Here is a 71,533-nt window from a genome sequence, read left to right as displayed (position 1 = left end):
ACAGGACGCAGCACTGGGAAGGATCTGACTTGAACCCCGGGACCAGCGAGGGAGATGTGGGCTGTGGGACAGAGCGTTGGAAACAGCCTTGGGGTGCACTGCTGCGGGAAAGGCGGTTTAAGAAGGGAAGAAGTGCGAGCATCTTCACTGAATACCAGCCTCAAAGGGCTGGCACAGACAAAGGTACTACAATATTATGAGAGGAGTCAGAAGGTGAAGGAAGAGGAGTTGAAGATGAGGAGTGTGAAGGAGGAAGGCGTTCACTGCAACGCAGCAAACGCAGTTTAGCTAGAGCTGGAACGAGCTGATTCATTCCCCTCGACATTTGTGTGGACTGCTCCCTCTCCTGGGGAAAACTTGCCCCAGAAAAAAAGAAAAAAAAAGAAAAAAAGAAAACACAACCCAAACCATTTCTTCAAGCAAAGTGCACCCACAGAGCTCGCAGGCAGACAGTCCCCATGCTTGCAGGTTAGAGTTGGAGAGGGCAGGGTGCCATACCCCCATGCTGCTTTTCCCAGCGTGTGGCTCTGTCCTGGCCAGAGGAGCACAGCGTGGTCAAGCAAGCTGTAACCTCCAGAATCCAGTGCAGAGCTAAGCACGGCTCCAGCCTGCGCAGACAACAGCAACAGTGTCTTCCCCCTGCGACGGTACTGCTGCCAAGCACCACCCAGACCATCCTCCACACTCAGACCAGTGGAGTTACGCCGTGGCGCAATAGGCTAGGATCCAGGAAAGAGGGCTTGCAAGCACTTTTCAGGGGGAACGCTGGAGTGGAACCGGCACTTTTCTGGGAACTGGACAGAGATCATCAGTTCCAGTCATAAGTGCTGGTAAGGACTAACATTTTTAGCCATAGAAATAAATTTCAGAGTCTGCGAGCAAGCAAAAGGAAGGACACTCTCGAAACAGGCTCTTGTGGTGAGAAAGATTCACTGCCTACCTACCCTTGACTCTTTTAGGATTCCAAAGTCCAGTTAAAATCTTCACAATGAAACTAGCTCAGAAGATCTTCCAATAAGATTAGAACCAAGTGGTGAAAAATGGTACGTTACAGCAGCGAGTAAGTATCCATATGAAGCAGCCCTGGAGAGGTGAAAGTCTCTGCTGAGCTTAACAGCTCATGAGCATGTACCATACTGGCTGATACTGGTGCACGACTAATGCCCCTGTAGCCTCTTCCTTCTAAATCCTTGCCCAGTTAATGATCTCTGCTGTAGAAAAGTTATGATTTAAATACACACAATTAAAAATGAGAGAAGAATTACTTCCGTTTTACAAAGGAGAAAAGGGGGACAGGTATGCCTGTAAGCAGGAAGCAGTACCAGGGCTGTAAAAAAACCTAACACTTTCCAAATCCCTGGAGTATGACCAAAGACATCCACCTCGCCTAGTTGCATGTGCTATGCCAGCTCTGTGGAAGCTTTCATCCGAGAGATGCAAGGATGAAAAAAAGCCTTGCTTGATTCTTAATAGTCTGAGTCATCATATCATACCACATCGGGCAGTCATGCAGTCATCAAAGGTCACAAGACGTATAGCCATTCCTCTGGGCTTTACAGCTGCTTTCCAGAGCCCAGACTCCTCCTTCTTACACCGTTTTGCAGTCAAGTGCAGCAGCACTCGTACCTGCCAAACATGGGGAAAGCCCTACCGTAACAGTCAAGCCCTGTAAGAGACACATGGGGTTTTTGTCTACAGGCACCAACAAGAGAACCATAATGGATTTGCAAAATCTAATTAGCCTAAATAGATTCTACTGACTGCAACTGCAGCTGCTTGGCAACATAGAAGGGGTGCAAGTCTCACTTTTACAGATAAGCTAGGTTTGTGTAGGAGGGCAGGGGAGACCTTTTCAAAGATAAAAAGGAATGGAGGAAAGTTACTGTTGCCCTACATCTTCTACAAGCTAAAAAAGGAAAGACATCCTCTAATTATTTTACTGTTCTAACTATGGGAGTTATGGCTACCTAATTCAAGACTCATAATACATACATAAAAGTTTGCATAACTAGGCAGAGTCCTTGTCCTGAGGACCTTATAGCTTTATGAGACTTACAGGCTTTACTAGGTGACAGGTAGTATCACCCCTGTTTTACAGGCAGAACACAGGTCAGGAACCAGACTTCAAATGCTTTGGTAACATAAGGCAAGTCTAGTAAGGCAAGTGTGAAGGATGCACCAGACCGGGAAAAGTAATAAATGTAAGGTGGAAAAGTTCAAGACTATAAAAAAATAAAATCCATTGCAGCCTTCCCTGACCAAAGCAGCCGAGCAGTCCAATTCCCAGGCACTCGAACAAACTACTCTTTTCCCCCAAGGACTGCCATCTCTGCTCCTGGGGCTGCAGCATGGAATGGTAGCCAGTGCCTCAGACTCCACAGTGCACAGCCCTGTGCTTTGTCACCGACACACCTCTACCAGGGATCACGTATGCAAACTGGGCGACTGAGGTGGGGGTGCAGGTTCCCTTCTGCCTCCCTTGACCTGCTGCTTCTGGCAGAGGCATTTCTCTCAGTAAGCTCTGGAAAAGCTCAGCTCTCAGGGCCCTTACCCCACTGATATCTGTGACTACATGTGCTTTAGATTTGGCAGAGCCTCCTATCCCCTCACCTTCCTTTCTGTGAGTCAGTTTGACTTTCTGGAGCACCCAACCTAAGCCAGACTTTCAGAGCAGATCAGTGTTTGGGTACTGTTCTGCTCTCTTTTTCTACAGAAGTAAAATTCCCATTCTAGGGCCCTGTTCAAGGGCACACAAACAGCTTTTAATAGTCAGCTGAGATTTCCTGCATCTCTGACCACTGTCATCCCACTAGACTAGCCAGTCAGTGTCAGGGAATGCTTAAACCTGCACAGAAGGTGATGCGTCAAGTCTTTTCTCTGCACTTTGAGCAGTGTTTAGGAGATCAGTGCTATTTCAGAGCCTGTCACTTCTCTGCTGTGTTCCGTTAAGGAAGCCAGTTCATGTTTCTGTGCCCCAGTGCCTCCATCTCTCTGCCACTCACTCTGATCTCCTTCACAGATCATTGTGATACATGGTAGATTATTGCTGCATTGTTCTTGGGAATTTTTGTTCCAAAGAAAGAAAAAAAAAGGCAGGGCCAAAAGTAAGAGTCCTGAGACTTAACCCCATGGTTTCTGTGAGAGCAGCAAGCCAGGGCTACAGAACAAAGAAAAAGGGTGACAGCCTGGATTGAAGGATTACCAGGTAGCACTCAGCTATATCTTTCACTATTTGTATTCCTCCATAGTTTTCATTAAGACTTCACAGAAATTAAGCTACTAGGTCAGTTTAGATAATAAATGTCTTGCAGTGTGGGGGAGAATATCAAGTAAACCAAACACGAGAGTTCAGTATTCCAGAAAGAGATGTTAACTAGATGGCCGAGATCTTCCAGCTGCTGACAGCACATAGCACAGAGGTGCAACCCCTGAGCAAAGTATTGATTTAAAAGTACTGCATAGCAACAGAACAGGCAGCAGCTGACTTGTTCTCACTTGATTTTGGGAGCTGTAAGACCAGCCAACAACCCCTCCCCCCCAAGAACACATAGAGCATTCCAGAGGGAAGTGTTAATGCTGGATCTTGACCAAGAAAGAATTCCTACAGACTCAGCAGATGCGAGGAGGATGTTACACTGCTTGCGTCCTTCCACTCTTTTCCCCACTAGCCCCATTCCTCCTGTGCTTGTACTTCCCCCTGTCTGAGGACCTTTATCAGGGTGGCAAGTGGCTCTCAGCAGGATGCGAGGCACAGCAGCACACAGAGCCTGCCTGCCCTTGGCAGGAGTTATTCTAAGGGAAACAGCAGAAGCTCAAGAGACAGGCATGGATAAGGCTGAAGGGGGAACCTCCTCCTGGTGGAATGCAAAAGGATTAAAACAGCAAAAGCAGAGCTGCATTCAGCATCAAGTTATTCCCTGATTCCCCTTGCTGAGCACTGCTCTCTAACTCGGATCATTTGCCTCCCTCCGGATCACTGCTGCCTGGTTGTTTTCTTCCCCCAGGTATCGTTCAGATGCACTCCTGGGGTATCACGCAGTAAAAAGCAATAAATGGCCAAACAACTTATAACTAAGACATACTGGTTTCCAAAAGGGACCGGGGCTGCAGGGCCAAGAAATCCCTCTCTTGGAATGTGAGTGCCACCTTGTGCTGGGAACGCTGGCAGTCAATGGGTAAAACCCAACTTGTGCAGAAAAGCAAACGAGAGAAGGGGGACGAGAAGCCATCTTTGGAGCAAAGCTGCATTAGGAGTTTTGGCTTTTGGAGACCTTTCCTCCTGGTATCAACCAGCATCACTCTCAATATCCTGCTGTAGGGTAGATTCTGCTTTTTGAAGGGACAGGTGGGCTACAGTGAGCAGCTCTATGCAGATACACTCTGACCCCAAACAGCAGCACAAAGGTCTCACCCAGCCAAGTTGGGCCTCAGATGCAACTGTGCACGAACAGCATGGTTGGTGTCAGCTCTGTCCACAGCACAGACAAGTCCCGGGAGAAACAAGGTGTCACCTCAGACAGTAAAATTCTGCTGAGTGTTACTGACATCCACACTGGAGCCTGGTTTGCAACATATAAACAGGTAAGTAATCCAGGTGTGGAAGATGAACCAATAAAATGCAACAAGCATTTTAACAGAGCAATTTCCAAATGCAAAATACTGCTATCCTAAAACAATGTGCAGGCGAGAGAAGCCAGCTGGCTTCCTAGGGGAAAAGAAAAGCAGGGTTTGAGTTTCTACTTTATTTCTTTAAAATTCACTTTGAGGCTTTTACTCTAAAGATGGGTAAAGTTTAAGCCAGTCAAATTATACAAGGTGCCTCAAATGAACTTCTGAAAATGCCTGCTTCTCTGCACTGATTTTTAGGGGAGCTTTAGCAGAGTCAGCCTCATGGAAATGTTTGTTGGTTTTTTTTTTGCTTGCTTGTTTGTTCAGAAATGGGAGGTTGTTACCGTGTGAAAATACATTTCAAAGTCAGCCTAAAGGACTTTGCACTGCTGTTGATTAACTTAGGTTTAATCTTTTTATAACCTGGAATATTTTTGCAAGCTGGCTATAGACTTGGAGACAGCATTGCTTTGAGTTTTCTTCACTTCAGGTTTTCTTCACAAACTTAAGAGGGAAAAAAAAGCAGCTTCTGGAAAATATTTCTGCAGCCCTGGAAAGCAACAGGGTGTGAGTATCCTGTTCATGAAAACTGCTTGCAATCAGAATCCAGTAACCTGAATTTTGAAGTTAAGACTACAGCTAGGTACTCTAAGGATTAAAACACCACAAGGACAATACTGTTTTATCTCAGAGCAAGAGAGAGAAACCCAGAAAATTCAGAATGCAAGTTATGTTCAAAAGAAATCTGACTGTGCCACAGAAATGCGATTAGAGCACACAGCGCTTACCCCAAAGGGTCTTAGACAAAGCGTGATTCCAAAGCTACACATCTGAGCAGTCGCTCTGTCTCCAGCAAGACCAGAGATGCATATAAAGGTTACCCTCTATGTACATACTCACAAGGCTGAGTCAAATCAAGAGAGCTATTTTTCCCTAAGTGATTAACCACCACAAATGCGTGTGGGCAGGGGGAGTACATCTTGGCTTCTCAGCAGAACCTAGCACCACATCCTGAAGGGGTAAAGACCATTGACTGAAACTGCAGAGTGCTGAAGGCAGAGAGAACACCACCAGAGTTGAATTTTGTCTTCCACTTCCCTCTCCCAGACTCCTACCTCCTTTGGCATTTGCAGCGCACGAGCTCTGATGTAACAGGACAGATGAACATCGTTAGTGATGTCACCCAGTTCAGCAACTAACGTAGCAAAGAGGTGCCAACATTGGTTCCCAACAGCAGGGCCACTGTTGACTGCTTCAGTGCTGCCAGTACAACCTCACCAGAGAGGTGAGACCGCACTGCAGCTGCACAGGGGTGAAGGTCTCCATTTGACTGAGGCAGTGGTCCTTATGGTGATGCTTAGCACCAACCATCCACATCAGCATGGGGACAAACATTAGCACCTACTGGGAGCACCACCTACTGGGAGCACCATTCAAGGTTCTTGCTGACTGCTAGCTCTGCAGTCGTAGACACAAGCTCTTAGGTGGTTTCCTCCAATCTCCAGACACCCCTCTCCTCCCTCTACAGATGCACCACTTCTAGGGCAGCAGCTGCATCTTGCATGCAGGTCAGCTGTGTGGGATGAAGCATGAGATCAGAGAAGCCCTTGAAGAAAAGAGCTGAAGATGGAGTAAAACATTAAACTCCCAGATGGAAGCACTAAGCAGGGAGGAGGACTGTGGGACCCAAATATTTCCCAGCAGGGACGCATACCATTTAATTGGATGCCTGATGCCATCAACGTGGTATCCATTGTGCTCTGCCTGACAGACCTGCGAGAAGGGGTTTGTACATATGAACCAATTACTGATTAGGCTAATAATGCTATCCATAATATTAGATTACGACACTTTTACTGACTGCATAATTACTGCCCAACCTAAGAGAGAAGCATTACACACAAGCAGGCACAAGACAGCAATCAGCTCATCCCCTAACCTGTGTGTTCTCGCTAGCCGACACCTATCACTTCCCTTCCTTCCTACCAAACACTCCTCATAGATCCTCCCTCTTGGGGTTTCTCCCTCTTCAAGCCTCTGAAAGTCCCGTACGTCCTGTCCATCCTGACACACCTTGCATGAGCAAAGCTGTAATTGCTCAGACCAAAACAGGTCCATCTATTGCAGCATGCAATCTCTGGCAGTGACCGATAACATGAGGTTGGCACACAGGTAACACATCCACACGCTTCTTTTTAAGAGTAACACTGCTGCTGTTTCCCCACAGCAGGCTGAAGCTCAATGGTGTAAACTCACTCCCTGTTAAGTGACTACACTTACAAATACTACCATCAGTGTTTCATAGGTGTTTTACAAACCTAGGAAATATTAATGTTTTGTGTATTTTCTTCTACAAAGAGTAAGACTTTTTTTGGGTTTGGCTTTTTTTTAATAAAAAGGTAAGATGCTACATTTCAGTCTTTCTTGAAACCTTAAAAAATGTTCAGAATGCTTTTAATATCTCAGTTCCTTAACCTTTCCTTAATTCTCCTTCCATGCTATTTTTCTTCTATCTTGAGTTCCCAATTGATGATATTTGTATCTACCAAAATAACTGACACACACACATATGGTTAGTTTCACCAGAAATTACATTTTCTATCCTGTGCTGTAAATTAAAAGCAGATGTACCAACAGCTTTGGGCTTTTTGCTAGAAATCTAATAAACCTGAAAAGATTTGCATTTTATTACACAACATATTCCCCAAGCTGGAATCCTTCCCCATTATTCACTTACTCTAGACAACTGAATCATCTCTGCTACTCAATACAGGCCTCAGAATTCAGAGTTACCTTCTACAGAAGAGGACTTACTCTAGGTTGAATCTTTATACATTGCAGCATGGAGCAGCATGGATTTGGGGGGGGGTGAGGTGAAACTATTTTTCCACTTGATTTTACAACACTCAATTTCAATATAAAAGTTAACAAGGCAGCTAAGAGAGGACAGGAAAAGATAAAAAAACTATTCTGCCTCAAAACATATCCCCTCCTCCCTGCTGCCCTCTGCTCGAAGAATACAAAAATATTTATTTCAAAATGGTTTTAAATGAAAGCCAGCATGCAGAAAGTGCATGGGACATCTACAGATTTTTAACAACTCAAGATTTTAACAAACTGATGTGTTATTCAGCTATCAACAGATAAACAGCTTTGAAAAAAATAAAAAGAGAAATACACTGAATTTTCAGGAGTGATTAACATGACCTCAGAACCTATGTTCGGTCCCATGTTTAAATGGGATAGAAGTAGTTTGGCATCTGGATTTCACTGTAAATCTAAAATAGCCAGATTATGCATGACTTTTCTGTGCCACGTCAAGAAGAAAACTTTCAGAAGCATTTAAGTCACTTAAAAGCCTAAATCTGGTTCTTAAAAGTACTGCAAACCCTGTCTTACTGTTTGTGACTGAAGGCATCAGCAGTGTTTTCCCTTCTAAGGAGATATACTCTTGAGGTCATACCCGAGGTTGGATCTCAAAGCTTGCTGTTACTTCTGAAGTCGGAAAGTGTTGTTCGCTGAAGCATTGGCAATTTAGCATTATAGGAAGGTAACCCCCCTGGACTGCTGTGACTGGATGGGCCATGGCTAATCTTCAGCTTTAAAACATTTTGGGCGGGCCTTGCCCTTGAGTTACAGGGGAGGACTTAATCTCTGGATCCGGAAAGACTATCCTTCTGTCTTGGCATCCAGTGTTATCCAAGGGACTTTGGTAACCCTGACCCTGAATTACCCAGTAGTCCTGTCCTAATGCTATATGGACATGATTTACATAAATATGAGTAAAATCATGCCCTATCCAACACATTTCTATGATTGTCATTCTCTACCTTAGAACTACCAGTTTACAACCAATTCTGTTGTAAAATGTTGCGGCCAAACATAGTAATTGGAGCAGAAAAGACTATAAAATTAATTACATAATAGAATTGATTTCTGATGAACGTCAGAAAGCATCAGTGGAAAAATCTATGGTTTGTTGGACCCATTGATAGCTCCACAGTTGAGTGAAACTCACTACCAAAACCATGAATCTTTGCTTGTTAAGCTGAAGCAATTCCTGAGCAATACTGTTTAACTGGCCCCATACCTGTTTCAGCACTGATGCACCTGTACCTACAACAAGGAGTCCTCCAACACCACCACCCTATGCTCCTGTTTCTGTGGCGGGAACTGTTCTGATCAAATTTCATGCAAGGATGAATCCAAGTAAAATTACAGTTAAATCAAAAGTAGCTGCCTGGGAAGAAGGCATGGATTTCCTCTGCCTGTGGGGAGGAGGAGTAATGCTCAAACAACCATGTATACCTTGCAATAATAAAAATATTTCATGGGATTAGTGTAAATAAGGTATGTGAACTCAAGCATGACTGCCACAGGAGTTCCCTTGGTAGGCAAAAAGCAGGAGCTACAACAGGCAAAAAAGCACAAATACATAGCTAGCATTGCTGCCATGAAATGACGCTGAAGAAAGACAACCTACCACAACCTTGTTAACTTGCGGAATCAAGAGCTTAGGAAGGGGCAACAGAGATTATGCAAGGCCATCAGTTTACTTATGACCCAGCCCAAACAAGAGAATACTCAATGGGGAAGGGGATTTCGGAAAACACATGACAATAGCAAATACAATGCAAACTTAAGTGACTTTGCTTTTACTTTTCAGTAAGTCTTATTCTGCACAGCTCCCACACCTTCACCCTTTCATTCTAAAAAGGGCAACCAACCATACAAATATGGGGAGCAAAGGAATTCTGTTTCTGAGCATATTTTAAAGAGCCTACACTGGCAGCACTGGGCAAAAGGACAAAAAGAAACCAGAAAAAAAAACAGCCAAAAGCTGACATGAATATGTACTTTGGTGCGTTTAACACATAGTGGCTGGCAGCATAACTAAACAAAGCCAACGCATTGTGAACAACAGAGTAACACTCTGAACAACAGTAAGCTTCACGCAAGCTAATACCCGAGCATTCAAAGTACATACAGAGACAACACCTAATGCCCAACAAATACACTGGAGGAGAAAAAAGCATTTGCAAAACAGAAGAAAAAGACGACAGTAACAGGACATTCATGTTAATCTTGCAGAGAATCCACAGCAATTTTATCAATTTTTTCAAGTCCAAAACCCCCTGCTTGCACACTAGAGCTGGAGTTACAGATGAGGTAGAAAAGAACATACTTGATTAGCTCAGAGGGGGACTCACTTCAGACAATATTAGAGTAACATCTGACAATCACACGCCTCTGCTGTTTGGAGAAACATTGCTGCTTCTCAGCACAAGCAATTTTCCAGAAACTCCTCCATGTCCAGGGAAACATCCCTGTATACGTAAAGCAGGAAAGGCTTGATTCTTATTTGGCTATGTCCAGTCAAATCACTCCTCCTCAAATAAATGTAAAGTTTAATGTAAACGTAAAATTCACTCCAAAGAGACATGGGAAAGGTTAGGCTGCCCTATGCAAGGCAGACAGAAACACAGAGTAACTACCTTTTCTGTCTCTCTGGGATTGACATGAATAGTATCCAGTAAGACTGAACCGCCTGTAACGTATTTTGCAGTGATTTTACTGTACAGTAAGTCTGTGCAAGCTTCTACTTGAGCAGACTGCTTGACTGCTCCCTCTCATATGCTCACTGCATTTTTATTTTTTTTAAAGAACACTCACAATTTTTTAACAGTTATGTGAAGAAACAGTATTTGTTTTCCTCTCACAAAGAATTAACACCTTTGCCTCTACCCTATTAACTCACCACATCAAAGGTGCAAGTCAGCTATCGGTTACATCTGCTAAACCTGTCCTCAACTACATGGCAGCTCAATATGCACTGCCTGCGCCAGGATGCTCAAAGATCCGGAGCCAGCCTGCCATTTTCATGGCGGTTGTAATGCTTCTTTTTTAGTCTCCCACCCTGTTACACGTAACACAAAACTAGCTGACAAAGGCCATCTGTAACACGCTTCCTCACATTCTTCAACCCACTAAAAGATGTGCTGCGGTCACCCTAAATCTACCGAGCCTTTGCAACTTTTCTCTCCAGTATCTGGGGAAATGAGAGACATAAAGGCTAGACAGGGTCCCCAGTAGCCAAGTCACTATTAACTTCACAGTGCTTTGTGATCTGAATTGGACAGCGAGAAACATCCCCAGGTTGTCAGGTTCTCATAGAAGTGACACAAACATTCATATTCCCCTACCACTATGGTTAGGGAAACAGCACAATCTGCCAATTCACATCTAAATGGTGGGGAAAAAAAAAAATATCTGTGGCAGGATAAGGACAGAAGAGACAGGTTGTGCAACCCCTGCCTACCTCATCAACATGGGGGAATGCATTTAATGAAGGCATCTGTAACACCAAAAATCTGTGTAGCAGGACATCAGTATGGACCTGTCTACCCTCGAAACGACTAAAAGCTTTTGTTCCAAATTCTCCAAGAAGGTTGTTCAATGAACAAAGGCAATCCCAAGTTCCCGATGCCCAAAGAGCTACTTTTACTTACTTCTGCATCAGAGAAAAAGCAAAGCAGCTCTCATTAAGGGGTTGTGTGAACCATGAGTTAGTAGGAACATCTACTCGAGGCAAAAAGCTTCTGCCTCCAAGGGCAGGATTATCTTCCAATTTCTTTACTACCTGTTTCATGATGTGCTTTCACTGCTTGAGGCTGGTTTTTCAAGCCCTTAAACTTGCTCTTAAGCATACTGGTCAATAAATGCCAACAATAGCTGGCAACGTGTACTTGCTGCACCCCTTTTCCTCGAATGCCCAGGTGAATCATGTTTCTGCAAACCAATCACCCCTTCCTTAGAACCACCACGATTGCCAGAGGACCGTTCAGCATGAGTCTGCAAGCAGGAGCAGCAGGGAGACAGAACAGCTACAAGAAAAACTGACTACAGAGCAAAGTAGGAGAAACTGGTATCCCAGAGCACACTCCAGGAGTAATCTGTGAGGCAGTGAACAGAAAAGCACGCAGCTGCTCTCTTCAGCTCTTCACCTCTTTCGCCGATACAGCACATACTTGCAGGGCACACCACCCAGTGAAAATGCAAGTGAATTCTCGAGGAAAGAGCTGTATTACTGTTACTTCTCATCAACTGTTTGCTGGTAAACTTCCTACTACAAAGCAAGCCCTTAATAACACAGTTATCTTCCCTGTAACCCATTTTTATATAATACAGTACAATTAAAAATCCCACAAGACAATCACCATAGCTGACTCGGTACTCAAAAATGTCAGCATACTTACCAAAGCTTTCGTGTTCAGTCTTCCATGAAGTAAAAGCCCAGGTCTGACAGGAGAGATTGTGCATTACATACAGACCTACCCGTTTTTTAAAAAATATATATACTTCAAACATGAGACACAGCGGGCTGTTAACAGAGACTGGACATTGTAAAAACCAAAGTTACAAGTATTATGTTTAATTCTACACTTAATTCTCTGCTAAGAATACAGAAGGGAAGCGAGATGAAGGCAGATTCCATGAGCTGATGCGCAGTCTAACAGATTACTGAAACACATTTGGAAGGATTTCTTTGGAAAAATTCTTCATTTCTGTGAGGGTCAGAGAGATGGGCCAAACCATTACAATCAGCTCACATGCAAATTCACCCACCCATTTCCACTAATGCTCTCACAACTGGGTAATACAGTGGTCATGTAACTCAAGCTCTTGCTCTTCTGGGCAGTGAGGGTTGGACTTGACATGAAAATACCATTCAGCTAACAGTGGATTCAACTAATCCAACGGCACACATTTTATGATGTGACTTCTGTTTCTACACCCCTAGATAAAAAAAAAACAAAACAAAAACCAACTCTAAACCTTAATCCATGGTTGAGTAAAAACACAAATACCATAGACCAAAGTGCTATACAGTTAAGTCAGCTATGACATTAGACCTGTTTCAAAGAAATGGCTTATGAGCCGATTTATACATACAAACAAGTCCATTGTGCCCAGAAGTTTCCTAACATTTTTATTAAAAACAAAAGAGCCAAAAGATTGCTCTGATACTCTTCATTGTTATAAAGCAGACTCTGAAATATTAAGTGAACTACGTATGAGCAAAGAACTCCAACTGATGCAGAGTTTAAAACTAGGTTTACAATTTCCTATTTTATTGGCATGGATGTATTTCTAAACTTAAAAACCTTTCTGGCAAGTTATCTCAATTTCTTATGACAAAATTTCTCACAACACACAAATATTTACAACATATACATATTTTTTCAGTCTTTTACAACTGGTTCTTAAAAGACAAACAATTTATAGGTTACCACAGAACAAAAGCTGTGACTTAGTTGTTTTTAATTTCATAAAACTATCATAAGTTAAAGTGAATAATTTTCTTTAAATTCCTTGTAGCATTTTACAAGTGCAACAGAAAAATATGAAGAACCAATTTAGGATAGCTGCAGTTCATTGGATAAATGTTGCCCATTGTAATCACATTATTTCACAGCAAATTCTTGAAAAAATAAGCACCAATCATTCTTGCAAAGAACAATTTTATCTAAAAGTATTGAAAAGTGTTAAATACAAGGTGTTTAATTTACATAACAAGCAATAAATACACCATATCCAAACTTTTATTCTGCATACTGCTACCCTTGTACATATAATGTACTAAAAAGTCAGCAAATTGTCAACACCTTTTCTTTTTTTTTTTTTTTCCTCTTTTTTTAAAGAAATCAATTTGACTTCCAACCAACGGTTTGCTACTATAACAAAGGCCACAAACAGTACGTCTGGGACAGCATACAGTGTTAAAACTGACAAACTCCAAGGGGGGAAAAAAAACCATCTAGCAAATAAATCAAAAAGCTGTAGATCATTGCTGGTGATATTAGCATATACTAGAAAACCTTAATATGCTGCTACTATGATTTTTTCAAATTGTTTAGTCAAATGTCATAAGAGCAAACTAATGCTCTTACTGATCAAAAATAATTATGTAGCCACACTGTATTCTCATTGTCCTGCATGGAAAGATTTGATGCAATTTCATAACTTTGCTTGAGCCTTTATTTTACAACAGAGCATTACCTCTAACTCAGAATTGCACATAAGAAGGCTATTAAAAAGTACAATAAAAATCTGCACAAATCAGACTTAAGAAGAGTCAGTATGCTGTACACTTTCTACAATATTACGTTGATAGGTGAATAAACAATAAAGAAGTGCTGCCACTAAGTTTTTCAGAAAGTTCTTCAGTTGAGGAATAATCAAATGGAATTTTTGTTGTGGGTTGGTTTGTTGTTTTTTTTTGTTTGTTTGTTTTTGTTTTTTTTTGGGTTTTTTTGTGTGTGTTTTGTTTGGTTTTTTTTTTTTTTTTTTTTTTTTTAATTTTTATTTATTTTTTTTTTTAAAAATGACATCCAGGTCAGTTTACGACCTATAAGCTTATGCATTGAGCCTTAAAGACTGATCTTCTCTCCTCCTGGAAGAAATATCAATATCTATTGAATCCTTGCCAACAATAAGCCTTAATCTCTTCGCTGGAGGAAGAGGAATAAAGTCATCAAATTCATCATCATAGTCATCTTCCTCTTCATCATCCTCTTCTGATGAAGATTCATCTGCTGTTTCCTCTTCATAGTGACCATAATCGTCTACTTCCATTCTTGACTCCAAAAGGGAAAGAGTTTCACTACAACACATACCATTTTCATGAAGGTCCTCAGGGTACGTCCCTCTGTTTTCTTCCTCTCGTTTTAGCTGTATTTTTAATTTTGTTGAACTATTGCCTGATCCTGAGTTAAACCCATTATTTAGCTTTGCTACATATAAATTATTATCTTTTTCATGGTCTTTACTTAATTTGATACTTATTTTTGAAGAATTCATTCCATCACTTTCTTGGTCATTTGCCTTGCTACTGCTATCATGGCGTCTACGAAGAGTCAGTTTAGGGATCCCAGAGCTATTTTCAAGGATAAGCTGTGCATCATACCTCGTGATTCGTCTTTTCTTTTTACTTTTTGCAGTTCTAAAGCTGTCTTTTGCTTTAAAATTGTCAGATGTTACAACAGAGCAGCCACCAGATCCAGGGATACAGTCTTTATAGCCAACAGGTGTGTCCACCACATTATTCCTCTCTCCGAGCTCTGAATGTGAACTAATCAAATCTGGTACTTCATCTTTCACAGGTGTATTGTGCATAGTATCAATTTCTTCTGTTTTTGCAGATGGTTTCACAAGTTTTCCTTGTCGAGATTTCTTTTTTGACATGCCTGCATCATTTTTCTGGCACCTAATCTCCCCTTTATGTGATGGTCCATGAGCCACATCATTTTCATTTACCACATGAGACTGCTGCTCTAAAACGTCCGATTGCGTTCCAGTCAAATTATTCTTATAGCTATCCAATGTATTTGGTTCAAGCTTTAAGTCAGAGGTCTCCTTCAAATTCATCCTTGTTCTCATTGACCTCCTTGTTATATATGTGCAGGGTGGTATATCACCATGCTCATGAGCACCTTTCACAGAATTCAGTTTATGTTCTCTTGCTGCATGCCTTGTTAAGCATCCACTAGAGACTGCAACTTTGACTGGTCCCTCCAATTCTTTATCCTTTTTAATGGGCAAGTTTTTATACAAAACTACTTTAGGCTCTTTGAGAACTAGATTTCCCATTTCGAGCTTTCTAGAAGTGTTCTTTTGCTCTGGCCTTTTGCACTGATTTCTCAACTTTATCTTTGAAAGTAAAGGCTTTGCAGGCTTTTTCAGTCTCTTTGGTACCCTGGAATTATTTATATGAGTTAGTTTAGATGAGGTAGAATTTGATGATGCTGGAATTCTTGATATAGACTGTCTTGTTAATGTTCTATTTTTGCTGTTCTTTTTTACACCAATTGAAGATTTTCTGTTAGCTGCAAAAGAAAAAAGTGGTTTCGTTATGACACTGCTTTATCCTGAGTTTCCCACTCCCAAATACTGTTGTTATTTCATTTATTTTAAACACTTCATCAAAATCCGTGAAACAGGCTAGACAGTACTCAGTAAGGAGTGAGCTGCTTAACTTGCAACTCCAACATGAAAGGAATTGTCAAACAAGTCAAAAGTACACCTAAATTCCAGGTATACTTCCCTCACTGCTACCAATATACCAAGTTTAGTTTTTACTTAATTTCTTCTTCTACCATTTTTTTTTTTTAAATCCATCCCACATTGTCCACAGTTTTTACTGACTATTATTGAAGCAAAATCTGAGGATCAGCATGCTCTAGTATTAACCCCAGAATTTTTTCCTACAGAGGGAGGAACACTCCTCCCCGCCCCCCTCCTCCCCCCCCCTCCCCCCCAAACCTTAAGTACTGTAATGGTGTCCTGGTTTCAGCTGGGATAGAGTTAATCTTTTTTCTAGTAGCTGGTACATCGTTATGTCTTGGGTTCAGTATGAGAATAATGTTGATAACACACTGAAGTTTTCAGTTATTGCTAAGTAGTGTTTATACTAAGTCAAGGATTTTTCAGCTTCTGATGCCCAGCCAGCAAGAAAGCTGGAGGGGCACAAGAAGTTGGAGGGGACACAGCCAGGACAGCTGACCCAAACTGACCAAAGGGATATTCCATACCATGCGACGTCATGCCCAATATATAAATAGGGGGGAGTTGGCTGGAGGGGTGGATTGCTGCTCTGGAACTAACTGGTGATCAGTCAGCAAGTGGTGAGCAATTGCGTTGTGCATAATTTGTTTGGTATATTCCAACTCTTTTATTATTATTATTATTATAATTTCTTCTTATTATTGTAATGTTTTATTATTGTCTTTTTTTATTATTCCTCATTATTATTATTTTCTTCCTTTCTGTCCTATTAAACTACCTTTATCTTAGCCCAAGAGTTTTACTTTTTCCTGATTCTCTCCCCCACCCCACTGGGTGAGGGGGGAGCGAGCGAGCAGTTGTGTGCTACTTAGTTGCCAGCTGGGGTTAAACCACAAGGAATGGTTTCAGTTTCAAGTATCCAGCTGTCTGTCACCTACTGTGGTAAGCAAAAGGATTTTTGTCCAAGCAAAGCTGCAACTCTAACGTGTTGTAATTAGAAATCATAAGAGGGTTTTGGAAACTTTTTTTTTTTTTTTTTTTTTTTAAAATATCACAGCAGCACACAGGAGCCAGATGGGACCATAATACTTTACATAGCTCCAAACCTCTGTGCTACTTAAGTCAAAGTTGAAGTTATTTATTTTTGCCTATACTGAGGGTGGCAGACATGGGGAATGGGGAAAGTAAATAAAATTATACTCACTGCTCCATGAAGAGAAGTCTCTCAGGAGCATCACAAACAAAAATCCCTTCCAATTTCTTCCAAGATAACTAACTGTGCACTTTCACTTCAGAATAGGTACCTGAACTATATCAGTCCTGGACGTGGAGAGGGAATAGCTGCCCAATTTAAAGGATCTCTAAAGGAAATGACTATTTGTTTAATAATCTCTACTAAGAGTATTTATTTAAAAACTGTTTTCCTACAGAATGTAGATAACTCAAACTATGTAAGTTTTCTTTTCTAAACTATGCTACTGCATGTGATAGTTTACAGTATTTTGAAATACATACATTACTGATAGAACTTTAACTGACATGTTCAGAAATATGACACTAGCTATTTGCTTTTGTTATAAATAAAAACAAAACAAGAACATACCAACCTCTTGTTCTTGAAACACTTACAGAAAAGTGAATTGCTATTTAAATTGCCTTTAGAACTGTAATTTATACAGGAATCTTAAGACCAGCATCTGAGATGCATCTCAACACTAAGAGAGAAATTCCATGACAGTTTAAGTTTTTCATGGTTTTATGAAACCGTTAATCCTGCACTCCAAGCTTTTCCCCTTACTTACTTGCATTAGCTTTTTCCTGAGTGGTATCTGCATCAGTGTTAGAGCTGACGGACTGGCTGTCTGAATTTTTGCTGCTGTCACCCAACTTTTTAAGTCTGTTCAATCGTTTATCTGTTTCTCTCAGTCCATATTTACTATTAATCACAGGAGTAGGTGCTGGCAATCCCACTCTTGACTTAAAAGCACCAGTTCCACGTCTACAAAGAAAAAGAGGATACAATGTATTAAATAACTCTTAATATAAACTTAGAACTGTGTTTCATATACAGTAGTTTGAATCCCAGGTATATTTGGATAAACAATACCAATAACCACTGAGTTTATTAGCATTTTGTGGGGTGCTTTAATAGGATATCATATACTCATCTCATTTTAGTAAGATGTGCAGAAAAAACCCCTTCATTTATTTCTTGCAAGAAGAAAGTTGCAAAAGTAGGTTTCCCTTGCTTTACTTCTATTTCAGTATCATTTCACAGTCAAATTATACAGGTGAAAATGAAATATGCTCATTCAAAATACTACTTAGCTTAGATAACAATTTCAATTTTTCCCTAATCACAGCAGGCTAGTACAAATATGTCAGCTTCAGTTACAATGCTTCTTACTGCATCAGCAAGAGTTGAAAAGTACAGAAAATGGAATAAAATTATCACATAGTTCTGTGTTCCTTTGCAACTGAAAGACTCCAGTATGTATTTACCATGAAAATGAAATGGCTGAGCAAACCTAGAATTTTTTTTTTTCTAATTACAGAAAAAGATGAAGATTAATAATTCCTGTACTTGCACTTCAATCACTACTACTAGGATTCCTTTGATACTCTTTAATAATCCAGTATGCTTGCAATCTGCAGAATTACTAAAGACAACTTCAGTGTGGATTCCAGTGTGTTGTACTGGAAGAAAATCTACAGAACTTAATCAAAAGTGCACCAAAAAGATTAGACAGGCTCTCAAGCTTCTCAAGGTTAATTATTATGCAGATACGATACTTGTTCTCAAATTAACTGGTATTTGTTTGATATGAAATGTTCTTTCAGTATTATTTTGTATTCTGCGAATTACAGGCAGCTTAAGATACTAGACTGTACCTAGCACAAGCAACAGCCACTTTAGATCAGAAAGTAATAGTGCTATGAAAAACCACAACTGTCTTCTGACATGTCATCTTTGGTGCTCAGTTGTCTCAGCCAGCATGAACAGCAGGCTCACCTAAAAACAGTACATGCACATATGTAAAGATATGCAATTTTCTTGGTGATGACTTTCAGAGGCTTGGAAAAAAAATTGCACAGAGCCAACCCTCCCAAACGTACTCCACAGATCCTTAGAAGTCTAGCAGTTTAACATTACAAATTAACACCCTTTACAGCATAGTCAAAATCAGGTCACTTGAAGATGATTTTTTTTTGTGCTGTACGAAGTGACAGTTGCCTCATCAGTGTTGGTAAGGACTAATTTTTCCTTGCTCAACTCTGCTAAATTAAAATCTCTCATATTCGATTGCTGTAACACAGCCTTGTGACCAAAAACCAGATTCCTAAAGTTAGAATTACCCAAACGTTAGCTTTAAAATATAACACTTTCCTGTACTTAAAATACGAAGATGACAAGTTAGTGGAAGTGTTCAGACACATAAAATTGGTTTGTCCTGAAAGAGAAAGTATGTCCGTATTACATTAAAATCAACAATCAAAGGAACTTGAGCAAAAAGAAATATTATCACTCCAAGTAACAAGGAAAGAACAATCATGGTGCCCATTTATTCAATACTAAACACCTCCCAGGACTGAAGTACATTTTCACTAGCAGCTCTCTAGATAGACTGAGACTGTACCCTTCACTTGGAATGATCTACCAACAGCATATGAGCTTGAAAGTCCACACCAGAAGGTCTTCCCTTGAATTGCAAGAATTGTTAGCGATGAAACTAGCTAGTAAAAAATGAAGGTAAGGTTCTTAAACTATTTATATGTAGGTACACAAAGCTATTTCTCAATACGGTTAATATTTTGTGCTTTGTAGGTTTTCTCTCTCCACACTTAGGTGAAACAGTAATAGAACTGTCATAGGTTCTGTGTAGTTCCTCTTGGAACTAGGTGAAGCTCTCACATACGATGTTGAGCCTCCATGCTCACAAGCAGAAGTTTCAACATGGCAAAAACCAACTATGAAATTCTTTCAACTGATTTTGTGAAGAAACTAGGTTGGGGCAGCACAGGTGAAAAACAAGTATAACAACAAATTTGCTGCTGTTGTGCGATGGACAGATATAGGCAAGTACTGTCCAAACCAGTAGATCTTTATGAGAACACAAACCCCCCAAGTTCTAGTACCATAGGGTGAAAACTACTTTGCCCACTCCCAGCAGAAGAGAATTTCAGGTCAACATAGAAAACATTAATAAAATTTACTTTTTCTAGTGTAAAAGAGACCAAAAGTTGGGGGTCAGTTGCTAAAGGCTTCGTAGAAGCTACAACTGCTCTTCCTTCCAATTCTACCTTATTCTGTACAAATATTTTTAAGAATCTACACTTCTTCTTTTGTTATTCTCATTTTGGGCTATGTCCAGAACAGAGAATTAAAAGAAAAACAGCATGCAGGAGTTCTCAGGAAACATGACCGTTCAGTAACAACATAAAAAAAAAATCATTACAACAAATAGTTAGGAAGCAATTGTAATGTGTCCAAAAATCTGAGTACTCATAATAAAGGACTTCAAGTTTCACAAAATATATTATGAATATGCCCAATTCCATTTGAAACTTATTTACATCAATGCATACCTTTCACAGGTGTAACATTCGCAGTATTCATTATTTTCTCCAAAAAACCCATCTCCATAGTAACAAGAGATTTCTTCTCCAGGTTCAATATCTCTTAGAGCTTTCACACATGCTGTATCTCTGCCCGTTGATACAAACTGGGGAAGGAGACAACAGAAAGGGGAGGGGGGAAGAAAAAAAAAAGTTAATTATTAAGGTTGAACAGTACCTGAATAAGAAAAAAACAGTTAAACTGTTGGGGAAGAAAAGGTGCAGGGAAAAAAGGGGAGAAAAAAAATGGGGTGCTTTATTTATTTACTTTTAATTTCTTGCTTACCTTACAGTTAGGTCTGCAATCTGAAAAAGGTCCAAAAGATAAAGTCAATTAACTGTTGATAAGACCTGAAACATGAATAGTTGTAGATATCTAAAGTAAGGATTCACTCTGACTTCAATAACTGTAGAATCTCAACTAAATACTGGGAGTTATGTTAGTATTGCACAAAGCTATACATCAAAAGATATCTATTTTTATACAGTTTGGTTTTTGAGCTCTTCCCTATGCTACCACAAATGTTCAGTTTCTCTCCTCTGTAAGGTAACAGGATTTATCTTAAACCCTACCTGCTTTTCCTTCAGCATACAAATGCAACAGAATCAGTTAAGCTTCTGTGCAAAAGGTTAAAGAAGGCATAAGAAGTTCACCTAAGAAATATGTTACTGTTGACTAAGTTCACAAAGAATTCAAGGTAACCCACAATATGCTCCACTACCTTAGCTGCCAGTTCCAAAATCTCTGTGAAGGAAGAAGGCATCACTTTCCTAAAGCCTTCTGTGAGTTTCCCAGTACACAGCCGATCAGGTCTGGTCTAGGAAAATCCCAACAGGATTTTGTCCTACAGTAATCTAGCAAGCCAGATTCAGACATTTTCTCTAAGGTCCTGCATTGTTCAGCTCACATAAAACAACACTTCTGAGTAGAATTCCTTATGTCCTTTAACATGCTTCCTATACTTACTACTCACCATGGTTGATAAATGCAGCAGGACCAAGCCACAGCTGTGCACAGTTTTTCCGTGTGGAATACATGACGCTGAAGTCATTTTCCCCATGTCTCAGCAGCATGTTTTCTTCCATTTCTGATAGTTCAGCAATACAGCCCACAAGTAATTCTATTTTATCATTTCGTTTCCTTTAGTGTAAAAAGAGTAGCAGAAGTAAGAATGCATATGCCAAAATTGCAAAGTAATTTCTCAAGAAAAGCTGTCAATAACAGGAAATGTTTTGTAAACCGTATCTCAACCCCTATAAACCTCGTGTTTTAATTCAGTTAGAGACAGGATATCAGGCTAAATAGACTTTTTATCAGACATGAAATAAATGGTTTTATGCTACTATATAGAATCAATTACATCAATTCTGACAGACATTACCACCATTGTTTCTACCATGTCCTGACACTGCAAGCAAGAAAACGCAAGAGTTAATTACTTCAGCTTCTACAGTTGTTAAAACGAAAAGCAAGATTCTTTCATTTGCGCACACTCCCTCCCCATCAGCACATAAGACATTTTGACTTCCTCCAGCTGCTCTTGTTTGCATTTCCTATACTTCTTCCTTTGGCCAATAAAACACAGCATAGTGAAGACACTCAGAACTCCATGGCTTCTTAAAAAAGGGCCAGTATTGACTCAAAAAAAGGCCAGAATACACACAAGATGTTTTCCTTTCTCATGAGCAGTTCTTCAGCATCAAGCTAGTCCTTGAAATAGACCATTGGCAGGGGGCTGGGACATACACACACAGACGAATGACCAACAAAACCATGATGCTTTCATGTGCAGACAGCCAAACTGCCATCATAAATATAGCAGATCAGAGACACTGAATACTCAGCCTAGGAAGAAGCACACAGTTTCCATTATCTTGCAAGGGCATTGTTTCTACTGCTTTTTAGAGTGGCCATTCAAATTTTGGCCAGATTACTTTGACACAGATTAGTATGAAGATACTAAATATACAGGAAGGACACAAACCTTCCAAGGTTTGTGAAGACAAGCCTTTTAAGTCCAAAATTCTCCTTTTATAGACAGTGCTGAGAACTCTTATCAGTTCTGAGTCTCAGTAGTTTTCCAGATATTGGCAGGGTTAAGAAGCAGCTCTCCTGTCTTGCTCTCTCTCAGGTCACTCAAGATTTTGAGCATGAAAAGTTAGTTCATTTTCAACACACCTAAATACAAAGCTTCCACCCCAAAGAATCAGTTAAGGGGAGAATTCAAACAAACAAAAAACCCAAACCAACTCATGATTATATCATAATTGTGGAACTTCCAGCTATAGTCATGAAGAGCTAGAAACTGGCCTCAACCTTCTTAAAGCTTACCCTCCCACATGTTGAGGCCATAGCCCCACAGTAATGGCATGCTTACTTGGTACGCTGCCTGTATAATATCTAGCTACTCAATCCTAGCCTGCACATAATAGCATTATCATCATCTCAGATGTGATGTTATGAGTACGTACTGCCACAAAGCAAAACAAATATAAAGTACGAGGGGGTGGGGGGATACAGGACACGGGACGGACAGGACAGGACAGGACACGGGGACGACAGGGAACGAAGGGGAAAATTTATTTTAAAATCTGAATTAACCCAGGGATCTGCTGTTGCTGCCACCGACATGCTTATAATGAAAGTTAGATGTGCAAAAATGAGATGGGGTAATACACTGTGGTTCCAACTTTGTGTTTCCAGGAGAGATTTATCTTGCACAATCAAAATATGCAAATAACACCCCTCAGTTCACAAAGGTGAAAACCTCATTTTCCTCACAATTATTTGTCGTATAACAAATCCAGCATAATGCCAGTCTTGACATGGCTGTGTTTCTCACAAAAGGCCAACAACTCACGATTAGAGGAAAATAATCATCTGACTGAAAACAAGATAAAAAAAACTTGTATACTGAAAACTATATGGCTACATCCAAATATACAAAGGCATGTCTTACAGATGCATCTATTATGTGTTAAGTACTTAGCAAAAACAGACACCAAATTTAATTTGTAAGTAAAAATACAAAACTTTCTATTTCACTGGTTGCAGTTTTAATTCTAAATCATACTTCTTCAATATCATTTTTTAGAACCTTTCAAACTAATTGACAGAAACGGAATGCAACAGTAAACTATATTTCTTACCATTCTTTTGTTGCAACAATTTTGGCTCCATTTTGTTCAGAAGAATACCGATTACAAGGCAGTATCTCAAACCCACTGTCAGTTGCAAACATTCGTAAATAAATAAATACCTGCAATGAAAGAAAACAGTATTTTTCTGTTACAAGCAAAACAAAAGCAGTGGGGAACTTCATATAAAAATAATGAAAGTCAGTGAACTGCACAAAAAAATACACAAAAAATGGATATTGCAATGGGATGTTGTTTGCTGAAATGCATTTCTGATTACAAATTTTAACTATACACATTACACTAATCTTATTTCTCCAGACTGACTTGCAGGGATCTTCACATGGCTAACATGACTATCCAAAGAGTTTAAAAAAATTAAAGATGCCTTAAACGCTACAAAATTGGTCCAACCAATGAAAATCGATTATTTCTTCTTAAAGTCACTGAGTAGTTGCATTCAAGAACTCTTCTCTGATCTTTAAAAACCACCGAGACCTAACAATCTACAGGATCCAATTTTATTCCTGCCAGTTCTGATAAAGATACTATTTCCCTGACAAATCTAGATACTGAATTCAGGGATTGATCGATCAATTCTTTTTAAAGTGCAGTAGTATTACTCAACAAACAATATGGGAAAGCAGAATTTGCTGCCTCCTTTTTTCTGTATTACTAGATTTGATGCACTTTAAAGTAGGCCAAATTCCTTTTGGTTATATCTGAAAACAACGCACTCATTCCTGAAGGAGTTGGTTTTTGTTTTGGGTTTTTGGGGGTTTTGTTTGTTTGTTTTTTTGAGTAAAAAAAAAAAACCCACTATGCTTTCCTTGCACTTTGAGAACCAACAACCTTTATGCTATACACAAAATGGATTTGGGGCGTGGGAAGTAGAGGAAGAGAAGTAACACTCCCACATAAAGCCCCTATACCCAAACAACTGAGGTAATTTGAGGTAGCAAGGCTTCTCCTTTTTCCTTCACCTTTTGTTGTCACACAATTTGATTTAAAATAGCTGCAAGTTAAAAAAACAAAACAAAAACACAAAACCAAAAAACCAACACAGAACAAACAAAAAAAGGAGCGGGGGGAGAAACCCCTTCCAAAGAATGAAAGAAGTTCTTGAAACTCTTCATCTCCTGGAAGTACGTCTTCTCTCTTCTGCTTATGACTTAAGCCAACAGCAGAGGAGGCAAATGTGTCTTCCCTTCTACATGTCTATTAAATAAAAGGCAGTGGTAAGTTAACTCAAAAAAAAGAAAAGAAAAAAAAGAAGCAGGGGCAAGGGGGAGGAGGTAGAAGCTAGCTGGCTTTTAAAAAACAAAGGAAGTTTCTGTTGAAAATCAATGAAAGAAATAACATGACAAAGCAGTGGATTACTTTGCTACTGCTACATTCCTAAGAAATTTTTACATTTTCTTAGCCTTTCAACCATCTGAAAAAGCACATTAATTACAAATACACCTACATGTTCCTTGAACAACCTTTCCTGCATTTTGTTCTTGTTAAGAAAATAGTGCCGGGCCCAGTCACCTGACGTCAAGGACTTGAAGGCTTTTTCTAAGTGCTCATCTTTCTTAAAACGTTCAATCACCTCTTTTAGTTCTTCTTGCCTTCCTTTAATAGGTCGAAATCTGAAATAAAAAATAAAGCTATTCCAGTCCACTGTTATTAATTTTCAATTCTTCCTCACAGTTACTCGCTGCACAGAGTTCTTTTGCTAGCCATATAAATATTTAACTTTTCACATAAAGAAACTGACCACTGTGTACTCAAATCACAGGCCCTCATTTCCTGAGATAATGGTAGAGGCAAGGTAAAGCCGAGCATACTACTTGGAATGTTAAAACCCTCCATTCTGCCAAGAAGCACAATTTATTTCTGAAACAAATCTCCGATAAGATTCACCAACACAGAATAATATTTCACTTTTTTCAGCACCTATCATGTGGAACAAAGAAGCTAAAGAACTAGTATAATAAAAGTGTCACTGCCCTTACTTTCCTAATAAATTTACTATCATTAAAAGTGCTTGTGCAAAAAAATCCAGCAAATAAACTAGATGCTGTAAAGCTTCCTAGTTAACACTAGTATCAGGGGATCTATGCACAGTTCTGGCTTTTGTAGCTGGGTTGGGGGGTGCATGATTTTAAATTTAAGCCCTTTAAGCCCTCTAAACCCTCACATATTACACTAGATTTTTTTAATAGGGGACAAACAATTAAGACAGTGCAACTGAAAAGACTGAGTAATAAATCTCAAAACAGAAAAAATATGTAACTATCTTGAAGAGTGATTTCAAATCAACTTTTGCCCAATGCAAAGCCTTATTATATTGACAAATCCACTATATGGGTTTATGTAGATTGCAAACTCAACATTTGCATTAATGTAAAACACACCTTTTAATGACTACACAAGAAGTATCTATAAATAGTAACATACAGCATAGATACTACATCTGCGGAAGACTGAACTTCCACAGGTTAGTGCAATTGTACGATTTCTTCCCCAGAATACTGGCTACAGGAAACAGGTATCTGAAAATCATGGATAGATAAAAACATGAAAATAAACCCCTGTACATTAGCAGAGAATTCTGCCTTCTTCCCAAAGTTTGAGATTTAAGAAAAACTATCCTTCATATCATCAACAGGAAAAAAATGGCTACAGAAAAAACCTGTATGACTGCAAGAAGCAGGATCTCCACTTCTGAGCTGCAAAACCATCAAGAGAAAGAAGAACTTAGAGATTATGTCAAATCTCTATAAATTGCCTTAGACTGAGCACATACCTGTATATGCTCTGCTTTGGGGTGGAGGTGGGATGTGTGTACTTTTAAGTGTATGACACACCCCAAAGTGTATGACACAACCCAGAGGACTCTTTGCAAAGGTAAAAACTTTCTAGGGTCATGAAAAGCTGTTTTCTGCAGCTCCTTTTACAACTCACAGCTTTTGCTTACACAGCATATAACGAAAGTGTTGAACAGGCTGACAGCTTTTGATTAAATCTATAACACTAAGTCCCATTACTTGTTGCTTGAAGTGAGTTACCATGCTGATTTTATTTCCTCCTACTTACCAAATGAAGTCTGTATTTGATGACAAAAGTAAACAAGGGGAAATAAATTCTTAAAGCTGGTGAAAGGAAAACTCATCAACTCCCTCACCGATACCCTGTTTTTTAAATTACCATATCACCTGGCTTATCATCATCTTAGAACGCTGAATGTTTTAAGTAACTTCTTTTCAGATGACTGAATAAGATTTGCTTCTTCTATGCAACTTGTATGAAGGAAACAAAACACCTTAAGTGTTGCACATCCCAATTTTATTGCACCTTGTAAAATAGCAAGAGTTTAAAATCATAAATAACTAGTAATGATGAGGATTCAAGCTCCTTCATTAGAAATGAAATGCTCTATTTATGCTCCTGATACAATAAAGATCTCCTAACAGCAGTATCCCTTCCAGCAGCAGTGCGGGTTATCAGCATTTCATGCATCTTCCCTGCATTTCTCCATCTGAAAAACTTCCTTGTAATATAATGACTAAGCAATCTTTTAGATCTTTTTGAATATGACAAAAGTTATCAGCATAAACCTGTGAGCTTTCAGATATGATATAATAAGTAGTTCCAAGAAGACATTACATAAGTTTTCTTCTGGCTGGGATAACATCTAACAAGATAGTAAGAGTCAGTCAAGAAATAGATGCCCACTTAGAATTGCAGTATGTACCCTGAAGTCCTTTAATAAAGAATATACTTATCCCATCTACCCCAAAAGCTAACTGCCTAACAAGCTGCTGAAACCTCATCATGGAGGAAAACTCCCTTCAGACTACAGATGATATGATCATTATTATTTTTGTTCTGTAGCACAGCAAAGTCTCCCTCAACTTGCCAGATACAAGAAGAATATCTCCCAGTTCTCCCCAAACCAGAAAGACTTCTCCCAGATTTGACAGTCATAACTCAGAGAGCATCCTCAGACATTAAGGGAATTTAAAATGATATAGCCTGAACTGAACCTGACTAGTTTCAGAATAAGACTTGTTCTCATTTTCAGAAACAGTTTTCCCAACAAGGATCCAACTGTATTTATATAATGAGAAGTACCAAGCACACCAATATGCACAAACGTGTCAGGTCAACTTTTGGTTTACGTCTTTATCTGCAAACATTATGGGAGGAAAAGCCACAGGATTTACAGCTAAAACTGGTCTTCAGCTATGTCTATTCTTGCCGGGCTAGCTAAATGAATGATTGCCCTCTCCCTTACATTTTATATGTTAAAATGCACCTTTTTTTTTTTTTTTTTTTTAGCTAAGTGACCTGCAGGAGCAAAGATAGGTGGAAAAACCATCACATTCAAAATTGCATTAGCACCTGAGGCAGGCAATGTGTATGTGCTGATAGACATAATCATACTTGTTTATGACCAAGAAGCGGTTTAGTCTAGGCTAGCTAAGGAAAGCAGTATCCCAACTGAACCACCAGCGGGCGGGGGAGTGCAGGTGTTTCTACAGGTTCTTGTCTCAGGCATTCCACACTGCTGGCAGAGTTCCTTTAAATGTCTAGCAGAAACTCATGTAACATCATTCCTGAGAAGTAGAATAGTTACTGTATGCCCAAGCCTTGAAAAGGCCAAAAAGAAGGGTGGAAGCAGGAAGTGGGTGAAGAGATTTTAAAAACCCCAAAACATTGAAAGGTCAGATGAATGTCACAGTGTATGCCAAGCATTTAAAACTTGAAACAGGGACTGGGTTTTTCAAAGAACACAACTCTCAGCACCCAAGGGCTCCAAAATTAATACCAAGGCCGCCCTGCAGAACAACTATTAAAATGTTGTACTGATATTTTTTACATGGTCACAAGACAGAGATAACTAGAAGAGATAAACAGGAATCCAAACAAGCAAGAACTGTCCACAAGTACATGGGAAGATGCTGAAAACCAACATCATGATGTACAGTGTTTCACTTCAAGGGTTCCCAAATCAATGAAGCAGAATGATACTTTGCACCCTGAGCCCAAGTTAGTGAGTTGTTCACAGCTCAACAGCATGTGTAAACTGCACTGAGAGCATATAAGGTTTGAGCTAATCCAGAACACTACAACCCAGACTCCTCATGAAAGCTTCAGTGCTTTCACAGGTGCATCTCCATACTTTAAAAGGCACCTTCTGATTTGAGACACCGAAGAAGCCAATATGCCAAGAAAGCCTATAAGTCGAGCGTTCCTTAAGAATTTGAGGCTCTGCTGATAGATACTTCACTTCTCCCAGGAATATAATGAAATAGCAGTTCATTCACTAGTCTTTCCCAGCACTACCTACCAAAAAGCCAATTGGTTTTGAGATGCAACCTTAAACACTATCATTTTGGTGTTACAGTGCTTCCTCATTTACACACGACATTTAAAAAAAAATAAAAATCTATGCATCTGCTGAAAAAGTCTACATGACTGTTTTTGAGCACCACCATGAAGAGAGCCTGAAAAGACCCCACAGCTAAATGTATACATATATATAAACCGAGCCAAAGAAACTGGCTTTTAAGTGTCAGTAAAATAGGAGACTAGTTCAAAGAAGAGAACTAGAGAGACAGAAAGAGCACAAGAAAACCAACAGAACAAACCAGCCAACCCAGTCTCTAAACAGAGAGTCAATTAACATCAGAATTGTTTATCCAAACTTCTGGTTTGCTCCTATGAGCAGCACCTTTAACAGATTCCATCATGCAAACTGAACAACACACTCTGTTGTTTCAATCTGCTCATAGGCACAGACCCATTGAGCCACCCTACAAACAGCTTCAGGGGTCAGGTCTCGCAGAACATGGAGTCTGCCACAAAACAGTCTGTTATTAAAAGTAAGCTAAGAATGAAAACTCAGCTATCACAGTATCTTTAAAGAAATAATAATAATAGCCCTTCTTCCTGCAGAATAGAAACTTTTCACACTTCTCTAGGAAACACTCATTTTTCCCTAGTCAACAAGATCCAAAAAAGCTATGGGTATTGCAATTTCAAAATCAGCTAGAAGATGATCTTATCCCAGTTAAGGGCAAACTGAAGCAGTCTCAATAAGGAAGACGTAGGAAAATGGCTTGGGGAAGCAAAGCTCTTTCTCTCTCTCAAGTTTCTCTTACCTCGGGAATACTTAAAGAATCTTGAAACTCCAAGGTATAAAGCCAAAGGTCAGTGAGATGCTTGCCTATAAAGGAAGTTAAAGGAGAGTTTCTGGTAAGTTCAGAAGCACAGTACCTTGCTTAGTCTCAAGTCACTGAGAGCAGTGAGTTTGAACAAAAAGGATAAATTGATCCTGCAAGAGATCCAGTATGGAACTCCACATAGCATACCAGTGCATGATAAAGGGTTATACTTCTAAACCTGTTTCTTAACTTCTGTCTACAGAACATCAAGAAGAGTGAATTTATCAAAACATAGCACCCCATTAGCCTCTTAACAACAGGCACTTTGTATGGATGATATTTTTATTTAAGTGGCTATGGAAAGACAGCAAGTTACTGTTCATCTAATACCAGAGATTCAGCACAGAAGCTAAAACTGCAAGGCTGTTAAGCATTCAAGACAGCACAACAAGAGTTGAAAATCATCTGCTTATAATAAGTGGAAACAATTGATTTAGTTAACAAACATTTTGGCTTCCCCCTGCCCAACCCTGTAGTGTGAGTATCTTAATTAAAAGCTAGTTACATAAAAATCAACTTGTTCTGTGTTTAATCTCCAGTGTTGTTACCTGGGAAACCCCCCACACTCTTTAAAGGCCAAAGTTCAAATCAGAATTTTTAATTAAGAAAGTATTCCATATTACTTAAATTTCTTGAACTGAAACTATACACGCACCAGTGTGGTCAAAACTCCAATACAGCCTAGAATAGAAGTAAAGAAAGTTCTAACAGCCACATGATTTCATTCTCCTTATTATGGTTATTAAATAAATGCTTTTTTAAAATAAATATGGGCAACAAAAAAATCCCCAACACTTTTCTTCACTCCTATTCTGACATTCCACATAGTAAATTTAATTTAGCAGTTACCATGACTACTGGATGCAAGCCACTCCAGCTTTTAGAGATAGAACAATTTTTATTGAAGTTAAAGGTGCAACTAGAAAAACTGTGTAAGAGTAAGGTGGTGAGTGTTGGTTTGGAGGGGTGGGAATTGGTTTGGTTGTTTGGGCGGGGTTTTGGTTGCAATTCTTTTTTTTAAATCCAAAGCATTCAACAGCAGCAAAACAGTTAGTTCCAATGTAATCACTGTGTGTGACCACATACAGTGAAGGAAGACAACCAGGAGCAAGTTAAAGGACTTTACTGAATTATCAGCAAAAATTAAAAGGAAACAGCAGACTTTACACAAAAGTCAAACAAGATCATTTTGGAAAGTACACAGACACTGAGGTCTGAAGAATGTAAAAGCTTCACTTTGAAACACAGTGTCACTACATAAGAGCTGTGTACCTCTAATCCATTATCTCCATAGGGAGAAGAGGAACTATACAGCCTTGTAACCTTATTTAGCAGAAGCCACATAACTTGTTCTACCTCCAAACCCTATTCAAGATGAATACTGAGCCCTTTAATTATTATATCAAAATGAGCTAAGGAACACAGCAGAGATTCAGCACAGACCCATGAACGCAAGTGATATGGAACTGCTTTGCCTTCTTTGTCTTTATTGCTCAACAGTGACTCTACGGGACAAAGAGTGACATACCCTGTCAAGTAAGTAGCTGATGGTTTACACCAAGACCAGCAATTGCTCTTAGTGTAGTGTTGACAGAAAGCAGCTTCCCGCACATCATCCCCAACACACTTCATGTTTGCTATGGAAAACACAGAAATTCTTAAAGCTTAGTCCTTCAGTCTCACATTATCAGACAAAACTACCTGCACCACACACCAGTTTGTAACTTCACTGAAAGCAGCAATATGGAGTTAGGAAACACCCCTAGATTCTCCTAAAAGAGACTATAATGCGTTTAACTTCCTAAGTCACTTGCAAACTTAGAAAGACATTGGAACTGCTCTCAGTATTCCCTAGCCTGATGCTGGTGCTTTAGGGAACCAGGAAACAAGAGTGACTGGTAACAGAAGCAGTATTATCGGAAGTCTGCCTTAAGATTTAAATACTAACACATTTGTATGCAAGACAGCGAAGAGTGGATTAGCCATTAAGGCATGCAAACTTCAAGATTCAGCACTCAGCCTAGGGAAAAGCATCTGAAAATAAGAGATGGTAAGATAAACACAAACTCATTTTGCTTTTTACAAGCATCAGTTTTAATCTTTGGTGTTAGACAACCTTCAACCCAGGAAGTAATAGCTTGCAAAATCAGTTTTGTTTTTACATAAAAGACGGGCATGCAAGACTAAGTAAATCTTGCAGCCAGTATAGCCTTTGTCACACACACAAAAAAAGAAAAAAGGTCTGATATAACAGGATTTGTACAAGAAGCAACAAAACCTTAGAACAGCTGTACTTGACAAGATTATACTTCCTAAAACATGGATTATCTTTTTTCTTATTAACTGCTAACCTCCTATTTTGTCAAGATAAGATCTACCAATCTGATGAAAGAATGATCACATGACCTGTAAAGAGGGCCAGAAGCTCTGAAAACAACCTGCTTTCTCTTGGAAATCCAAGAGGATGAAAAAAAAGTTACTTTTGGGTAAAGCCACTGAAGACATTTCCAGAGCTACATTTTATGCTGTCCATCAAATCACTGGTGACAAGAAGGTATTTCAGAGGAACACTGGACAAACTCATTGTGCGATCCAATTGTAATCTTTTGAGAACTAGTCTTCAGCTCTTTCAGACATTACTGACTTGATTGACAGCTTACAGAACTAATAGCTCAATTTCCAAGATGGAGGGCATTCAGGAATTGCAGGACTTTATTTTTATGGCCCCCGGAAAAAACAAAGAAAAAATAACAATCACATTCTTGTCACTACTCTACCATAAGATGACTAATTCAGTATAAAGAAGATGGAAAAAAAAGATATTTTACTAGAACATCATGAGGTGTTTTTTTCCTCTAATCAACAAACTCTGGGCAAAACGAAGTCTTTACAAACTCTTCAACTGAAGGAATGAAGAACAGAAAATGCTTATATAGAAGACACTTATACATACAAAAATACAGACCTGGCTTCCAGAGGTAAGGTAAAGTACAACTTCAGTAAGTGGTCATCAACTTACACTGGGCTGCTAGTTGCAAAAATACAAACCTCTTATGAGTTTCCAACAGCAAAGCAGAATGCTGGCACAGTCACTTCCACAGTACGTCTTCAAACAAATCACAGCAAGGGAACAGGAAATACTTGCTTGCCATCATAAATGGCCATTTTATTTTAAGCACACCTCAATACACAAACTATGTAACTAATATGACTTCATCACACTGAAGCAGAAGATGTCCAAATGTAAGCTGCAAATCTTAATTTCTACTACAATCATCTACTTGGGTACTGGCATGTGGTATTTTGAAAATGGTCTAGTCTTTTTGTATTTGTTTCCCCCCCTGCCTTCCCTCAAAGCCATACAACAACAATACATCTCAGGAGCTCTAGAAAGACTACAGCTTACTAGATGGAAGGAAGATGATCTAAGCATCAGAGCTACAGTAACAAGCAGATGTCATCACTGTACCAAAAAGATAAACAAAAACTATGCTGATGCCTTCATTTTAATTCATTGCAACAATAGAAACTCTCTCAATAGGACATTATGAAAGAGGCAAGAAGATGTGTTTCTGGGTTTCTGGTAGAAGTTGTAAGCCTCACCTAAGTATTTCCCATAGTGTTCCAAGATTATTAACTACTGTCCTTGAAGACTGCCTGTAACTGTTTTCCAAGTCTGAGAAAGGAAGAAATACACGATGATAGCCTTTGTGTAGTCTTTTGATTCAAATTAGTAATCAAAAAAGTATTTGTTGAAAACATATCAGCAGAAAACAACATTTATGAATGTCGTTTCTCCAACTATTAAACAATGAAGACATCATTTCCTTAGCAAAAAGCATAAGAATTAACCACCTGTGCATAAGCTGTAGACTACCATTCGTGCAACAAACCAAGTCAGACTTTTGAGCATATATATTTAGCTCGATTAACTGCCGGAAATACAAAGACACTCCGAACTGAACTGTAAGAGTATCTACCTAGATGCTGTTTTGGGCACAATGTGCTATTGTAACCAACAGCATGGAGGGAACAGGAAGAACTCAAGCATTCCTCTTAAAGATGGATGTTGCACTCTCCAGCAAAAAAGAAAAATCTCTTTGGAGTCTTTACAGTTATTAGGACCACATTGCTGCAATTTCCTGTGCAACTTATGCTGTCAGGTTACACCAGCAACCATTCATGTTATGTGACAACACCAATTAATCTAGCAGTCATTTTTGAAGTTATCAGTTTGTTACATACATACAAAAATCTACTTAACTGATACTCTGGTTATGCCACCATGCTGCACAGGTAAACTGTTCTTCTTTAAAAATAACCACAGCAACAGTTTGAAGGGTTGAGCAGCCTGTTTCCCATGATGTGCTGCCTGGAAACCCCAGCTCTTATTATTGTACAATAATAAGCACATGATTCCTGTCCTTAGAAACTTATCATTTATATATAGCTTCTCCATTATGCTAGCAATGCAGACCTTGTATGCAAACAAAAGCTTAATAGAGATCTATAGAATATACTTATAATCAGTGGTACATCTGTAAAACAGAAAGAAGCATGCAACAACTAAACCCTAAGACCACACTGAAATTAGACCAGAAGTATTCAGACAGGTCCATAACAGTGCAAAAGTACGTGCAATTCTGGTAAGCAAGTTCCCAGCGTGCACATTAATTTATCTTATACATACAGACATGTTTGAGAAGCATTCCTTCAGCATGGGTCTGCAAGAACTTAAGATCAAGTGGCACCAACAATGAAGTGCTCAGGAACTTTATCTTTCTTGTGATGTTATAAGAGTAAGGAGGGGGGGTGGGGGGTGGGGGCAACAAAACCAAAAAAGCACCCAGGCACATGAAATAAACAGAAAAGTCCCCAAACACTAGTTTCTGTATTTGAAATATTTCAAATGACTAATGCTTTAAGACTTATGATTAATTAACTGTTTAAGCTAAGAAACAGTGTCTATTAACAACCTGTTCTACAGCATAAACACACATGAGCGCTAGTAGACCTATAACAGCATTACAAATGCACGCTGTCTCAGAGCTCTGAGGTCCAGTCTCACATGCAATACCATTTTAAAGGCAGAAGCTACTCACAAATTGCCATTTTTTCAGACTTTTGCAAACATGCAAGAAATTCCACAGTTTTGCCCTGATTACATCAACTAAGATCAATTCTTTTCTAGAAAAATAAAGACAAGTTACCTAGTATTCATTTTGTGTGTCTGAAAACCTAAATAGGGATCAAGAACCAAACTAGTTGCTAGGTCATCGTTTTCACACAGTTCCTTGGCAGACATTCCAGAGGAAGGCACATAACGACTTTGACCCTCAAATCCTGAAGCACCGCTACCTGCAAATAAGAAAGCATAAATTAGACATCATTTAAGGAATGTTATAAAGCCCAGCTACACTCAGGGACAGATGACCACAGGTCAGAGACAAAAAAATATAGAACAAATAAGGAAGATGATAAAATACCTGAAGAAGCAGGAGCACAGTTAATTTTTCACTCTTGCTTTTGTTCATTTATGTAGCAGCCAATGGAGAAAGTATTTTAGAACACATTTTATGGGTGTCTCCAATTAATTTTGGTTTCCTTCTCTCTTCCCCTTCCCCAACTACAAGCATCTTTCCAGACTACACTGGTCAGTCACACCTGTCTCTAAAATTTCTAACCTATAAACGTGATGAAACCATGAAAATTTCAAACCCAATTTTCCCAAAATCTGAATAAATGACTTACTCTGAATTTGTATTTAGTCCTTCATCCCAGACCAATAGCAAAAATAAAAATCCATGTTCCTTAAAACCGATTCATAATGACTATTGATATATGCGACTGCATTCAAAACTGGGTTTACTTCTACATGTGCATTCACAAGTTGGGCTCGTAATTCAAATTATACATTATCCATTTCCAAGAAGTATTTTATACTTATAACAGTTCAAAATTAATTTACATCCAGTTATTCGTACTTAACTTTTAAACTGATCTGAAGAGATCTATACTCCTGAAATGAGTTAACACATCCAACAAATACAAACATAATTAATACTTCTGATGATAGCTACATGCTGAATGCAGACCTCCTTCATGAATTAAGACAAGACAGAAACCTGACTTCCAAATTGATAGAAGAATCACATACTGCACTAAGCTGTATAAACATGTACATACATCTGCTTGATCTTCTCTCAACTCCATTTTTGCCCGCCTTCGGATTCTCCTTTCCTGCATGCTGCAATTTGGTCTGATTCTGCGCATGGTCATTAGACGACTTGTTTCCACTTCTCCTGCCATTCACCACCATGTTCTTGGATTCTCCCAGCCACTTCATTCCCACAGACAGTCTGACTCAGTTGCATTTAGTCACTTTTCAAAAGGCTTGGAGAAGTGGATGAATAATTTCAGTTCCAATTCCTACTGGAAGCAAAACATAAACATGATTAGAACTTACTGGGAAACCGTTTCCAAGACACAGATTTTAACAAAAAGAAAAAACCAAAACAACCCAAAAATAACAAAAAAACACCACGGAAGAAAAGAAAGATGGTGATCTGCATTTGCATTAGGAAGAAAGAAAAGCAGTTCATTAGCACTAGTACAGGGAACTATTGCAAATGCAGATATCCACAGGTGAAGTATTGTCCTACAACTTACAACCATATCTGGAACCAAAGGTTCAGTTCTAAAGCCAATAAATTACTAAGGACAACTCAATTTTAAGAGCTGGACTATACACACACATAAAAACCTATGTACTTATATAGACATACATACACATGGATAAATACACACGCAGCTATGTGATGCCAGAAATGGAATATTTTCAAATACACACCCAACAAAGATTATATTCCCTAATAAATAAAATCTGTAACCTGTTTGGAACTCTACAGCAAAGAATGACATTATACAAACATCCTCCAAGAACTAAGGATGAACACAGTTAAAAACCCAACAAAAAAAAAAACCAACCAGAAAATTGACAGAATTTTTGGAATGAGGGTGGGGGAAGATGTTAAATCTTCATTTAAAAATCAGAGTTCAAAAACCCCTCAGAGATGACCTAGAGAACCCAGGCTACTACGTTTACTATTCCATGTAACACAAACACAGTCACAACACACCTGGCTCAATGGGCCAGTGGTAAGTGGTGTCACAAGTAGAGCTTAAATTTTATAGTACATAAACAGCCAGCAAAGCACATGCTAGTTTTGTACACAGTTGCATCTCACTCTGTATAACATGCATGAAAAAAATTCCAACATTGATTTACACAATTATTTTACAACTGCATTTATGCATTAATAATTCATTCACTTGGTTTTAATTCATCCTCCTCCCTACTGCTTCCTCAAAGAAACAATAAATTGTGCCTTTTCCTTTTACTGTAATTTAAAAAAAAAAAAAAAGCATGAAGGCTCTGTTCACAGCAGATAACAAGCACCACGTAGCAGGCACTTCAATCTGGTGGCAGAAATTTGCAACAAACTAACAGATGTTTTGAAATAGTGTCTTTTATAGAAACTCTGTTTTTAATCAGTTGAAGAGCAAAATACTGGATTTCTGTTAGACACCTTGAGATCCAGCTACTTAAAGCTACAGAAACATTTATAGCCAGATGATTAGTAACTAAGTTACTTACAAAGATTCAGAAGACTGATGTATTAAGTCACTTGTCTCTACTGTTTCTCTTAACAGATGTATTGTCTCAAACATCTTACTAGAACTATCATCCAGAAATCTACAGGTTTTAGAACCTTTTACAAATTGTCACAGAAGGGTAGTAAGGTTAATCAACAAAGTATAACAGAATCATACTGGGGAAAAGCTGGCTGAACTACTGCCTCAATATAAAGAAAAAGAATTAAGATAATTTCTTCCTTCTTTGAAGGAGTTTTCTTGCTGCCAGTGATAGAAGGGCTTGGCTTTGACCTCAAGATTTAAAAAAAAGTTTAAATGTCTATTTTAGGGGACCAGCAAGCTTTAGCATAGCTCTTTAACAGAGCTGGAACCAAACAGTTTGACTACCAGAATGCAAAAGTTGCTGTGCATACTGACAAAATTCTTTAGGAATTTACCAGATATAGCCTTCAGAAAACAAACCAGAGACTTAAAATTTACTAGGGAAAACCCTATTCATTGCATTTAGCTATACATAGAACCAGACATTTTCACATAGTACCTCCGAAAAACCCCTTGGCAATCTTGCAGCTAAATCGGTATTAGACAACACTAGGCGTGTTTTTTTTTTTTTTTTTTTTTTTTTTCTTCTCTTTCTTCATAGAGCTTGCCTGATAGCATACATTTAAAAAGGGGAAAGAAAAAAAACACACCAGAACAACTAAACCAAAACCCAAATCCCAAAATTTTCTTGTTAAGCATCCCACCTGAACTTCTTTCAGAAGACAGCTACCCTGTGAAGATCTGCACTGAGTTAAACACTTAGTGACAGACTCATTCTTAAACTTCCCTCTTTCTGCTTCTCAATCAATTCATTTTAAAGCTCTATATGCTCTAATTAAACCCCGTTCCCCATTTTTGTCACAGTGGTAAGAAACAGTATTAAAACAGAAACTACATTAAAGATTTTGACTACATTCAGTCTCCATCTCTTTGCAAACCAGGACTGAACTATACTCTGTGGTATGCTACAGTTCAAGAGCAGTACAGGTAAATGAAGTCTACCATGAAGTCCAATTGTAGATGAATACCAGTATGCAACAATCTGGAGGAAAACCATTCAATACGGTAGTGATTCTGACAACTAACAGGTATAGTCGCTACACTTTCAGCTGGATAAAGGCATACTCCACACAAAGAAGGTAACTGATCTTTCTTAAGTCCAGTTTGGGAAGGTGAGTACTATCTGTGCTAACACACTTCTGCCTAACAAATACAGTAATGACAAGGAAAGAACGATAGCAAAGGTAAGAAGGAATGTAGCCACTGAAGAATACTCAAGCCATACGAAGCATTAGGAAAAATACTTGGGTTTGTTGCAAAATATATTGATATAGATGACAACAGAAGTCCTCCCCAAGCAAAATTGAAAGTCATTTAGTGAAGCCTAGCAAACATTCTTGTGAAAAATCATCATTCATTTGAGCCTAGAAGCCTAATGAGGAAAAAAACCTTTGTCTCCATCTACTGCTGCCTTTTATTTTCTAACACCAGCCAAATTACAAACTTGAAGACTGCGTGAGTGCTTCTTCAGCCTCTATTCCCTCTCCCAATACACAAACACTGCTTTCAAGAGACAGTTTCAAAAGCTAGAACCAACAGACAGGATTCCTCTCCCAGTGAATATCACAGCTCCTAACGCCAACAGATAGCCTAAAAGGGAGCAAGAGATGCCCCACTCATCACCACCATGTGATTTGCTTTCAGTACTTTCTACATCAGATTCATGCTGACAAGTCCTTTAGGAACGGAGAGAGAAAAGGAGGAGATGAACACCATCTTCCTATTCAAGAGAAAACTGGAATATACTTACACCTCCACATACTTAAAAATTCCTGCTAAAGGGCTCTGCCATCAAATAATATAACCCCACCCATGGATCCCTTATGACTTTGGGTTTATCTATACTGTTAAGTTTACCAGCACAATTACAGCTTCCAAGGGACCTTTTTTATTTCAATGTAAATGTCCACATTGCTGTTTTAACCTTTTATTAACTATACCACTACCCTTCATAATTACACTGCCTTTTATAATTCTATTACTGTAGTTTTACAGACACTTTTCCTAAAATGTCAAAATATAGCTCAATCGCATTCAGCACCTCTCACTGAGAAATTTAGCATTTCATTGCAATGGTACTCTCAAAACCTAAAACTCAAGTTTCATTTACCTGTTCTAAATTTATTAAACCTATTAAACACACTTTCTGAGCATTATTTGCATTTCAGTAACATTTGGAAGCACCTATCAACAACTGAAGCATAAACATGATTAATGCGATATCATAGCGTAAGTTATTCGCAAAGCCAGATTTACCCAGAAGTGTTTACCAGAATGATTAACAGTACCAGTCAGATATATATCACATATGAAAAGCCTTAGTCCTTTTATACTGAGAAGTGTAGTAAATCCCTATGAATTTGAGTAAAGAAATTCTATGGCTGTTGGATCTCAAAAGCTGTCTGCACCTCCCAGGTTTTGGGCTCTCATCTGTGAAATCTATCAATTCAGAAAACTCTTGTTGTGACGGGGGAAAAAAAAGCTGCACAAAACCAAATCAATAAAACCCTAAACCATACAAACACATACATCAGTAACCCTAAGAAATTCAAGTATCATTTATTTTAGTCTTCTGTAACACAGTTTTGGCATATAAATGTATACTGCTTAAAGCAAAGGGACAGCTTCTAAACAGATTTTGTACATCCCTCTCCAGGACACAGGCAAAGGCACTAGGATCAGGAGGTTTCCTAGCAGGTGGGGTCATACTCCCCTTTCCTATTGCCTCCAGTATACAGGCAGTCAAAGGACCTTCTAAAATACAATTTCTTCTTATTTTTTTTTTTATTAACTCAAGCATCTAAACCAGTTTTGGGGGTTTATTTTTTTTTTCCTTTTTAAATTAACTATAGCTGCAAAAAGTATTCTTCAACAGGACAGTGGCCTAAAGCAAATACAGGACATAAAACCAAAACACAAGACCACAGCCTCAGCTTTTCTGGACAAATCAACAGCATTAAAAGTAAATATGTATGTTTCATTACTGATAGCTCTAAAAAAAAGCAATAGACCTTTCAATTTGGGAAGCAGACCAAAACTATGCAACCAGTTCTTCTGTAAGATCACCAGGCCGTAAACAATTTCACTACAGCCACCCCATCTGCGGAACAAGAAAATCCCACCCACTCCTAAAGAGTGTTCAAGTTTCTAAGAATACAAAAGACTGAGCAAAATCAAAGCTGAATTAAAACTTGCACAGCTTTAAGGGGTTATTCAAAACAGCCTCAAACCTTATTTCGGCTACTGTTTTTGACAGCTCAGACAAGTACCATTAAGCCAGAGAGGAAAGGGAGGCACAGAATGCTTCTGGCTCACAGAAGGTGTGAAGCCAATGCACAGTGTCACTTTAAACAGGAACCTGATGTTCTATGTTACACTACAAATTATTAGTGATGATACTAAAACACAGCAAAACCAGCTATGGAAGAGAGGTCTGTGCAACCACAGAAGGTGACAAAAAAAGAAGGTATTTGGGAGTTTACTTTCCCATAATCTCTGTAGTCAAAGCTCTATCTTAAAGAAAGGTCAGGCGGTCCCAGAGGACTTCAAAGATTCTGGAGTTGAAGCTGCAGTTCCTCAACAGGATAAAAGCTACCTAGTAAGGCCTACTTCAGTCCCACCCCTGCAGATGCTTATTTCAACCACCTGATTTCAGATCCACTTTTGACTTTCTTTGCCCCGGGATGAACTGGTTCAGTAAATTAAACCACCAGGAAAAAAACAACAACAAAACAACAACCCCCCCTGTTTTTTGAGTGTTTCTTTTCAGCTAGTTAGCTCTCAGAACAAGCTCAGTCCAGAATTGGACATGGATTAATAGCGGCACATGGGAGGATGTAAGACTGTGTCAAAACTAACTCAGGTCAGTTCAAACTTTTGCAGAACTGCAGCCCCAGGATGCAGGTTTGTGAGAGCACACATGGATCCAAACCTGACCCAAACCCAGGCTTCAATGCCCCACCAATATCTCAGTCTGTACTCTCCCACTTTCTCTTGTGCCAGTTCTTTTGCAGCCATGTGATTTTTGTCTGTCAGTTTGGATACTAATCCAAGCACAATGCAGGCACAGAAGCAACAGTGTACCAGTACAAATAAGTGGCAGAGGCAATGCACATACAGAAGTGCTTCAGCAGCTCCTGCCCCTTCTCCTCTTTCCTACCCCGTCGTCGTCATCCCCCCCTTCCTCCACCTGGTGCCCCCTCAGGGTGAGGCTGAATAACTGGCTGAGCAAAGCACCCTAAAGGCTGCGTGATCTCCCAACTCACTGCAGCAACACGAGTGTTCAGCAGACTTTCACAGAGACAATCCAAAAGCTCAGTTTCTGGGAGAGGGAGAACCTCCCTCCTCCCCCTTGCCAATTCACACAAACATTTCCACCAATTCTGGAGTTCAGTGTGCCTTCTCCATAACTCAGTACAACGTCATTAATCCAAGAGCGGGGAGAGCAGGTAATTTTCTGCTGGTTTAATGTGCTGAGCAGATTCAGCAAAGGACCAGTGGGCACTAGAGCAAGAGAGGATGCAGTACTGGAGGAGCCGCAGCAGGACCACTGAAAGGGGAAGAAGTGTCAGCTGTTGTAACAGGTTAGCTATGAGACTTACAAAGGTTCAACTGAACCTAGTAGTTCAGGGCAGTCCCACCATGGCTGGCACAAACAGCACTACGAGTTCAATGAAGACTTCAAACCAGCCTAACCCCAAAAGCAGCCCTGCTGCTCCCTTGCCTGCTTATGCCCACTTACATGCCATCCTCCCTCTATGCCAGCAAAACAAGTGCAGAGCCAAGTAGTGATTGAATCAGGGGAGTCACCAGAAAAGTCTGAACCTTGCTGGCTTGAACCATGGTGCAAGACGACATTACAGGAGGGTGGGGGGACAAGGTCAGGAGCACTTAAAACTGGGACTGCTCCCAAATGCTTTGCATTCTCAAACCACAGCTCTGGATTCACTGTTAAGCACAGCAGTATCATACCTTACACTTACCATGTTAATTTGGGCAACTGTCTGTTGTATTAAAGCACAATGCTGTTTGAAGTGAAAAGAATACTGGGAATTGTAGTCCTGCAGTAGGATAGTGCTAACAAAGCAAAACAAGTATTCTAGAGCCCTGTTCAGTCCTGTTACTGAGTGTACAAGGACACATCATCCCACTTATTTAATATGCAATGCACTAAGTAATTACTTCAAATAAATCTTATTCTCCAGTTTGTGAACTCAAATGGGTATAAAGCAGAGATGTTTGTACATGTCTGTCTGGCTCTAACAATAAAATAGCACAACAAACAAACAAATCCCATTTTTCAATCAAGTAAGTGTTGACTTCCTCACAGTGTTACTTACAAGGAAAAAAAGGCTTAAAGAATTCAAGACAAAAGTTAATTTTTAATTAAAATGGAAGAGGATGCATCCATAGCTATAGTGACCAGATCATGGAAACAGGGCATGACTTGGCTCTCTGTGAACTTACTCTATAGTACACTCATTGATTAAAACCTCCCACTACGTATTTATAGTTACACTATTAAACACTCTGATCAGATAGCCATCTCATACATGTCGCGCTGCACTGAATTCAACCCACCAGAAAACTAGACCAAGTTATATACTTAAGATTCTCATGCTGCCTGTGACACAACTCAACAAAACACCACATACTTTCTCTCTCACCCCCCATCTTTACTTTTTCAGAGAGTAATGTGTTGAAGATAATTTGACTTTAAACTTTCAGATACAGATGCCGGACAATGATGTGCTTTACCCCTTCCTTAAAAGCACACATTCCCCAATGAAAATACACAAAGAACCCGCAGGATGTCAGGCGTTTCGATCTAACGAAGGCAGCAAGCTCTGAGGCCGGAGCGGTCACTCAAAACAGACCTTAATAAAAACCAATCAGTAGGAACACGGCTTAGAACTCCTATTACGGCTCATACAGAGGAAAGCCGCGCCGCCGGGACCACTAACCATTTAGCACCAGGAGTGCCACGAACTGCCAGGTAGCTAACAGCTTCCTCCCCCAGCTCCCCACACGCCTCCCTAGGCTGAAGCTACCCGCGCAAAACCCCGCGAACGAACCGAGGGCGAAGCGGGCGGCGGAGGGCAGCGGGGCCGGGTCGGGCCGGGCCGGGCGGCGCCGCCCCCCCAGCCGCCTGCTGCCCCCTAGGGCTCGCCTCCCGCCGGCGGCGCCGCCGCCGCCAACCCCCGGCCCCGCCGCGGCCCCCCACCTCCCCCGGCCCCCCGCTGCGGCGGGGAGGCGGCACCGCCTGCAGACGCCCCTCTCTCCGAGCGGCCGCAGGTCCGTCGTCCCCATCGTCCTCGCACCCCACCCCTCCCCGCATCGACCGCCATATGGAGCGCGGGGTCCGTCTGTCAGCGCCGCCGAAAGCCGCCCTCGCCCTGCCCGAGGCGGCGGGGGACGCCGCCGGCCCCGCACGCCGTTCCCTCGGCTGGCCCGCGGCGGGGGGCTGGGGGGGACGACACCGGGCTCGGCGCTGCTTCACACCCCCTCCCTGCCGCCCCGCGCTCCCCACCCCACGGAGCGGGCCCCTTCCAAGTTCTGCACCCCCCCACCCCCCCCAAGCTGAGCGGCACAGCCCCCTCACAGCCCCAGGCGCCCCCCCGCCTCACCGCCCGCTGACAGGCTGCCCCTGGCGCCTCCCACGCGTGGGGGCACCCTGCTCACAGGGCCCACGGGAGCCGCGACACCCCCCCCCTCCAATTCACACACACACACACTCACCTCCCGGCTGCCCTCCGCGCTGGGTCCCTCGCCGCCGCCGGCGCTGTCCCAGCCGCCACTGGGGGAAAATGAATCATCAAAGGGAAGGGGGCGAGGGGGAAAAAAGGGGAGGGGGGGAAGCGAAGACTGAGCGAGGGAAGGGCCGAGAGGGGAGGAAAAGTAAGGAGGTGGGGGAAAAAGCAGCGATAGTGATAAAAAAATAATTCCGAGTGGGGGGAGGAAAAAAAATGGCGGATTAAAATCCAAGATGGCGGCGCCGACGGGCGAGAGGTGCAGGGGGGAGGTGACAGGGTACGCTTCCTAGAGATCCCTCCGCCGAGCGCCGCGAGAAAGAGTCCCCCAGGCTCCCTCGCAGAGACCCCGCGGGGTGGCGGCGAAGACAGGCCGCTGTCGCCGCCGCTTCTTCCTCCTTTTCCTTCTTCTCTGCGGGGAGCCCTCTGTCCGACGGCCTGCCGAGCCAGGCCGCCCGCTGCGCCGGCCACCGCGCTCCGAAGTTTCTTCTTCTTTCTGCCGGCGAAGCCCGTGACCTCCTCGCCCCGTCCGGGGAGACGCCGCCTGCCCCTGCGCTGCCGGCGGCGGAGGGACACCGCACACACGCGCGGCCTTACGCCCGCCGCCGCGGAAGGATACACCACTCGCAAGAGAACACAGCACGCCCCCCCCCCCCCCCTCCGCCCCGCAACCTGCGCCTCTCCCCGCCTCCTCCCCGCGCTGGCGCTTCACCCCGGTCGGCGCAGAGGCAGGCCGCCAGCCCGCGAGGCCCCGCGCCTCGCCCGCGGAGGAGGCACAGCGCTAACCGCAGTTCCCATCAGCGCTCGGCGCGGCGCTGCGCCGCGGCGCAGGGATCTCGCTGAGGGAAAACAAGGCCCGGGCTACCCCGCGGATCGGGCCGCCCGGCCGTGTGTGGGAAGAAGAAGTCCCGGCCGCCTCACGCGGCGGAGGGATGCCTCCGCCCGCAGCTGCCCTTTAAATGCGGGGACTCCCCGCCGCGGGGGCGAGGGGCCGGCGGTTGTCTTTATCCCCGTTCCCTGGCGGCTCGGCGGAGGCGTTGGGTGCCCCTTCTGCCCTGGCGTCTGTGAGGCGACAGTCCAGTCCGCCCCACCCCGCCTGAGGGAGCGGGGACCGCAACTTCAGCGCCTCAGGGAGCTCCCGGGCTCCGGCACCTGCTTCCCCCGCCGCTGCCTGACAGGCATTTAAAAATGGCCCCCGCGGCCTGGAGGGGCTGGGACGGCGCCTCCTTCCCGGGGCCGCCAAGCGGGGCAGCCCCGCGGCGGGGGAGATGGGCCGGGCCGCTTCCCCGTCCTCCGCCGCGGCGCCCTCCTCTCCCCCCTCCCCCCGCGTGTTGGTGGCCGGGCGTGGGCGCTCGGCCCCGGAGGCGGCGTGCCGTTCGGGCCGCAGCTCTGTGGGCCGACCGCCTCAGCAGAGCCCCCGCGAAACAAAAGGCGGCTCCGCTGCTGTGGGACCCGGCAGAGATGGCGGGGGGGAGCGGCGGCGGTGGTGGTACCTATCGCTCGCCAGCAGAAACGGGCCGAGTTACGTGCGTTGGTGGAGAAAAACTTACTAACGCCGTAGCTGCCGAACCTTTCTATGTTGGAAAACTCGAAGGCAAACGTTTTTCTGCTCAAAGTTCAGAAGTTGTATTATGTACTTGGTATTTTGTGTTGCCCGCTATGTTTCTTGTCATATGGCATGCTGGTTACAGTATGGACTGTTCTCAAATACAAGTTTTATTTTTACAAGTTTACTAGAAGCTTTTAGGTTATTTGCGTTCATTTTAAGGTAACCATAAACGTTTGTGGAAGAGGGAAAGACTTGCCACGATTTGCCACCTAACACCTCACCTCTCGGCAGCCACTCCCCAGGAATACCAACTCCTCAGTTTTATTCATAGTAGGATGCTGAAGTTTTTTAATAAAATACAATTGTGCATGGAACTGGGTTCAATTTTGCTTTAATTATACAACTGAAACAATATCTGGAAATGTCATGTGTCCCAACAAACCAAATTGCTAGATAAATTGATTTTACTACAATTAGGTAACAAGAAATTGCCTCTGAAGCTAAGATTTTGCGTGCCCCGTTGCTATACCAGATTAACGCAGACTTTTACAGTTAAATTGTAAACCTCTGAAAGATTTACTTCAAACGAGAATGGACTGTTAATACCATCACAAGCAGTGACACTGTGATAACATTAGTAACGGCATTTGTATATTGTTTTATAGATGTACCAGGTTGCTCTGTATATTTATGGGAACGGCTACAGTCATCTCAGAAGTTTAGATGTTGCCAGACTGGAAGATGGTGACTTCAGTCCTAATGGCAACAGGAGTTCCCCATAGCTCCAACAAGGGGTGGTGAGTCCTTAATGTGGTTGAAGCAATGCACACAAAAACCTCTTGACATCTCCACCATAGACTCCAGCAGGTGCTCTGGTGACAAAGCCCTGGTTATGTCTGAAAGTATGTTACTGTTTTTCAGAATACATTAATCTAAACCTTATTTTCTCTGCTATTCTGGTGACAATTCTAAAAGTTAAAGAAAAAATAAGCACTGTTCCCAGTTTGATTACAGTTGGGTTCGTTACTTCTTCTACATTCTAGAATTTTCCCATTGTAGGTCATTCATTCAATAAAACAAAATACTGTTAAAAATATTTGCAAAGGCAAATAAGAAAGTTGGATGATCAAACCACTGTCCAATCATGATAGAATGCTTCAGGAGTAAATTCACTACATTAAACAATTTTGAGTGCCCATGTTTTTTCTGGAAACCAGCAGATACATGGTGACTACTAGATGTAATTTCAGAAATTGATTATATTTTGTATTGTGAAAAACTCACAGATAGTTTCAACATTGGTTTCACTTCCTAAATTAATACTCCCATATCAGGCTTAACCCTCACCAGAACATGAAAGGTCCCAGATAATAAACTTTTATTGTTTTCTAATTAGTTATCAAAGGATGGTGATGATGGCATTATTTTTTAAAGGTGTAAAAATTTAATTCAGTCACATGTTACTCAGTATATCTATGGTGATTTTGTGACTTCTGCTGCTGGAGAATTTTTTTCTGATGCTGTAAGACCAAAAGGTTTCAAGCATACGCCAGGCAATGGATGAGTTTATTTCAGTGTGCGTTGGCAAGAATCAGTAGTCTTTAAGTCCCAAAGTAGTATTCCTAAATTGTTATAGTTACAAAAATTTCCTTTTTGCTGATTTTGCAGATGTTCCCACTTTGGGAATAGTAGCTTTTACATTTTCAACATCCCATATATGCTATGACAGTGCAGTCCTAATATCGCAAACGTTTTTGGTCATCCAGTCTTTACTGAAAATTTGTAGTTATTAAAATATTTGTGATGAGTGGTTTTGTAAAAACCGTATCTTTTAAGAAGCAAAACTTGAACTTTAGGCTCAAGTTACGTGTAGAAGCTCCTGCTGCACTGCAGTCTCTGGGGCTTTGTATTGGTCCAGAATTTTGCCCACAGCTGCAGGGTCAGAATCCAGCCCTCGGCCCTAAGCCTCTCTATTCAAAACCACCCCTGCAACAAAACCTTTCCATTGATATGAAGCCAAATCCAGCTTAAGCTGAAAAAGATACAGCTCTAGCTGAGCAAATGGTGTTTTGTCCCTGTATGCCTCTATGTCCATTCTTACTTTATTTGCAAATCTGACTTAAATACTGTGGCAATGGGTAATTTAGAGGACTACAAACATATAACCACAACTGAGAAGTCCATCACCTGCTTGACAGTTTTACTCAGCCACGCAGGCATTTGGGGTTTTTTTTTGGCTTAGTTTTATTCTGCAGGACTTTTACATAGACCCAGCATAAGCGTTTCTGAAATGGACATCTAGGAGTGTCTATGTGCCAGTAACAAAGCTGAGTTCTTGTGTATGTTCTGGCTCTTTAGATGGCCTGCCAGGCTATAAGGCAGCTTTGTGCCATGAAAGTTTTAAAGCACACCATGTCTTCTGCTATAATTTATGTTGGAATTTTAAACCGGAAATGCTGTGCCCAAATCCCTACCCTCAGTTCCGCCGATTCTAAGAGCCCAGCAATATCACCCAGTGAGGTAGAAGCATGAGGAAACAGAAGGAAATACAAGGAGCCAAAGTAGATCGTCAGGTGTAATGACTTGATCTTTCATTTATGGCAATGTTTTATCTTCTGTTTACAGCAAGCAGATGCTCTATAGCCGTTATTTTTACTATTGGGAAGAAACTGTGTGCAGAGGAGTAATAGGTTTCACATTGCAAATGACACTTTTCTATTGGCACAGGCACACAGAGAATTTGTTTCCTTTGTATGCTGAGTGAGTAAATATCTTCCTGTGACATCTTTGAGAGGATCAATCCCTTCCGTCTGTGCAGGAGTGTGGCCTTAAGTACTAGACACGGTGCCTTGCTAAACTTGCCGTGAGGCATACTGTTGCATCAACGTGTAATCACCTCTGGCTGATGTCACAAGTCAGTTTTCACTGATAATTACAAACCCAAAGTTGCACATCACAAATGAATGTACATAGGAATAAATTCAAGATGTTTTCTATCAAAATCTTATTAATTTATCAAAAATGTACATATTCCTAGTAACAGATGGTCAATAATAAATGATAGATGGCCTTCTCTGTGTAAATTAATGGCCGTAATTCACTTGAGGGGATCTGCTGATGTCATAAGCTGCCCAAGTGCAGCTTGAGTGATTTATTAACAGCTGCAGAAATCCTAGAGTGAATTACATCCTTGTATTCACTTAGGGTCTGCAGATTGTTATTTACAAAATACAGTGGTTTGTACTTCTTCATTATCATAGGTCTCTTTTCTGTGACTCTAATACAGGGGCATGGTGCAGAAATGATGAGTATAAAAGCTCAGCTCCCTGCCTGCAGTAGAGACAGATTTTCTCCACCAATGCATACCAACAGCAACCCTTTATTTTTAAAATAAGCTAATCAATACCTGCAGAGGTTTGCATAAGTCGTGTTTTGGGTTTTTTTTTCCCCCACCATCAAACACAAATAATGTCAGTATCTTCTGATCCAGGAGCCTCTGTCACTCAATATTGTAGTTACTGCCTCTCTGCATGTTAGGCTATGTCCAAAAGAAAGATAGAAGAGGGCTGGTTGCTAAACAGGAATAATGCTATCTCTAACAATAACTGGATTTTTCTGTTTAGGAAGAAGGCAACAGATCCAGAAGGCTGGAAAAGGCACCTGCAAAACAAAATCCTTTGTGTACAGGGAAGAGACTGTCCCATTTCCTAACACAATCACTTTTCAGGGAGAAAACCCTTCCTTCATAAAATTCCTTCATGGTGAAAGGGAAAATTTTCTCAGTATGGATCCCAGGTTTATCACACCCTTCTAACACATGAGCATATGCAAGCAAATGAAATAATATTCATTTCTATTCCTTTTTCCCTCTCCCCCCAAAATAGGAGGCGATTAGGGTGATATTAAATCCTGTTTCTCAAACAAGGGATACATTTCCAAAAAGTAAAGCAAGTTGTAGAGGGAGAGGAAAAGGGAGATGAGAATAAATGATGAGGAGTTGCATGGCAGGAAGGAACAGTCAGAATTCATTTGCAAATAACTCCACATAGTATTTTTTTGCTAAAGATGCAGAATTTCTCGTCAGAACTCACAGCAAATGAGTCTTTGGATGCCAGCTAGATTCCAGTGAAAACCCTCCCAGCCTTCTCTCTTCAAGATCAGTTTTGTTTGTTGATAGTTAGATTTTTACCAGTCCTTGGAAGAGTGCTGCAGTTACTGTCCTTCAGCAAGGAATACTGCTTTGGTATCAAAACAATACTGCTTTACTCCTGCTTTCTTTCCTGCTTTTTTACTCCTGCTTTTCTTTCTTTCTTTCTTTCTGAGTGACCTGTCTCTACATAAGAGGTACTAACAGAAGGAAGGCGATATTTGTACAGAAAACAAAGGTTAGAATTTGAATTAAAACAAGCTCCAGAAATTGTTCACTGCCTTGAGGCAAAGACCTTTGAAGTCATTATGAGTTTACTAAATTCAGTAAGCCTGTTATTACTCTTAGAGTGTCATGGACAAAGCCTAATCACATCAGGATCCTACTACATTAGATATTATACAAATGCACAGAAAGGTATCAAGAAACAGGAAAAAAATAGCCTTTTTTCCCCTCCTTTTTTTTTTTTTCTGCTTTCTGGAATGATATGCTGTCCTTTGGATGCTTTTAAAATTGCTTATGGATTTGTAGTAGCATATTTCCAAAAGCTTGACTCTCCCTGCTTACCTTTAACTGTGTAGGAACTACACATAGAGCAGATGACTAGGTGGACCACAGTCTGTCCATGATTTGCAACTTCCAGGTCAGTTCTGAAACATTCATTTCCTCTCAAATTGTATCTGAATCCATCTCTTTCCTTTTCAAACTGAAGTTAGGTTGGTTGGGTTTCTTTTCTTGTTTCTATATGTCTACTTGCTTACTTCAAACCCAGTTTATATGAAGGAAGCTATGCAGAAGAACGGAGAGCTCAGCAAGTATCACCCTTAAGTTGTATTGATCTCCATCATTTTCAAGCTTTGGAGGGAGAAGTTGTTACTGTCTTCCCAAAGCTCCATTGTTGTTCAGAGATTCATTACATTGGCAGGGGATATTTCATTTTCTTTTGTCATACCAACAAGGAAGGCTAGTAGTTCTGTACAAGTGCTATGTTTCAACACCTCTCACTTGCCTCCCTTTTATAGCCAGGCTTTTCCTCCCCATATTGACTGGCAAAACAGTGCAAGACTGTGGGGTCCCAAGGAGTTATGATGTACAGTACTTCTCCCTGGTCCTGCATTATTTCTGCAAGTTCTGAGATTATTTCCTCCATAAACAACAGCAAGCTGCCTAATGCTCTCAGTCCCCCAATTCCTCGAAATGGCAAAATAGAGGTAGTTGTTACAGCTGATCTAAATCCTGAATGGCTACCGAAAGAAACAATGTACTATTTATTATCTATAGATCCATGGTAAATAGCAGTGGACCTGGTTCTGCTATGCAGTCTCCTTGGTTTGCCTAGACTGCACCTATTATAAGGGAGGAAGGAAGGAACTTCATTCATCCACTACAGATTTCCAAATCCAAAATGATGGTATTTGCAGTTCTATTACTGAACAGAGTCTCCAGCCACGTGAACATCAATGGGATGCTTTCTTTCAAGTCACAGTATTTTCACCTTGCAAGCTTTGTTACTGTAAAAGTTTTTTGTTTTGTTTTTAAAGTACAGGATCATGGAAAATTTCTGATGGGTACTGATCTGATTCCAACAGAGCATGCTGATCAAGGCATTATTTGCCCATCTATATTACCTGTATTCATTATCTCACACCTGGAAAAAACATAGTGTCTGTTTCTAAAATGGCCCAAAGGGCAGAAAAAGGGACCCAAAAAAAGGGACCCCATGTGCTTGTTTCATGTTTTTGTTTGCAGATTTTCATGCACTGACACTGTTCTGCTCATTATCCAATTATGGAACCTAGTAGTAATTTCTTCTCATCACTGCTTTTGGTTATATTGGAGAGATATGTGGATATTCATCTTTCTCCCTCTACTACCAGAATCTGGCAGGCCTTTGTTTTTCTCCTGATGGAGGGTGGTTCTCAGGTGCATTTTTTTTTAATTCATGGGATGCTCACTCCTTTTATGCTCATTAGCACTAAAGCGTTACCTCACAGTGAGCATTGGATCCACATGTGAATCGTGTATCCCTTCTGACATAAACCACTCAGGCACTTTGCCAAGAGTAAATCCCATGAGAAGGGCATTAAATCAACCACAATGTTCTGTTTTCCCTGTAGATACCTCAAGCTCCAGCTATTGTTTCCAGAGAGGCTGCTTTACCCAGCAATGATGAAAAGGAGAATAATTTGTGTGCTTGTAATTTTAGCTTCATGTCCCAGGGCTGGCATAAGAATTTTTCCTCTCTCTCTCTCAAAAAAAAAAAAAAAAAAAAAAAAAAAAAAAAACAGAAAAACAGAGCATTTCTGTCAAGTGACAAGAAATAAATTGAGTGCATCTCTGCAGCATTTCCATCAAGCAAAATGGAGTTTACTGTGTTCATTACTTCCTCGGAAAGGGAAAAGGTTGTCTTTCACCGTATGATTACACATTTCGGAAGCATGCAAGAGGTTAGTTCAGGGGAGGGGAGTTGTCCTGGGTTCAGCTGGGATAGAGTTAATTTTTACAGGAACCTGGGAGATGGCGGGGGTGGGGGGGCATAGCCGGGGCAGCTGACCTGAACTAGCCCAGGAGCTGTTCCATACCATGTGCCATCATGCTCAGTATATAAATGGGGAGTGGGCTGGGGGGAGCTCTCTCGACTTTTGGGGGGAAGTGGTGGAGCGTCGGGTCCCGGGTGGTGAGCGGTTGCACTGTGCATCACTCCTTTTGTACATTCTTTTATTAGTACCGTTGTTGTTGTTGTTGTAACTTCTCTTTTTTGTGTGTGTTGTGCCAGTAAACTGCCTTTATCTCAGCCCTCGAGGTTCCAGTTTTTTGGTTGGTTTTTTTTCCTTTTCTCTCCTCCCTCTCCTCCCCATCCCACCGGAGGGGGGCGGAGGAGTGAGCGAGTGACTGCGTGGTCCTTTGTTACCGGCTGGGCTGAAACCACGACAGTCCTTTTTGGCGCCCAACGTGGGGCACGAAGGGTTGAGATAACGACAGATCTGGCCAGAGTGTGTTGAAACAGATTTGTCATACGCATTTCTTATACTAGATAAATAGATGTTAGTCACAATGTTGTTTCATTTGTTTACATGGTGGCGTTTTGTAAGCTCTTATATGCTCTATGTATTGCCTGTAGTCGCGTATCTCATCTCTGGGAGAGTGATTGGGATTATCATTTTGCTGTACTGGGCAAGGTCGCCTTGTGAAATGATTACATCACTGGTCATGAGGTTAAGCTGGTATCTGTATGAGGCAGTGATATCATTTCCATACTTTGGGCACCTTCTATCGGATTTTATTGGTAATTACACCCAATCCATGGGGAAGTTGGGGGGCATACTTCCTCCCATCCGTTTGCCTCCCTTCTCTGCTTCCATTACAACAGCTTTTGAGAATTTTGAATATCCTTGGGATGCGCAAGCCAGTGTGCTGTTAGTGCTATGCCTCCTGAATATGTTTCAGGTCCTGTTTAGGGCTACAAAAAGGCTCTTTAAGAACCACCCAGACATTGGCCCCAAAGCTGGATATTCATGGGTGGCACAGCATGTGGGAAGATATGGGCAGGTATCTAGAGAACTTCTCACCGCCAGTGGCTTGGAAGTTCACTCCCAAACAACTACAGAACCCTCATGAAGTGGTAGAATATTTGAAAGGAAAATGCTGTGGCTATTCCAGAGATGCACAACTCGCTGCACTGTGCTGGGCCCTGGCCAGTATCTACCAAACACTGCTTGATATTAGGCAGCACTCTCAGGGGGAAAAGAGGGAAAACAGGGCAACAGGCACCGTGGCTACCCCTACCCCAAAAACAGGCACCATGGCTACCCCTACCCCAGCAGCAGGCAGCGTGGCTACCCCAACCCCAGTGACAGGTACTGCAGCTAAACCAGAGAACCAACCTGTGCCAGTATCAGTCGCCCCTGTACAGAAAAAGAAACACACAAAGAAATCAGTTTGCTTAGTGACAGTTGAAGATGATCCAGGATCATCACAAGAACAGGAGGAAGAGGCAGAACTGAAATAATCACCCGATCTCTCCCTGACTGAGTTGTGTGACATGTGAAAAGATTTTAGCTCCCACCCAGGTGAGCACATAGTTACCTGGCTGCTCCAATGCTGGGATAATGGGGCCAGTAGTGTGGAATTAGAGGGTAAGGAAGCCAAGCAGTTGGGATCTCTGTCTAGGGAAGGGGACATCAACAAGGCGATTGGGAGAAAAACACAAGTCCTCAGCCTCTGGAGGCAACTTCTGTTAGGTGTAAAGGAAAGAAGGATGTAGTTACATGTCTTCAAGGCAAGTGGACCACCATGGAGAGAGGTATCCAGTACCTGAGGGCATTAGCCGTGCTGGAGGTGATTTATAATGATCCAGAAAATGCGCAGGCACCCACAGATCCAGATAAAGTCCAATGCACACAACCGATGTGGCGGAAGTTTCTACGAAGTGCACCACCAACCTATGCCAACTCATTGGCAGTAATGTCCTGGAGAGAAGGCTATGGACAAAGGGTTGATGAATTGGCTGTCCAACTCCAGCAATACGAAGGAAGTCTCTCTTCCTCCCTACGGGCCTGTGTCTCAGCTGCAGAGGAGTTGTCCTGAGAGTTCCATCAATTCAAAGTGGATATGTCCTCCTCCTCACCTGTACAGGTCCGCATCGCAGTTATTTGGAGTAAGCGCTCCTCTGCCCAAGAGAGAGGAGAGAGAAAGTACACACGACAGGCTTACCTGTGGTTTTCCCTGTGTGACCATGGAGAGGACATGAGGAAGTGGGATGGAAAACCTACCTCAGTCTTGGATGCATGGGTACGGGAGTTGCGAGATAAAGCAACCAGAAAAGAGGATTCTTCTTGGAAAACTGCTGGTCCATTTTCCCGTGAGCAGTCCCCCAGACGCAGTAGATGGGCTGATGTCATTTCTGATCCTCTTGAAGGGACTTCTGATTCACGTGTGTGAAAAGTGAGTAACGGATATTCTAACCAGGATTAGAGGGACCCTGCCTCCAGCCAGGTGGAGGAGAGGGACAACCGAGTCTACTGGACAGTGTGGATTCGATGGCCTGGCACATCAGACCCATGGGAATATAAGGCTTTAGTAGACACTGGTGCACAATGCACCCTAATGCCATGAAGCTGTAAAGGGGCAGAACCCATCTGTATCTCTGGTGTGACAGGGGGATCCCAAGAGCTAACCGAATTGGAAGCTGAAATGAGTCTAACCGGGAATGAGTGGCATGAACACCCCATTGCGACTGGCCCAGAGGCCCTGTACATCCTTGGTATAGACTATCTCAGGAGGGGGTATTTCAAGGACCCAAAAGGGTACCGTTGGGCCTTTGGTATAGCTGCATTGGAGACGGAGGAGATTGAACAGCTGTCTACCCTGCCTGGTCTCTCTCAAGACCCTTCAGTTGTGGGGTTGCTGAAGGTTGAAGAACAACAGGTGCCAATTGCTACCATGACGGTGCACCGGCGGCAACATCGCACCAACCGCGAGACTCCCTGATCCCTATCCATAAGCTGATTTGCCAATTGGAGAGCCAAGGAGTGATCAGCAAGACTCACTCACCCTTTAATAGCCCCATATGGCCTGTGCAGAAATCTAATGGGGAATGGAGACTAACAGTAGATTATTGTGGGCTGAATGAAGACATCATTGTATGGGGCAACACAGCAGAAGAAGTTTTTGAGAAAGGGAAGAAAATAATCCAAATCCTTTTGAAGGCTGGTCTTGCCAGAAAAGAAAGTAAGGTCAAGGGACCTGCACAGGAGATCCAGTTCTTAGGAGTAAAATGGCAAGATGGGCCATTGTTGTCAGATCCCTATGGATGTGATCAACAAAATAGCAGCTATGTCCCCACCGACTAATAAAAAGGAAATGCAGGCTTTCTTAGGTGTTGTGGGCTTTTGGAGAATGCATATTCCAAATTACAGTCAAATTGTAAGTCCTCTCTACCAAGTTACCTGGAAGAAGAACCATTTTAAATGGGGGCCTGAGCAACGACAAGCCTTTGAACAAATTAAGCGGGAGATTGTTCATGCAGTAGCTCTTGGGCCAGTCTGGACAGGAGAAAATGTTAAAAATGTGCTCTACACTGCAGCTGGGGAGAATGGCCCTACCTGGAGCAGAAAGCACCTGGGGAGACCTGAGGCCAACCCCTGGGGTTTTGGAGTCGGGGATACAGAGGATCTGAGGCTCGCTATATTCCAACTGAAAAAGAGATATTGGCAGCATATGAAGGAGTTCCAGCCGCCTCAGAAGTGGTTGGTACTGAAACACAGCTCCTCTTAGCACCCCAACTGCCAGCGCTGGGCTGGATGTTCAAAGGGAAAGTCTCCTCTACACATCATGCAACTGATGCCACGTGGAGTAAGTGGATCTCACTGATCACACAATGGGCTCGCACAGGAAACCTCAGTCGCCCAGGAATTTTAGAATTGATCACAGACTGGCCAGAAGGCAAAGATTTTGGAATGTCGCCAGAGGAGGAGGTGACACGGGCTGAAGAGGCCCTGCTGTATAATAAACTGCCAGAAAATGAGAGGCAATATGCCCTGTTCACTGATGGGTCCTGTCGCATTGTGGGCAAACATTGGAAGTGGAAGGCTGCTGTATGGAGTCCTACACGACTAGTCGCAGAAACTGCTGAAGGAGAAGGTGAATCAAGTCAGTTTGCAGAGGTGAAAGCCATCCAGCTAGTTTAGACATTGCTGAAAGAGAGATGTGGCCTGTGCTCTATCTCTATACTGACTCATGGATGGTGGCAAATGCCCTATGGGGGTGGCTACAGCAATGGAAGAAGGGCAACTGGCAGCGCAGAGGTAAACCCATCTGGGCTGCCGCACTGTGGCAAGATATCGCTCTTCGGATAGAGAAGCTAATGGTAAAAGTACGTCACGTAGATGCTCATGTACCCCAGAGTTGGGCCACTGAAGAACATCAAAACAACCAGCAGGCAGATCAGGCCGCCAAGATTGAAGTGTCTCAGGTGGACCTGGACTGGCAACGTAGGGGTGAGCTATTTATGGCTCAGTGGGCCCACCATACCTCAGGCCATCAGGGAAGAGATGCAACATATAGATGGGCTCGTGATCAAGGGGTGGACTTGACCACGGACACTATCGCACAGGTCATCCATGAATGTGAAACATGTGCTGCAATTAAGCAAGCCAAGCAGCTAAAACCCCTGTCGTATGGAGGGCGATGGCCGAAATATAAATCTGGGGAGGCCTGGCAGATTGACTCTATCACACTCCCACGAACCCGCCAAGGCAAGTGCCATGTGCTTACAATGGCGGAAGCAACCCCTGGATGTCTGGAAACATACCCTGTGTCCCACGCCACTGCCCAGAACACTATCCTGGGCCTTGAAGAGAAAATTTTATGGCAGCACGGCACCCCAGAAAGAATCGAGCCGGACAACGGGACTCACTTCTGAAACAACCTCATAGACACCTGGACCAAAGAACATGGCATTGAGTGGGTATATCACATCCCTTATCACGCACCGGCCTCCAGAAGAATCGAACGACACAATGGACTGCTGAAAACTACATTGAGAGCAATGGAGGGGTGGAACTTTCAAACACTGGGATACACGTTTAACAAAAGCCACCTGGTTAGTTAATACTAGAGGATCTGCCAGTCGGGCTGGTCCCGCCCAACCAAGACTTCCACATACTGTAGAAGGGGATAGTAGTGCTCATGAGGAGTATGTTAGGAAAGAGAGTCTGGGTTAGTCCTCCCTCAAGCAGAGGCAAACCCATTCAAGGGGTTGTTTTTGCTCAAGGACCTGGGTACACCTGGTGGGTGATGCAGAAGGATGGGGAAGTTTGATGTGTACCTCAGGGAGATTTGATTTTGGGAGAGAATAGCCAGTGAATTGGGCTGTATGATATTTAACTGCTAAATAACCTGCCAATGCATGTCATTGTATCTATAGTGTCTATATGCCATGTCAAGGGTATTACTCTAAGAATTACCCAAATGACTGCAGGATGGACTTTGAAACTGAGCCAAGTACAACAGTGATAGAACTTGAACTGGCGCCCAGCAATTTCCCCGAGATCAACATCTTTGACCTGCAGACCAAGGGCGTGGGTTGCACCAAGTGTACTAGCCGCAAGTTCCAGAGGCAGCATACAACCCAACACCTCACGCCATCTCTCCTATCCTGAAGGACTGTTACAACAGATGGAGCCCCAAAGTCATGGACTAAATAAAATCGATGGACACATTAAAGGGATAGCCCATAGGTGAGGGGAATACTATTTGTGTGTGTGTGGTGGGAGGGTGTCTGTATACTTATACATAAGACAAGGAAAGTGGTAGTGGTTGATTGGAAAATGTAAGATCTGGGCATGAGGTAGATGGTGTAGAATAAGGGGTGGATAATGTCCTGGGTTCAGCTGGGATAGAGTTAATTTTTACAGGAACCTGGGAGATGGGGGTGGGGGGGCATAGCCGGGGCAGCTGACCTGAACTAGCCCAGAAGCTGTTCCATACCATGTGCCATCATGCTCAGTATATAAATGGGGAGTGGGCTGGGGGGAGCTCTCTCGACTTTTGGGGGGAAGTGGTGGAGCGTCGGGTCCCGGGTGGTGAGTGGTTGCACTGTGCATCACTCCTTTTGTACATTCTTTTATTAGTACCGTTGTTGTTGTTGTTGTAACTTCTCTTTTTTGTGTGTGTTGTGCCAGTAAACTGCCCTTATCTCAACCCTCGAGGCTCCAGGTTGTTTTTTCTTTTCTCTCCTCCATCTCCTCCCCATCCCACCAGAGTGGGGCAGGAGGAGTGAGCGAGCAGCTGCGTGGACCTTTGCTACCGGCTGGGCTGGAACCACGACAGAAGGGAAGGATGAGGAATTAAACAAATTCTGTCCTTGTCTGCTTCATTCATCTTTTGTGGGGAACAATAAAAAGTATGAACTGAAGTAAGTTTGGACACCTGCAACAAAGGAAAATGGCTCAGGATTTAATATGTGCAACTACTGAGCATCTTTTTTTCTTGCATTTCTGTTACAATGAAGGCTAGCATCTTATGGAGGTAGCTCTGAGACCAGGTTGGAAGGAAGCCAGAAAAATTTCTCTTTAAAAGCCAGCCAATTTTTGTTATGCATTTGGATACAGTACCAGCTATCAGTTATGTGGGCAAAATCACTTTGGCTTATTTGAGGTTTAAAGACATACAACCAATCTTGGTGTTTCTCTGGTGATATGACTCTATGGGTACAAAGCATCTGCTTTGCTATACCACCCTTACAGTTCTGCAGATGGGAGTGTCACATCATTTTACAGGACATTGGCCCTAAAAAAGGAATTTCTCAGCCTCAGGAGAGGTTCAGGAAGGTCCAAGACAAATTCATTCTGTAGAGATGGAATTTTCTGTGACTTTCCCTTCAGTTTTCCCAATCACTAACCATTAAGGTGGCAAGCTTACGCTGATTGAGAGAGGTTGTTGCTCTGCTCTGTCTGTAATTAGAGATCGCTGTAAAATGTCACAAAGTGGGCACTCAGTCTCTAGCTGCTTTTGCAAATTTTGGTCATAATGCCCAGTTGGCTATTTTGTTTGTGCAATGGTGGGTTCTGCTAGAGTCTCTGGGATACATAATGAGTTACTTCGATTACTCAGAGTGGAAAGAAAAATAGATCATTCATCTATGCTTACATTTGAACATTTCACTCAGTGTGCCTGTGATAAGAATGTGTATCTCAGTGTCATGGAATTACATCTTTGATAGCATCCCTTCCTTAAATATGACAGAAAGTCTCACTCTACTCCAAAGAGCAATGCAATAGATTTGCCTTAGTTATTATTACTTCAGGAGCTGTCATAATTGACCTGCTTCCTTGTGACTGTAAAACACATTGAAATATATCACTGGAAATGGCCTTTTCACTTCCCTTTCAGCTCTGTCTAGAATTCAAGTTTGGAAAAAAACATCTGGCTACTGTCATGGGTGTATACGGAAGTGGCTTGATATCTCTCTTCTAAGCTTTGGAAAGACTGTGTTATTCATCGAGGCTGAATGGAAGGCAAGAGATGGAAATTTTGGCTGTATGCATTCTTTTGTACAGGCAAGTGAGAAACTACCAACACATCTGGACTGGGCTTTGCCTTGGCAACAAGGATTTTTTTGCTTGAAAGGGGGTTTTTTTCTCCTTTATGAGCTCCATCCTGATGACTTTGGCCTTTGTGTGAAATTGCAAGATGGCAGATGTAAGGGGCAGGATTGCAAGGTTTGAACTTGGTGAGTGGGGCTAATAATTTTAATGACAGAAGGATGGGATCAGACAAACTAAAAAAAATCAGGATATAATGTGTTCTAGGTGTGCCTGACTATTCTGACTTTGCTTTTCTGCAGAAGACACCTTCCTCTTGGTCAATCTCAAAAGCTGTCTGTCTGCTTTTCCACTTAGTCGTAACACTTTGCTAGCAGTTTACAGAGGAAGCATTACAAAAACACAAAATCCTTCTGCTGAAAATTGTGCCATTAGAGGTTAGAGAAGGACTGGGATGACCGATTCCTCAATGCAGTTCTAGTTTTGCATGTGAAACATTTCACTAATCTCCTGTCTCCCTCTGTTAGTTCATTGTATTTCTAATCCTCTTTTTTATACCTATCAATAAGTTAATGAAATCTGCCCTAAAAGTTTGCTATGTGACTTAAGAGTGTTTAAAAAGTGCATTGTGATGAAGTAAAAAGTCCTCCTGATTCAGCCTTTCACATTCTCCACCTCTCCCTTTATTTAGAGGAAAAAGGAAATTGCATCCAGGTTTCTAGCTGAGCTGGGAAAAAAGTTCTTTAGTATTCTTAGAGGACAAAAATTGTCATTGTTGTTCAGATCAACAATTGTCCTTCTGTTGTTCAGAAGGAAAAGTATCGAAGCTATAGTCTGGAGACTATTGCTCCTCAATTGCAAATGCAGATCGTACCCACATATATTATTTGATTTGCTGTGATTATCTGACATTCCTTCTCAATCTTCTGACAGGAGTAACCATGGTGGTAGCAGTGCAGATGATAGGTCTTGCAACATGAAGGCTGACTGGGCAATTTCATCTTTGTTGAAATCTCTGTGGGTTTTGAAGACCTGGATCAGTTTTGTAGGAGGGTGTAGTTTTACCAGCAGGAGAAAGGAGGCCCCAGTGTGCAGATACTGAGTTAATGAAGTGTTGACAAAGCAGCAGCCTGTGCTCCAAGACTGAGGGCAGGTCTGGCTCACCTGATTCAGGGCTCTGAGTCTGTAGCTGAAGGCCAGTCACTTAAATGCCAAACCCATTTTCTTCTTTGAAGAGCTCCAAGATGCCTCTGAGGGGAGGTGGAAAGGAACAGAGAAACTTCTTCAGTAATGCATCAGGATAAACAAGGAGTTTCCATGTTCAGGGTTAGCGAGAACATGGATGGAGTGATCAGAGTAGATGCTTGCACACATGTCTACATAAAGAAAGCAAATTAATATTGCTTCTCCTTTCTATGCTTTGCTGTTCTTCTTCATTCCTATTACCTGAATGCAAGAGAACATCTGACAATAGGGGAAACTTTTCTTGAAACTTCTGATATTGATGGGAAGCCCCTTTTTCTTTTAAGGAGATCCTGGCTTTTCTAGTCAGTGGTTTTTCACATGAAGAGGAACTTTGTAGTGCTTCTGCTTTCAGAAGTGCATTGTACCATCCTGCCAGAAAGCTGCTTCTCCAACAGATGTCTGCAACATGAACGATCATATCAGCCTGACCTGCCACAAGCAGAGAGTGCCTGTTCTCTCTCAGGGAGTCAGAGCCCAGTTTATCAATGCAGCCTTCTTCACATCCCAATTACCATGGAAAAAATAACTACTTGCTGACTGCCAGGCAGCTAATAAATGCTTAGTCCCAGGAAAAGGCTACTAGGTTCAATTCTGTAGGTGACATGGCAGGGGAGTTGGCAGGGAAGAGCTGTCTAGGTGGTTGCAGAATGCATACAGCTTGTGATTTTTTAGGGAAAGTTGAAGGCAGTGGGAAGGCCCTGGTTTCACTGAGGACCTTAAGGGTAAGAGCAATGCCTTATTAAATGTCTAATTAGGCTGATAGAGTCTGCCTTATGTACCCACAACAGAATTCCAGGGTTGAGATTGGGCATTAAGGACTGCTTTGTGTTCCTGTGCATGAAGGGCACTGTGTGTAAGCCTCAGCTGCCAAAGATGTTGCTGCATGTGCAACGTTGTGCTGAATGCAGAGGGATTAGTGTACCTTGAGAGCAAACCATGAAGGTTTTCCTCAGCTGCCTCAAGAAATACAGCAAATTTATTCTTTGCTTTGAAACAGCTTCTGTGCTGAAACTGGGAAGCACAGAAGAATAATCATCCTTTTTTCAGTCAAGCTTTGCTTTTGGTGGTGTGTTTATCTCCGCAAGAAAGCAGAAAAGCTGGTATGGAAGAGCAACCCCTTTAAAGGGCTGCACGACTGAAACCAGAACTTGTTCTTTATTATAACTCCCTGATGGGTTTGGGCCTTATTTCCATTATGTTCAAATAATATAAATTTGCTTTAATTCTTTCATAGTAACACCTAATGTTTGATACAGGAACGCTTTTGGCTTCTGACATTCTTTTTTGTCCAGAAAGTATAGATACACAGAACAGATCAATGATTTTAGTTAAAATATAGATGCTTTAAAAAAAAATATGTTAAAACCTGCTTAAAGTGATATTTGGGTTGTAAATGAAGCTTAATGCTAAACTCCAAAATTCTGCTTCACAAAATCCTATCCTGCATCAGCTCTTTTGTGAGGCTACAGTCTGTATATGGTCCCCAGTCTGCCAGGCCTATTACACCCCATAATAACTGATAACCTGTTCTCTAAGCTTTTTTTTCCTTTTCATCCAGTATCTGTTAGGTGTAGCAGGCAGGGCTAGTAGGACAGGGTTGGCCAGTCTCACACATCCTTGCTGCAAGAAGACCACTTCACACTGATGCCTTTTCCTTCCAGTCATTGTCTTGTCAGAGCTGCTTGATCAGCTGGTGCTTCTCAGGTTGGGCAATACTTATAAAGGCTGTTGCAACTTTGAGCCTAAGCTCTGTGTGTGGATTTCAGGTGATACTTTTTTTTTGCATTCTTCTTCCAGTTGCTTTGTGTTGGAAATGAAACTTGAGATGACAACCATATTTGACAAGCAAGCAGCAGTGGTCTAGTTACAGTCTCTGTAAGCTCTTAAAAGCCAAATGGCCCCTCCTGACTGGGAAGTCATCAGTCTAGAAGCAATCTATTTATTACTTAAACTAGACATAAAAAGGGGAAAAAAAAAAGAACAAACCTCTTCTAGCTGTTCATTTTTTCCTCATATATTTGTTAACTCAAGGCAGAAAAATGTCTTTGGTTAAAGTACAAGTAAGTAGTATTTGCAGGACTAGCAGGGGTGGTTCTACTTTTGGTGTATTTTTCAGCAGCATTTTGTAGCTAGTGTTTAAGTGCTGTACTACTGAGTTGTTCTGCTAGAGCATGTTCTAGCCCATATTCCTCTCTGCTGTGTAAGGGAATAGAAACTCCACAGGTCATAAGCCAGTAATTCAGTAATTCATTATATCAGACAGATACAATATAGCAGACTCTTTGCAAAATCCTGCTGCCTTTGTCTAGCTGTTCATCTATGTGTTTCTTGACGTGGAAAGTTTTGTTATATCTTGTGGATAAGATGATTTGATTTTTTATTTCAATTTTCAGTTTCTTTGGAAACAAAAGGTTTTCTGAAGTGGAGTTTTGCAGAGGGAATCTATTAATGGACTGTGTGTGTCTGTGACGTCTTGTGGTGAGACAGTTAGGTACACAGGACAGATCGACAGTGCCTTTTTTTGCAGGGGGCAGCACAGAGTCACGCTTGTTTTCAAACAAGGGATTGCTGGATCCTTGTTTGCTCTCTTGCTGTTCGCAATCTTATTTATGATTCTACCCTTAATCCTCCTATTTTAAGAGAGAATTGTGAAGAAAGGTGATTCATCCATCACAACGCCTGACACCCACTGACTCTCTGGAGCCTGGATAGTTTTATGTACCCTGTACAAAGTTGGGTGACTGCATTAGTTTTGTGGCTGCCTGTTGTCAACACTGACCCTTTTGAGTCATCTCTGAGTCTCTTGACCATGGAAGTGCTGACATGCTTAGACATCATGGCAGGGACACACATGTTCTTTAATGGCCTTATTCTTTACTTTTGGCAAAAGACGTTAGTAAGCTTTGCTTACCTGTTTTGACTCCGTCATCTTCCTCTACTATCTCAAAGTGAATTGAGAATTTTAAGTTTTGCTGTCAGCCTCTTCTCAGTGCTGGAGCCATTTCAAGGTAATAGTGAGGCCGTGCAGGTCATGCTGTCTCCAACACATTGAAGGCAGCCATATTTCTTGTTTTGGTTTGTTCTGTGTTAACGCAGTATCCTGCTGGCAGCAGGGCTGGGACGTAGATAAGGTGGCCACAGCTGTCAGCAATGAAGTTAGGTAGGAATTTGGAGAAAACAATGGAGCAGCAGTCTGTGCTTGTGCCACCTGAAGGATGTCACAGGAACTGTGTGTTCTTCATACGGCTGTGCCTTAGAACTAGCCACGAACTTCAACTGATGTGATTGCCCATTGACTGCAGAGGGTTTTCCTCAGGAAACAGCTCTTTTTGCTGTGCGATCTCTGCTGGCTTCTGGATTGTCAGATGGAATGTGATGCATGATGTCGTAAAAGGGTTATTCCTGGTTACCTGAAGGAGAGAGGCTGATACTGCTGCTTACAAGACTGTCTGAGATATCAGGGCTAATAGACTCTTCAGTCACAAGACAGTTGCCAGAGAAGGATCTAGGACTTTTCTTGAAAATGAATTTCTGATGAAATGTGTTTCCCCCATCAGGTTGGTACAACTTTATTGACTTTCAGTTCATATTTTGAATCTATACTTGTTTTCCTGAACCTTTAAAAATGGGGATGCCTGTGTGCATGCATTTGCCCAAAGTTTCCCAATGCTCTGAACAGCAGGGACTTGGACATGCTTCCTTGTGTGGAAAGCTGGTCCTTGTAACATGTTCCAAAATGTATTCTGTAACTACTTAATATTCACCAATATTTAATAGGAACATCCTGTTATCCACCACAAGCTATGAACTTAGAAAACTGAGAATTAAATAGAGACCAGGGACTGTCCCAATAGTGACCTTCTGAATACCCATTTCTTCTTGCTCACTGCCCCAAATTCTGTCTTTTCTGTAGCAGACCAACATGACCGTCTTACTTGGCCTCTGGGTTTTTTTAAACCTGAAAAATTATCAGAATATTTTTAACTAGCTGTTAATAAAACCCTCTTTCTGATTTCTTGCAGGCTCCTTTGGAAAGTTAAGCCTCCCATAAAACCCTCTAGCAGTGATTTGGAAATTTAATGATGTTTTTGCTTCAGAGGTTATGAAAAAAATTTATTTGGGAGGGATGGAGAAGGGGAAGGGAAGCTGAGCTTTTGAAATCAGTTTCCTGCACTGAGGAAGGCCAGCTAGAGCTAGGTTCATGAATAAAACTTGTTTTTAAGGAGCAATGTTTCTAAGTAAAGGAAAAGACAAACTGTAATCGAGAGCTACCATTCAAGGAAGCCCCTGAGGCCAACATCAGCAAAATTTTCGGTTCACTACCAGGCACAATTGCACTGTTGTAAAATAACTGAGGCAGAAGAACATTACCATTTACCTCCTTTATGAATGCTAAATACGAACAGACACAACTGCCCATTCTCGGTGACTGTGACAGTTTTCTGGGGATGACGATGCACAGACAGGACACTACCCTCATCTTTATCCAAACCCATGAAAATCTCTCACCACAGTGTATTTACATGGAGGAGCTGCTGATACTGCTGTCAGAAGGAAGGTTAAGTGTTTGGGCCTTGATCTGTCAGCTTTAAGACCAGATCTTTGCCCTTTCACCTCTTCTATGCTATTCAGTTAGTGTCTTTTAAAAACTTTATGCTAGTCTTACATATTTACCTACAGCCACTCATCAAAATCAATATCTTCTCTTTAAAATTCACTTGATACATTACAGTATTGGAGAGAATTTCCAGTGGTAACACTGGGAAATTGGAGATTAGTTCACAAGTAAATACCTGAGGTCTGGTGCCAGATGGCTATTCTAGTTTCATAAGGACAACGTCATCATTTTTGCTTTTATGTATGTCAAAATCATAACTGAATGATTCTTCCTTGTGATTATAAAGAAATCTGACTGGGATCCTTTTCTCTTCTTTCTTTTAGTGGCAGCTTCTAGAATGTTGACAGAGTTGGGGAAAAACCTAGTCTAATCAGGCTACACAAGACCAAATGCACCCTCCATCTTGGTCCCCTGGGTCATACAGAGCTCTTCTCTGCATTGTTCCTCCTGATGCTCAATCTAACCTGCTGTGCAAAAGAGTCTGCTCTAATTGTGTTTGCTCACTACACAGATTTGTGTGGCAAACAAAGATTTTGCCATACTTTTCTTTACGCTAGAAGTCATAACAAAACACTTTCTCAACTAATGGCTTTTTCTCCCCCAACAATTTGGGTCCAGCTGTTCATTTAACAAATAACTAACAGTGTTGCTCTTTTCTTTTAGCACCCTCTAATAAACCAAGTGTAAATTACTGGCTGACCTACTTACTGGGATTGCTTAAATAATCCTCAATATGGCAGTATAATTTGATGCCTTAAAATACAGGGCATACAAGTTACAAGTAGAAATATTGAATGGTAATGAAAACACAATTGGGTAACATAATAGCCTGAGGGATATTATGTTTTATATCTAACATTCCCCTTCTCTTTTTTCCCCCCCTTCATCTGCAGCATTTGTTGTCACCTTTTGTAGATGAACTAATTCCTGAATCTCTGAATGAACTAGACAAAATACTAATGATCTGGAGCTAAAATAAGAAGTTTACAAAAAAGATAGATGTGTTTTCTATCTTTAATAGGTAGTATGTTTTAAAGGGAGGGTGAAATGCATGCTTGCATTGCGCCATTTCTTGTTTTGTGCATTCCTTGTGCATCTCTCTGCAATTCCCAGTAATGGCCCCATTTAAAGAAGAAGAAAAGTATTTCAGGAGTAGGGGGAAACAATAAGATACTAAGTTTTCTTTTTTTAAAGGCAATGGAAATGGTTCAAAGTCAACGCCATTTAGTAAATTCTACCTAATAATCATTTTGTGTTACAGATTCATGTTATAGCACTGAATCTAAATTTCTCTAGATCAGGAATGACACAAGCCTGTATTCATATTTGTCTGGGACAATTTCTTTCAGTAATAAGAAAGATATGAGAGAGAGATGCTATCCTGTCAAAATTCTCTGCTGATTTTTCTTTCCAGTTGCTACCTTCTTCTTATTATGTTGATTTAAGTCTCTGTATTATAAAACATTAACATGTAGTGCATACTACTGCTTACCTACATAAATAATTATCAACTAACTCTAAGCTTCATATATGACAGAGTTGCAGTTCAAATCTTGACAAGGATGAATCTTCTTTTCATTATTCCTGTGTAGGCATGCCAAGCTCCCAGTGGTCTCTAACTGAGAGACCTTCAAGGCAATTGTATTCTTCATGACTCACCCTGTATTATAATAGAATTTGACCTGAAGTTCCTGAGCATGGCTGAGTTTCAGGCATTCTAAATGCACGTCCTGGTCATCACTTTGAATATGTTACTTCATCACAAATCCCTGAGTAACGAGATTTCTAATTTCCACTTAGTTGCTTAAGCAACCTGTTAGGATCTGGGCCTTGGTGCATATGCCACCGAAGACTTCCAGAGAATGTGTGGTTACTAGTAAAGTAAACAATGTTGCAACTTCAGCTCTGTAGAAGCCTCTGTTCACACCTACAATCTTGTCTTAAACAAGGACCATTTATTACACAGCTAGGGATTCTCTCTACCTAGTTTTTTTGGATTTCTGCTCTAACAAGAACAACTGCCAGTCATCTAAAAAAAAATTAATGTCTGACCCAACATGCTTTAATCTGCCAGTCATCTAAAAAAAAATTAATGTCTGACCCAACATGCTTTACTCTGCCAGAGAAAGGGCTCTATTGAATGAGAAAGACCTAGACAGGAAACTGAGAGAAAACATGAGAGCATCTTGGATTGGTTAGAAAAATGTCTCAGATCTGCCTTAGCAACTTTCAACAAAGAACTGGGAGCATCTGGATTAAATTAAAATGCTTGGTCACTTCAGTGGCTGAGGAAGACGACTAAAAATTACCTAGTGATAGCACTGTGAAATCTCAGCTTCTGATTCTAACCAGGAGTCACACTTACATTCAAACAAGACAATGAGAAAAAAGAACTAGATAAAGAAGAACTTGGCTATACTACAGAGGTGTGATAACTATTTGGTTGTAGTTGAAAAATGCAAAGAGAAAAGTTGTGGAGCCAGGTTCGTTCACAGGATGCCTTTACAGAGGAATTGGAATACAGCTTCTTTTGCTTAATTTTAGGACCTACGTACTGCTGTCATGTTGTCTAGGAGACTGTTGAATTGTCTCATGAAGAAAGTGATGAAAGCTTTGTTATGAGTCATGTAAGACTGATAAAGCACTAGAAAATGTTACAGAAGCAATTGGATATTGCCCCTTAACAGGGAAGGGCTCAATGGATTCAGCAATCTTTATTTCAGTAGTGGAGACTAGGGGAGAAGAGAAAAGGAGAAATGAGTAAAATGCATACGATGCCCCTCAGCTGCGTTATCTCCGTCTGCTCAGGATCACAGGTGTTTAGTTAGCATTACTGACATAGGCTTACTGTAACACCTAGCTCCTTGTTCAGTACGAGGCACTAGAACAGAGTTGTCGAATATAAGTGCCAAAACTATGCAAAAATCAAAGGGAAGATTAAAATCCAAACCTCCTTTGCCTTAACAAACACTTCTTGCCTCCTCTTTCCTATCAGTTTATTCTGGAATAACAATCACAGAAAGATCTTGGTTGGATGTCCTTGTAGTAAACACTATGAAGTCTGTTAAGTTTTTGGCATTGTTCCTCTTGGTGTTTGTCTTCAGTGAAACTACACGGAGATACTTGAACTAACTGCAGAGCAGAAGGCGTAAATTAGCCTGTATGAATCGTTATGCTGCTTATGCTTTATGGCTTTCAGGATCTGAGCTAGCTATTTTAATACTCCATGCTATGATGACGTTGGAAGCCCACGAGTCTTCAGTCTCCATTTTGTTGTAAGTGAGGATTTTTCCTACGGCATGTCCAGTTTGAGCTGGGTTGTTCTCAGCTTTTCTGTGTTCCATGGTGAATGTGTGTTATTGGTTTTAGCAACATGAAGTTCTGGAAAGAGACAGCAGAAGTCTTTCATTGCATCACCCTTTCTTACGCAGCAGGGAGTCTGTAAATGTAATAGACATACCAAATGAGCAGTGTTTCTTCAATTTGGGAAGAAGGGTTGAAGGAAAAGAGGAGAAAAGGATTTTCTCAGCAGTAGCAGGAACAGGGTTTCTCACAAAACTTGTATGGTCTACTGAGACAGGTTCCTTCTCAATTTCCAAGCCAGAGGTCAACAGGTGGAAGATCATGTCTCTCAGTGGGGAAAACCTGCTGTGAGACACTCCTTCCAAGTGGTTTGAAAGGGTGTGGTTGTACATGCAAGTCCCAGCAAGTGCAAGTTGCACTTCTTTACTTGACCGGGCACCCTCTTGAAGTCTTCAGGAGTAAGGCAATGCCCTACCTGAGAGGAAGCAGGCAGAGAAGACAGTACTTAGAGCTTCTTCAGGTCTGTGGACAAGATAAATTAATGCACTGGGAACCAGAGAAAGAATGCAAGGGAAAAATAAACACAAAGTAAGTAGTCAAGAGACTACAGTTCCATGTTTAGGCTGAAAACTTGCCTATGGGCTCACTGTGGCATTGGACTCCAGTGGTGTTTCCCATCATATCACTAGAGAGTCTAGATAGACAGTAGAGTCTACCCAAATGGATAGTGTATATAATCCCCAGGATACTTAAAGGGACCTAAACCTGTACATTGTTGGTCTTTTGGTTTTCCTTAGAGCAGCTATGTCATAGGCTTTGTGAATAAATTGTGAGAAGAGATGTCTCCTTCTGAGATACTTGGTTTGTACCTGTGAGAGAAGGTAGCCTCCTTTGCTACTCCACAAAGGACTGTTCTGCAGTGAAGTGTGTGTCTTGACAAAGAAGAAATAAAACATGCTCTGGCAAGGAATTCCTCCTATGAGATGGGTGTAGCAGCCCATAAAAAGTACATGTATTGTGAAGAAATTCCCATCACCACATGGACCTAGGAGCATAGCTGCAGCTGAAGTCAATGGCTACCTAAGGCAGGATGTTTGAATGAGCAACATCTCCCAGGTGAACATAGGACTCTGGCTTGAGAAAGCTTGAGCTGTGCAAAGTAGACCTCATTTTGTCCAACAGGTGAAGCCCTAAAATGGTATTGGAGCATAGTCTCTAAAATGAGGAGAAAGAAAATATTTTTTTCCAACCCACACCAAAGCAAAAGTTTTTTTTTTTCTGATCCATGCATGTCTTCCAAAAATAGCCAGTCTGTGCACATAGAAGTTGTGCACATAGCTTCTAAGAGCCCTGGAAACTCAGTCTCCTACTATTCGAGGAGACAAAACAGAGCACTAATTTTGTAGCCCTTAAGAGCATGGCATGGTGTAAAAGGCGATCCTCACTGTGCTATGAGGGAAAATTTGTATTTGCTGTGATCTAATTTCTTGTGCTCAACAGTCCAGTGATTTCATGTAATAGTGTGAGAGGAAATGAAGTGTTCGGTCTTAGCTCCAAGGAGATATTGACCATAGGAATTGGGAGGACAAGCCACAGGAGCCAGAGATGTTGTGTATGGCTTTTGTCTATTCCAGTTTTCAACAGGACATAATTTTACATCTTGATAGTTTGAGATTTTTTGATCCCCTCCAAAAATCCTTGCTACAGTATTGTATCTATTTGTACCTTTTGAATGTTCCCTGTTGCCATTTCAAATGAGTAGAAAAATGGTCTGTGGAGAAAGTAGAAGCATCTGGACAACGGTAGTCTATTAAATATACAGTGTAGCAGAAGCTGGGCACTCTCCACTTATTTTCAGTGCTGCTGCTATTCATTGGAGACCACGTACTTAGCTGAGCCTGCAAATCTGCTTGCTGCGGGCTGCACAAGCACCAGGCTCCTGTTCTGAATGGCTAGCAGTCTTCCTGTCTAAACAAAAAAGTTGTAGAGAAACAGGGATTGAAGGGACTAGTTCCAGAGAGCTGCAGAGCTGGGCGAGTCTGATCCTTACTCTAGTGCTTTGCTGACTTGGCCATGCTGCTTCCTCAAACTATCCAGGGAGCAGGGCAGTACCAGCCTCTGCCAGGGTATGATGCAGTTGCATGCAGAAGTGCAACAAGTCAGGCAGCAGGCAGGATGCTGCATGAAAACAGCATTGCTTAATTTGAACTGACAGCATTTGATGCAGCACATCAGAAGCTGTAAGGGCCAGGAGGCATTTCTTTTTAGCTGGACTGCTGATGTCAACTTGGATAGCAGATGCTCCAGCTATATTACAGAGGCAGGATAGAAAAGGTCTTGCTTTCTCATGATATATACTTGCTAATTTTACTGTTTTGCCCTAACCTTCTCAGCTTTCTCTTATGTTACACTGAGACCTCTGTGATTTTCATATGGAAAAAGTGAAAACCTGTGCAATTCTACTAATGCATCA

General features: G+C 41.5%; 1 protein-coding gene across 3 annotated transcripts; it reads right to left on the bottom strand.

Annotated features, from left to right (window-relative positions):
- Positions 1–13,929: 13,929 nt before the first annotated feature.
- KMT5B (lysine methyltransferase 5B) lies at positions 13,930–44,752 on the bottom strand. Of its 3 annotated transcripts, none has more exons than XM_049820584.1 (10): positions 44,142–44,752; positions 35,832–36,077; positions 34,856–35,003; positions 24,896–25,061; positions 23,440–23,549; positions 21,264–21,430; positions 20,576–20,595; positions 20,260–20,396; positions 17,475–17,671; positions 13,930–15,494 (listed from the first exon to the last, which is right to left on the bottom strand). In XM_049820584.1, exons 2-10 carry the CDS (start codon positions 35,989–35,991, stop codon positions 14,026–14,028), a joined length of 2,574 nt encoding a protein of 857 aa, XP_049676541.1. In that variant the 5' UTR covers positions 35,992–36,077; positions 44,142–44,752; the 3' UTR covers positions 13,930–14,025. The 3 variants fall into 3 exon arrangements, with proteins under 3 accessions (XP_049676541.1, XP_049676540.1, XP_049676542.1); XM_049820583.1 differs by having other exon boundaries at positions 35,832–36,074; XM_049820585.1 differs by lacking the exons at positions 34,856–35,003; positions 35,832–36,077; positions 44,142–44,752 and having other exon boundaries at positions 24,961–25,061.
- Between the last annotated feature and the right edge of the window lie 26,781 nt (positions 44,753–71,533).

Source organism: Accipiter gentilis, chromosome 17, assembly GCF_929443795.1.
Source record: "Accipiter gentilis chromosome 17, bAccGen1.1, whole genome shotgun sequence".
Lineage (NCBI taxonomy): Eukaryota > Metazoa > Chordata > Aves > Accipitriformes > Accipitridae > Astur > Astur gentilis.
The sequence above is the reverse complement of the archived record's forward strand: the minus strand, read 5'-3'. Positions and strand labels throughout refer to the sequence as shown.

Excerpts from the sequence above, each read along its gene's own strand:
- KMT5B (XM_049820584.1), bottom strand. The coding sequence starts at position 35,991 with ATGAAGTGGCTGGGAGAATCCAAGAACATGGTGGTGAATGGCAGGAGA. Across the intron at positions 23,550-24,895 it reads AAAGGTTGTTCAAGGAACAT|GTATTTATTTATTTACGAAT; the intron begins GTAGGTGTATTT and ends CTTTCATTGCAG. Across the intron at positions 20,397-20,575 it reads ATTGCAGACCTAACTGTAAG|TTTGTATCAACGGGCAGAGA; the intron begins GTAAGCAAGAAA and ends CTCCTTCCCCAG.